The sequence below is a fragment of the Eucalyptus grandis genome, chromosome 8 (genome assembly GCF_016545825.1).
Source record: "Eucalyptus grandis isolate ANBG69807.140 chromosome 8, ASM1654582v1, whole genome shotgun sequence".
Lineage (NCBI taxonomy): Eukaryota > Viridiplantae > Streptophyta > Magnoliopsida > Myrtales > Myrtaceae > Eucalyptus > Eucalyptus grandis.
The window spans coordinates 40332708-40404796 of record NC_052619.1 but is presented as its reverse complement, the minus strand read 5'-3'; the positions used below and the strand labels follow the sequence as shown (position 1 = coordinate 40404796).

Sequence of the window (72089 nt, the reverse complement as noted above, 5' to 3'; positions counted from 1 at the left end):
AAGTGCTTCCTCAGCCTTTCCTTTGGGAGCAATTCCCAAATCTTCCATCCGTCGCAAAAAGGCATACTCATTTCCATAGCCTTTGTCTTTGAGGAAATCATAGGGTCTGCTTCCTCGATTATTTCTTCCTGTGGTAGATGATCCACCCTCGTGGGGTAGATAATGGAGATTGACGTGGCCGAGAGTGAATCGGGCTCTATTCTTTGTCTCGGTAACTCTTCTTCCTCGGTTAGATCGAAATGGGTAGGACCCTCCCTCATTCTCTGCGGTCCCCTGCTTGCTATTCTTGAAGACCTTCTAGAAGAAGACATCGTTTCTTGTCGTTGAAAGATTCCTTGACTCGCTTTCCCAAGAAAAGATGACAAATTTCTCGAAGATGAACATGAAATTGAGACAGGATTGGGAGGAGAATGCTTTTTAGGGTTTTGGAGTTAAGCGAAGAAGACAACTTACGTATATAACCCAGTAAAAAAAATCGTCACAAAGGAAGGTGAACAGTCGTTTCACTTTTAAAATGATAACTGCCTTTTTAAATAGAGGTTATCTTTTTTAAAAGACAAGATTCCGTTTTTCTAGGAAATTAAAGATAAATCAAATATAACTGAACGAATGATCGTACCTTTTTGAGATTGAATATTAAAACAACTTACAGTCTATGGTGGTGAATGATTGAGTCTGAGAGTCTGTGAGTCTCTAGACTTTGATTTCCTCAAGCTTCAAAATGTTGAGTCGGAACGGATGATATCGAATTGATTCTTCTCCAAAGGCTTTGTGAATATATCCGCTAGTTGGCTCTTTGACTCAACAAATTGAATCGAGATTTCTCCATTTTGAACACGATCTCTAATGAAGTGATAGCGAATCTCTATATGCTTTGCTCTTGAGTGAAGGATTGGATTTTTAGTAAGATTGATTGCGCTAGTGCTGTCACATCTAATCTCAGTGCATGAGTCTTCAATTCCAAAGTCTTGTAGCTGTTGTTTAATCCACAGAATTTGCGAACAACAACTTCCAAGAGCTACATACTCTGCTTCTGTTGTAGAGAGAGCCACAGTGTTTTGTTTCCTTGAAAACCAAGACGCTGTCCTATTCCCAAGCAATTGGCAAGTTCCCGAGGTGCTCTTTCTATCATTCCCGCAACCGGCTAGATCAAAGCATCGAATATCCAAGAAGATTAAAATCTCCCTTCTTAGGATACCAAAGACCGATGCTTGAAGATGAAGCAATGTATTTAATAATCCGTTTCGCAAAGACGAGATGAGATTCTCTTGGGTCCGATTGAAACCTAGCACAGATGCACACACTCAACAAAATGTTAGGTCTAGAGGCGTAAGATAAAGAAGTGAACCAATGATACTCTGTACAGCTTTTGATCAACTTTCTTCCCTTCTTCATTTTTGTCTATCTTCAAAGAACTTGACATTGGTATGTCGGTCTTTTTGCACATTTCAGTCAAACATTTTGACAAGATCATTAGCATATTTTTCTTGATAAATAAAAGTTTCTTCCTTCAATTGTTTTACTTGAAGTCCAAGAAAGAAGGTTAACTCTCCCATCATACTCATTTCAAACTTATCCTGCATAGACTTAGAGAATTTCTTACACAGACTTTCATTAGAGGATCCAAAAATAATATCATCCACATATATTTGAACAAGTAGAAAGCTTTTGTTTTCCTTTTTGATAAATAGAGTAGTATCTACTTTACCTTTGACAAAACCCTTATGTATTAAAAACTTACTTAGTACGTCGTACCAAGCTCGAGGTGCTTGCTTTAAACCATACAAGGCCAAGGAAGACGAGTCTGGTTTCTTTGGGTCTTCAAACCCCGGTGGTTGTTCCACATAAACTTCCTCATGGATAAATCCATTCGGGAAGGCACTTTTGACGTCCATTTGGAATAACCTGAAATTTTTATAACAAGCAAAAGCAAGCAATAATCGAATAGCTTCTAACCTTGCTCTTTTGGAGCGTAGGTCTCATCATAGTCTATCCCCTCTTCTTGTGTATATCCCTTGGCCACGAGTCTTGCTTTGTTTCTTACGACTTTTTCTTTCTCGTTCATCTTGTTCCCGAAAACCCATTTAGCTCCAATAATGATTTACCTTTTGGTTTAGGAGTCAATTTCCAGACATCATTGATATTGAATTGCCCGAGCTCTTCTTGCATAACTTCAATCCAGCTTTCATCGATAAAACTTCTTCTATGCTTTTGGGTTCTATTTCGAAACAAGTGCCACAAAAGACACTAGACTCTCCACGCCTTTTGGATCTCAGTGCGAATTCCTTCATTAATTTCGCCAATAATGAGATCTTTGGGATGACTGGACTTTTGCTTCTAGTTACTGGTTGATTTGTCTGATTGATGATCTCTTTCTTTACTTGAATCTTCATGAACAACTTGATGCTGGTCTTCCAGAGTCTGAGATGCTTCTTGAGATGTAAGCTTTGAAGAGTCCGGAGCAGGTTCCATTCTTCATGTTGAGTCTCATCTCGGATTCATTTTGCATTGAATCTTGAAATTTGACATTCATTGATTCCTCCACTGATTGACTCTTCTTGTTATAGACTCTGTAGGCTTTGCTTGATGTAGAATATCCAAGGAAGATGCCTTCATCTGATCTTTCTTCAAACTTACCAACTCGATCTTTTGCATTTTTTTAATATAAAGCATTTGCAACCGAATACATGAAAGTACGAAACAATAGGCTTCTTACCTTTGAATAACTCATAAGGAGTTTTCTCTAGAATAGGTCTTAAAAAGACTCTATTTATGATATAACACGCTATTTGTTGAAACAGCTTCAGCCCAAAATTGTGAAGAAATCTTACTTTCAATTAAAAGAGTTCTAGCCATTTCTTGAAGAGATCTATTCTTTCTTTCCACAACTCCATTTTGTTGAGGAGTGTATGGAGAGGAGAACACATGCTTGAAGCCAGATTCATCACAAAATTTTGTGAAATCTTGATTTTCAAATTCACCTCCATGGTCTGTTCTTATACTTGAAATAACATATCATTTTTCATTTTGAACCTTTTTAGCAAATTTTTCAAAATACGAGAAAGTTTTAGACTTACTTGCAAGGAAATATACCCAAGTAAATCGGGAGTAATCGTCCACGATTACTAGGCAATATTTCTTTCCTCCAATACTCTGAGTTCTGGTTGGTCCGAAGAGATCCATATGCAAGCAGGTAGCCGGGTACATGATTAGTAGAGACATGATTTACGGCTTAAATGAATTTCTTACTCGCTTTCCCATTATACATGGAGTGCATAGATTAGACTTTTGGTATGATAAATTGGGTAGACCACGAACAAGCTGCTTTGATGAGATTTTGGCTAATCGCTTCATATTGATGTGACCAAGCTTTCGTGCCACAAGCTTGCTTCGTCTTGAATTGAAATTAAGCATTGCGATTCATCCGGTTTCATATCCATAAGATAGATATTTCCATGCCTTCGACCCATAAAAGATTGAGTAGAGTCTTTACTGATTCCAGAACAGATTCCTTCTTGAAAGAAGATCTTAAAAACAAGTATCACATAGTTGGCTTATGCTAAGAAGATTATAATTGAGTCCTTCTACTAGGGAAACATTACTTATTGTGAGATTTCCAATTTTCACAGTTCCAAATCCCACAATTCTTCCTTTGTCGTTTCCTCCAAATGAGACTTTTCCCCATTTACTTGAACAAGCTTTATAAAGCAATTTGAGTCTCCGTCATATGTCTTGAGCATCCACCGTCCGGATACCACTTTACCTTTTCTTTGATGGAGACTCGCATTTAAGATAGAGTCTCAAGCTTTCTTTGGTACCCATATTTTCTTGGGTCCATTGGTGTTAGTAAGATAAACAGTATTAGCCCATGTTTTCTTAACAGGTTTCCAAACCATAGGACACTCTTTTTCAAAGTGATTCGGGCTATTGCACTTTGAACACCTGAGAGCATTTCGACCTACAGACTTTACAAAAACCTTCTTGAAATGATTTTTGTAGGCCTCTCTTGAGGGTCTTTGCTTAATTCTTTCTTTTACTTTAGGAAAATCAATTAAGGGAATAGTTTCCGCAGTCATACCTAAACCAGACTTATTGAAATAAGGTCTTTGAGCTGAAAGAATTTTTTCAAGTTTCTCGGACCCTATTGAAAATTTCTTTGAAATATTTGATGAGTCAATTTTCAAAAGAGCATTTTCTTTCAGAAGATTTTCTTCACTTTCTTTAAGAGTAAAAACATTCATGTCTAAACATTTAACTCTTTCTTTCAACACGTTTTCCTGTTGTTTTAGAACAGAGTTTTCCTTTTTAAGTTCGGAAATCCTTTTAAGAGAAGTCTTAAAACTAAAACACAGCTCATCAATATACTTAGAAACCTTGACAGGAATTTTAAAATTACTTACCTCAAATTCACTGTCTGAGTCTGATTCAAAGTTTGAGTCTGAGTCTAATTGCGCCATCAGACACAAATTGGCATATTCATCATCACTTTCTTCACACTCTGTATCACTCAAGGTTTCGGCTTTGAGAGCCTTTCGAGACTTTTCAGCTTTTCCTTTCTTCTTCTTTAGAAGAGGACAGTTGGGTCTGATATGTCCATTTTTCTTACATTCAAAGCAAACTATATATTTGTTTGATTCATCATCATCAACATACTTGGTGTTGTCTTTGAAAGCTTTGTTTCTTTGAGTTGAATCTTCTTCCTTTTCTATTCAGCTTTCTCAATCTTCTTATCATGAGAGCAAGCTCCTCATCGTCCATATCATCTTCGTAATCTGTAACATCGAATCATCATTTGATTTTAATGCAATGGATTTCTTACCTTTTGGATCTTCGTCTTCGTTAATTCGTTCCACTTCATAAGACCGAAGAGTTCCAACCAGCTCGTCGACGAGATAATGGCATGATTCTTTGCGTCTCTCTTATCGAAGTCTTTATATGATTCCAATCCTTGGAGAGTCCATGCAAAGAGCTTGTTTACCTTCATGGGATCGAAATTGGTTGTCCTTGATTTTCAAGACCATTTACAATTTCTGTAAAACGGCTAAACATGTCATTTATAGATTCTCCATGTCTCAATTTTGAAAGCTTCATATTGACCGAGAATGATGTTGATTCTGGTCTCTTTTACTCGATCAGTTCCTTCATAGGTGATATGTAACCTATCCCAGACTTCTTTTACTGTAACACAAGAAGATATTATGTTATATTCAGTAGGTGACAAGGCACAATATAAGGAATATATAGCTTTTACATCAAGAGTTTGTCTCTTGATTATCTCTTCCCGAGACATTCCATTGGTCTCAACGGTTTCTTTCCCTCTTTCGAGACGGATGCAACTTTAGGAGTGATTCATTTTTCTACAACGTCTCATTCCGTGAGGATCCTTTGATCGAATAAATGCTTTCATTTTGTTTTTCCAGATGTTGTAGTCATTTCCATCAAAGTAAGGAGGTCTCGGTATTGCTTTGACCTTCCACAGCACTCGGAGCTAGCATACTAGCCATGGATCTTTTACTCGAAGTAAAACACTTCAAATAAAGTGAGTACACGAGCTCGATACCAATTGATATAACTAGTATAAGTACCTAGAGGGGGGTGAATAGGTATAACGAGTAATTTTTCCTCGCGCAAACAAACAACGATCAAAGTAAGACCGAGAGTAGGGAAGAGAAAATTAAACACGAGGTTTATAGTGGTTCGGCTTATTTCAAGCCTACGTCAACTCTTCGCACCGATAGCCCCTGCGGGCTGGATGCGGTGTATGCATCCCACAGCGGGCGAACAACCCTGTTCAAGCCCTTAGGGACAGCCTTTTAGCAGGAAATCACTCAGCCCTTTAGTTCAGAGCCTAGAGACACTCATAGATGCCAGGATGGAAACGTTTCTATCCTACCCAAGCTGCCTTTCTTGAAGGATCCTACCAAGCTGGAGAAGAAGAGGGAGTTTAGAAAGCCATGGAGAGATTTTCACAAAGCACACACTTTACTTCAGAGGACTCTGCTCAAAACATTACACCCTCCTCGCCTTATATAGGCAATAAGAGGTCATAAAAACACACAGGGACCTAGCTCACGGGTCCGGGAACAACAGGGGCACCGAAAGGGAATTATTCGCACACTATGAACAGAAACTGTACTGTGAACAGTACATTTCCCTAGCCTAGTGCTACAGTAAAAGTGAACAGTGATTTGCTACAGTGAAATTGTACGGACTCAACGGTCTCGTCCATCACGAGCATTGTAGCTACATACTGAGTCATCCAAATTGTCTTCTAAGAGATGTGCCTCGTACTTCTGCTCAAGGGCTTCAAGGTCTTCTGGTGAGAGGATTTGGTTTAGTCTGAACGAGGATGCTTGTTCATGAGCCCAGTGTGATGCTTCTTCTTCAGCCCAGTTTGTATTTTCATCTTCTTGAAGGTCAGGAATTCTTGGCTGAGGCCAATTGGATGGTTCTGCATAGAAAGATGTGTCCATGCTTTGGAATTGTTCGTAGGGATCCTAGGACAGTGGTCCTCCAAAGCGTGCATAGGGGTCCTGGGTGGATTGGACGATGTCATCTTCGCTTGTCATTTCAGGCTCTTGGGACGATGAGGCTTGTCTGTATTGTCCGAGTGCTTCCTTAGCTTCTGGTACTAGGTCATAATGATCCCACGTAGTGGGTGCATTATTCCAAATATCTTCGGGAATGGTCTTGTTTTCCGACACAGATTCTTTGGAGTTCTCGATATTCGTTTTCACAGAGTCGAACAGATCTAGGATAAGATTTGTAAATCCTAGCTTCTCGATTGTTCAAGTTAGGTTTATAGGATGTGGTTCCTATTTCAAGTGGTGCATTGAGAATGCTTCCATTATTTCTGCAAAAATTCCAAGGACGTCGAAAAAACAGGATGGTATGGACCTCGGGGTTTGGCGTCATCGATCTCAGATTCTTTTTCTAAGTCTTGTTTCAAAGACGTAGGGGATAGAACCAATTTAGAAATTCTAAAAGATTTCTATCACATTCCTTTTCAATGTTTCTTCCGAGCAAGAATATCCTTGTGAGGTTAGCAATGAATCTTCTGGTTGGGATTTCAAAAGCTATTAGATACTTATTGGTTAAGTACCATAATAACGTTTTGAGCTGCTTAGGAAAATCATCTTCCTTCCAGATAAGAGGATGAATGAATGGATAATTCGTATTTAACCTGAAAGGATAGAGAATCGAACCTCCATCGAATCTGAATAGGTTTGTGTGGTTTTGCCACATGAGGTTCTCCGTGTTCTCCGCAAGGCCGTCGTTCGGGATTTGCCGAATAATCTCCCGGGGTATTTCCAGCCGTGAATCTTTGATGTTCTCGATTTTGTATTTTACTCCATGGTTGAGCATATGGAATGCAGGCCTTTTGATATACATGTTGATCTCAGCTGGTGCTTTTGGCCTTGATAAGAAGTCAGCAAGTACATTCTTCTTTCCAGGAATATGCTTTGTCTCAAAGGAGTATTTAGAAAACCATTCAGCCCATCGAAGCAGTTGTGAATTTGGAATCTGCTTTTGTTTAAACTTGGTCATCTGAGGGAAAGATGCCATGTCTAATTCTACCAGGAAATGGTGGCCAATGAGATGAAACTCAAACTTTTTGATTCCATTTTTGACTGCTAAGATTTCTTTGAAGGTGGAATGGTAATGCATTTCGGCTTGAGAAAACTTTCCACTTTTATGAGCACAAAGGAGTCTCTTACCGTCAATTTCTTCAAAAAGAACAACCGCCCAGTATTCATCACTGGCGTCAGTTTGGAGAATTCTTTTGCCTGTTGACGGTATTTGTAATGGTGGGAGATTCTCGCATAATCTCTTTGAGTTCAGAACCGCTTTGTCTCGAGCTTTTCCCCAAGGTGGGGAATTCTTCTTTAGCATGGATTGCAATGGAATTAGAAGCTTTGCAATATTTGGGACAAAAACCCTGAGATAGTTAATTATCCCAAGAAATTGCTGGACCTGCTTTGTTGTGAAGTTATCCTGAGGAAACTTCAATAATTCTTGAGCGATATGTGGCCCTGGGTAATATGTACCTTTGTTAAGGTGCATACCAAGAAATTCAATTTCTGTCTGGGCAATATTCATCTTCCTTTGCGAGAGCATAATACCATGCTTCTTTACGATTTCTGCAAACTGTTCAAAGAGTTGGCAATGTGACTGCTCATCAAGACTGTAGAGCAGGATATCGTCAATGTATACAGCTTCACTTGATAGAATTGGTTGGAAGATGCGACACATGGCCTTTTGGAAAAGAGATGGTGCTACCTTTAAGCCAAAAGGAAGAACTTTCCATTGGAAGTGTTGGTTTGGAATACAGAATCCTGTCTTGGATCTGTCTTCAGGATGGATGCCCAATTGCCAAAATCCGGCTTTGAGGTCGAATTTGGAATAGATGTGGGCCTTGGTTAGACCACTAAAGAGTGAGTCTCTAGATGGTAAAGGGAATTTATCGTCTTGGAGGAAAAGATTGAGGGGTTGATAGTTGATTACCAATCTCATTTTTCCTCCGTTTTGCTCGGCTCGCTATTGACATAAAAGGCTTCACAAGCCCATTGGAGTCGAGACTTCAATAAGGCCTTGTTGCAAAAGTTCTGAGCATTCCCTTTGGGCTAAAACCAAATGTTCTGGTTTCATTCCCATGTGGCTCGCCTTGGTTGGGTTTATGTCTTCATTTTTTTTGAAAGGAAGGCGAGCAAAGAACTCTGGGTTTTTCCATAAAGGATGAGAGCACTTTTGAGCAAATTCTGCATGGGATTCCGAACAAGATTCTAGCAATTTTTGCATAATTGGGTCTAGTAGACTCATTTCAATGGAAAACAGTCTTTGGATATTAACAAAATCGAGAATTGATCTTTATATCTAAGACCTTTTCCAGGATAATGCGAAGCTGAGAGATTTGAGTCATGATGTCCCACCCAATTTTCAGATCTTTATTGGGAAGGTTAGATCCAAAAATCTTTGCAGTTATGGAACACTGGGAAGAACCGGACAGTCACAGGAGTGGTTCTAACATTTGTGGAGAAAGTATCTCCCCGACGTTGCATTGAAGTATCGGATATAAGGGTCCAATTCTTCAGAAGAATTTTGGTGTCTAGGATAGAACAACTTGCTCCCGTGTCAATGAGAGCAATAACGGTGATAGGCTTAGCAAACTTTGATGTAAGGATTTTTACGGGGAAGTGTGGATAGTGAGTCTGGCTTGAAAATATGTCCGATTTGGTTCTCGGGGGACGATGGTGATATGTGGAAAATTTCTTCGACTCGAGTCCGACTCGCCACCGGAAGTTTGGTAAGAGGGAATGGCACAAAGAGTTTGGTCGATGGTTCTTCATCGCCAGAGAATAAGGATTCAATATCATCATTTTCGAGAGAAATACCTATTTCGTTCTCAATATGATGGATTAGATGATTCTGACATTTTCTTGCTTGAGGACAACTTTTGGCAAAGTGTCCTTTCGATTGCGTATGTAGCAACGATTTGATTTCTTGTGGCTTGTGCGATCCTTTCTTTTGCGTAGGTATCGCCATTTCTTCTTTTTCCGGAAATGCTTGGAGCCATGTTTGGATTTCTTTATCCAAAACTTCTTGTAATGTTTTTCTTCCGAGAATACTTGCCACATGTACCATCACAGTCTTTCTTGGAGCATTTGATTTTCAGCTCCCGATGGGAACAGCCGATTCAAGGCGCTTGTCATCTCGTGATGTATGTCCGCACCATCTTGCGTTTTTAAGCATAATTCTTCTAGGCATAGATGGATTTCTTGCTGTATTTCCCCTAAGGGAATATCTTGTACCCGTCTTTGCTTTCCAAAGAACGATCTTTCAACCATCTCGGGGACAGTTCTTTCGGGATGGAAGTGAGGAAGACATGCTTCAAATTTGGTCCGCTCCAACTTGATAAAAGGTTTGAAGCATTAATTTAAAATGCTTATCAAGATGTTTCTTCCGGAGGGAGCAGCATCTTCTTTCAAAAAACTCTCTTCTTTTATCTCTATGAGATCACCGGGTTTTCCCACGAAGACATGATATAAGAGAGTAAGGGCATGGCTGAAATTAGGTGACATCAGAAATGAATCGGGTCCCGCTTCAAAGTGATTGCCACCAACTTCAGGCTTCCGTAAATCTTGTAACAAAATTGTACAAGACATCATTCATGTCATGATTGGTGATAGATCGGGTCTTCAGCCATGTATGAAATTCTTCAAGACGGTGCGGCCATTTCTGGTAAGGAATGTCATCAATGGTGAAGAATTGCTTTGATGTAGTGGACACATGGGGAGTGGAGTTGCGAGTAGGATTACTTGTCTGGCCCATTTCCATATCAGAATAATCCGATTCCATGTCATCATCTGGTGGGTCGGCCATAAATATGGATGAAGTGACTGGTGCAAAGGGGAGGGTATCAGCTGCAGGAATTAAGAAGGATGAGGAGGAGGAAAAGGATATTGAAGACTCGTTTTACGTATCATCGAAGTTTGCTCTACTCGGGAGCAAAGTCTTGGGAGGATCAGGTTGTTCAGGCTGTTGGATAACAGAGTCAGGCTCCTGGGTGCCTAAATCCTTTAGAAAAGATCTACCACACTCTCTTAAGGTATCACTAAGTATAAACTCTCTTTGTGTGTACAGTTTCGCTCAATATGAATTGACTAATAATCAAGGAGCTTCAGACTTTGGAATTTTTCTATCGAGCACCCGCTTGAATAACTGGGAACGTCTTCTTTTTATACTCCTTTATGCCATCATACCCGTTGGCACTTACCAAAGGAATTCTTCCAATCTTCCCGTTGGACAGAATCAATTAAAAAGGTCATTCGAGCTATTAAAGGAACATGTCGATAGCCCATAATCCTGTTCGCCCATACAATCAGGATCTTGGTTTCCAAGAATAGAACCTCCCAAGAATATTTCGTCAATCATCGGATCTTCAAACGATCTTGATTTCGAATAATTAATCCGTTGTATCAAATCCAGCCAAGAGATCTTCTCCAGTCGATAAGACCAAATCCTTAACCAAACACTTTAGCTCTGGATCGTCTTTGTTGCTAGATTAGAAACTGTCAATGAAAATAGTTGAGTCTTGAGTCTTGTGTGCTGAGTCTGGTGATCTGAATGTCTTTAGACTCAAAGTACAAGGGTCTGCACAGCTTCCAAACTAGACTGATAGAAACGTTTTGTCAGCTTCAAAACACTCTAGAGAGATTTCTCCAACACCTATAAATAATTCCCACTCTATAGGTAACATCTATCAAACTGATAACAATGCTTTTGAAATAATTGGGATTTATCAATTCGTCGGTTCCTTCTTTCTTCAGCTCCAATGTCCGAATTGGACTAAGCAATTCCATTTTAAATCACTTCAAAATATCATTAGCATATTTTTGTTGTGAAATAAATATGCCATCATTTGCTTGCTTCACTTCAAGGCCAAGAAAATAGGACTTCAATCCCAAATCTATCTTCTTAAATTGGCTGGTCATAGCCTCCATGAACTCAGCAAACATATTTTCATACCTCCCTGTAAATATCAAGTCATCAACATAAAAGCACACAAACATTATGTCACCATTAATATTTGACTTGTTGTACAATGTATGCTCATACAGGCACTTTTGAAAACCATGCTCTAATGGGTGCCTCTCAATTCGCGTGTACCAAGGACAAGGTGCTTGTTTTATGTGACATCCTGAAATTCGACCCCATTTCGATAAAGTGAAATGGGCATGCCGTCGACGTGCCTATGGTCCTTTTCTCTCGAGCTGATCACTCACGAGTTAACTAACATTTTGGGTGAAGCCGTTAAGGGATGTATCTGCAGTAAAATCCAGAAAAGCTACTCAATTGGTTGGATTGGACTAAAATCACGTCTGATCGATTCTAACCATGAAATTTAATTTGGTCTCGGGAATAGAATATTCGAGCGTGTCACAATTCATTTTTAGGACCGTCTCATCGTCTATCAATTTATTGACAAGTCCAAAATTTCAAGAAAGAAATTATCGGAGGAAAAATCAAAGACCAAAAGAAAATAGAAAGGGAAAGAGAAAAGAAAAATAAGAAAAATATGATTATTTAATTTCTTTTTCTCTCTCTCCATTTTCTCTTTTTCTCTCTCTCTTCTCTCTCCTATCCCCTCCCCCTTCGTGTGGACACCCCCCACCGAACACTTGCCTTGCCAAATTCAAATTGGTCTCTCTCTCTCTCTCTCTCTCTCTCTCTCTCTCTCTTTGCCCGTGCAAACCAGCGAGCAAAACCAGAACCAAAAGCTGAAGAAGAGCAGACGGCAGTAGCTTGTCGAAGACCACCGCCCGCACCGCACACTCGCGCACGCCGCGCGTCCACCATTCGCCGCTCGTGCGCTGCCGCGCCCGTCCCTACCGTGCGACTCTAGCCCCAACCGCTCTCGCCGGCTTGTCCGCCCACCTCCGACCGCTGCCTAGCTCCGTCCGACCACCGTTCGGACCCGTCGGAGCTTCCTTTGCCCTCCCCCGGCCTTGCTTCGCCGCCCTAGCCACCAGACCAGCCTCGGCCAGCCCAAATTAGCAACCCAACGAGTGGGTTTCCAGCACGTTTGTAGGCCGTTTTGGGCCGTTTCCGAGCCCCAAACCCGAGATCCACTTTGAGGTTTATCGTTCCTCGCGTCGCCCCCATCGGATTGATCCAATTTGCGAGCGATTCCGGTGAGTAATCTCACTAATCCTTGCTTAGTGGACTAATTACACTTAAGGGTTGTTTAGTTTTAATTAATTAGGTTAGTTGGTTAGATTAGTATGGATTAGTGTTTATTAGTCAATTGTGATGCAAATTAGACAAATTGAGTATGCATTTAGCAAGTAGACATGGTCTACTATTTATTGAGGGTAGCTAGGGATTTTTCCCAACCCTAATCGGGCTTCAATTTGATAATTCGGGCCTAAGTGGAATTTTTGGCATTTAAATATTATTTTTCGGAATTAATTAATTAATTAATTATTTTCCGAAAATTCAACTAGGATGGCCAAAGTGACTGGAATATCATGTGGATGACCGTGGTGAAGTCTATTTATTTAATCGGGCTTTATTTTAAGCTAAATTGAATTTTTAATATTAATATTTAATTTTCAAAATTAATTAATTAATTATTTATTTTTTTGAAATTAAGGACATCACTGGCGAAAACGACGCCTTAAAGACCGCACACAATTGTCTATTGAACAAATCATTGTAGGCATATGTGGTTCGGTGATCTGGGATATCACTGGCGAAAATGGCGCCTTAAAGAATGCACGCAATTGTCTAGTGGATAACGTCACCTGGCGAACTTGACGCCCAAGAGCATTGATGTGGCTCTCGTGACCGAGTGCTCGATGGAAGGTTATATGGTGTGGAATCAATGACCTAGAATGGTCCGTCTAACATGTAATCGACTAGTTCGATTGATCAATTATTTGATCAGATTTTCGTGATTTGATTAATCGTTCGTTATGATTTGTGAAGCGTTCGTATATAACCTTGAATTGCAGGTTGAGACTGAGGCCAAGATAAGTCCTCTGACTCGTGCTGTGCTTAGGCAACCGAGTAGTGTATTGGTTCCCTTATTGAGTCTTAGTGGGGTAGAACTCGCTAAGACGTAGTCTCATCCCGGTTTGGGGAAAACATTTCAAGACCCCGATGAGGAGTTGAAAATGAGGAATCTGAGAAGGAGAACTCTGAAGTGAAACCTGAGGAGAAGGATTTTTGGAAGAAGAAGATAATACCGAGAGGAATCTTGAGTACGACTTGGATGGACTGAGATTCCATCTTCTTTATGAACTCCATTTTGATGTGAATAGAGTTAGAGTAAAAAAAAAAAAAAAAATTGTGAATAGTTGTGAAGTACTCTGGTTTGTGTTTTGTATAAAAGTTTGGTTATAAGTTTCAATATGAAAAATATGGCATTGCTTTTCTATCCCATCGATTTATTGTCTGTAAATTTATAACTGTTTCCGCATGTACTTAATAAATGAAAGGGTCGGTGATATATAGTCCTAAGATATCGCATTATAAAATCGACCAATTGAGAAGAATGTGTGCATGCCTGAGGATTGGGGCGTGACATTTAGCCCAATACAATACCTTCTTTAGCTTATAAACTTGATTTTCATACCCTTTCAACTTGTAACCCTATGATTGCTCCACATAGACTTCTTCTTCAAGGACACTATTAAGAAATGCTGATTTCACATCCATTTGATGAATCTTCTAGCGGTTTTGAGCTTCAAGTGCTAAGATCATTTACTGGTATTTGTTCGAGCCACAAGTGCAAATACCTCAAAATAATCAATATCTAGCTTTTGCTTGTAGCCCTTTACAACCAATCTTGCTTCGTAACAGTCCACCTAACCATCATATTTGTACTTTGTCATACCCACTTGACACTAATGGGCTTCTTATTGGGAGGTAAAGAAGTTAGCACCCATGTGTTATTCCCCTCAATGGAGATGATTTTTTCATCCTTTGCTTGGATCCATTTTTCATCCACAACCACTTCATCATAGGATACAGGGTCACATTTAGCAAATAGATAAAAATTTACCATAGCTTCATTAGTGATTCCATCAATATCACTATCATCGTCTCTTGTGACCACATAATCCCTGAATTTTGTTGGAGTCTCTCTTAATTGTTGTGAATGATAGAATGGTCATTCGAAGATGCACCATTAGTTGAAGATGATGGAGACTTTTCCGTCTCTCCCTCCAATGGTTCATCTTCAATGGTAATGCTTTTTTGGTCACCTTTTTTATTCCAGTCCCAGGCTTCATCTTTGAAAAAATGAACATCCTTATTGATGATTACCTTTTTAGTGACTAGGTTATACAACTTATAACCTTTAGTTGTGCCACTATAGTCAATGAAGATGCACTTCTCACTTTTGTCCTCCAACTTTTTTCTCCATTCATTTGGTATATGGGGATAAGCCATACACCCAAATACTCATGAGAGCGAAACATCTAGTTTGTTGCCACTCTAAGCCTCTTTTAGGATTCTTCCAAAAACACTCTTTGTTGGATATTTGTTAAGCACAAATACAGCACATGCAACCACTTTTGCCCAAAATTTATTGGGTAAATTTTTAGCTTTTAGCATACTTTTTGTCATTTCAAAAATTGTTCTATTTTTTCTTTATACTATACCATTTTGCTAAGGAATATAGCTAGCGATCAACTAGCGATTCACTCCATGAATTCTACAATATTTGTCAAATTCATTTGAGGTAAATTCTCCTCCTATGTCTAATTCAACATTTTAAATTAAAGCCACTATGTTTTTCAATATAGACTTTAATTTCTTTAAAACTTGTCAAAAGTTTTAGATTTTTCTCTTAAGAAATAAACATTTTTTGTTTGAATGATTCTACCTCAATAGGGTCACAAATGTCTGTATGTACCAACTCCAATGGTTGTTTTGCTCTTCTGGTTTTTTTTACTAGAAAAGAGTCTCAATGTTGTTTTCCAACAATACATCATTCACATGGACGATCTAGAAAGTCAATCAATGGCATGCCAATCACCATCTTTTTCTAGACTAGTAATTTTAGTCCACGAAAATTTAGAAGCTCGAATCGAAGATGCCACAACCAGTTGCTATCTTTCATCATCGCTTGAAAACTGAAGAGACTCATTGTTTGAAGAGTTAATGAAACATCTGGTTCTTCATCATCTGCAATGTCGTGCTCAACTTGTTATCGACACCTCTAATAGTGCAAACTCCAATTTCAATATGAACCTTGTGGCCTTTTTCAAAAAGTTGCCCAACACTTAGCAAATTCCAAAAAAGTCCTAGCACAAAATAAACTCTATGATAGTAACATTAATACCATCTTTTGATTTGATATTAATGTTACTTGCCTATCATGGGAATTTTTTATTTATTTTCGGAGTTGACTTCACCATGATTTGTTTCGTCCAATTGCAAGAATAACTCCTTTTGATTAGACATATGATTGCCGCAACCAGTATCTAGGTACATTGTGTCTACAGTGCTCGAGTCATCCTTCTCATATGCTAGTGTCACGGGTTGATCAATCTCACGTTCCCGAACTTGTGCGGCCTTAGGATTTCTCCTAAATCGCCTTACGCATATGGACACTTGACTCACACAAAGCGTATGGAGAGTGAAGCATGAATTGTATTAACTTATGAACAAGCTTGTACAAGTGAGGGGGAAGGGCATCTAGGTTTAATCTTAACCGTTGATCCCTTCATTGATCTAATGGTGGGATTTGAATTGTATAATCATTACACAATCCGTACACTAAGTCAAGGGCGCTTAGCCTTGGGGAAGCCCAAAAGTTGTGCGTAAGAAGAAACTGAAGGGTCGCCCGCCCATGTCTGGCATGGAAGCTCAAGAGTTGTGGGCTTGTTCCTACATTGATTATGGGTCTATTCTCGTATTGACCGTGGATAGATCATGGGCTTGCTCTTGTATGGATCATGGCCTATCGTTTGGGCATCTTGAATCATGCTTGTCTATCGGGCCGTGTTGATTTCCCCCACCTATTTAGGCAATGCCCTCATCACATCTTCGGCGTGAAATGCGTCAATGTGTTGTTCGAACTGCCAAAGAGTCCCAGATAGTTCCCAACTCACTTCACTCTCCAGAAAGCCTTTTCCACCGGACCGGGTACTCCCTCTTAGGTATGCAATACCTCTTCCATATGACTCGGTTTGCCATGATGCACTCGACATCCTAATCGTATGAAGGTTTTGCCCCAAGTGGCGCTTGGTGTGATTTACCTCAGTCCGGGTCTTCCTCGTTTGCATGGAAAGGTTTAAGCATATTCACATGGAAGATTGATTGTACCTTGAGTTTAGATGGCAAGTCCAGCTTGTATGTGACTTTTTTTACCCATAGCAACACTTGAAAGGGGCTCTCATAGCAACAGATTAGCCCATTATGCATGTCTCGATATCAAAGGATAAAGTGCAACTTCACCAGCACTAGGTCCTCTACTTGGAACTCCACATGCCATCGTTTTTTGTTGGTCCACTTTTTCATGCGCTTTGAGGCCTTGTATAAACACATCCATGCCAAGTTTGCTTGTTCTTGCCATTCCTTTGTAAGTTTGTATGCTGGTAGGCTACTTCCTCGGTAACCCAAGGCAACCATGCTCGGAGTGAGCAATTGTTGCCCAATCACGATCTGGAATAGGCTATGGTTCGTGGACTCGCTCCATTGCAAGTTGTATGAGAACTAAGCCATATCAATCAGCTTCACCTAGCTTACTTGCGTGATGCTCACATAATGTTGGAGGTATATTTTTATTAGTGCATTCACCCTCTCTGGCTGACCGTCAATTTGAGGATACAAACTCGTTGAGAAGTTGATGTCTAACCCCAGCAATTTGAAGAGGTTGGTCCAAAATCGTATGTTGATTGGAGGATCTCGATCACTCATGATCGTGCGCGGTACTCCCTAGTACTTGACGACGTGCTTGATAAATAACTCGGCCACCTCCTCTGTTGGACAATCTTTAGTTGTTGCACGAACATCTCATACTTGGAGAATTGATCCACAGGACCATGAAGGTCCGACATCTTTCGAACCTCGATAGGTTTACAATGAAGTCCATGGAGATACTCTCCTATGGACGTTCCAGGAAAGAAAGTGGCTCGAGAGGCCCCCACGACAAATGTTATAAGTTGTGGGATTTATTCAGGAAAATGGCTTATGGATATGGGGAAAAATCATTAGACTAGAGACTAGAGGATATGGGTCAAGATATAATTAAAAAATGATTCTGTGTTCCCATTATCATCAGAACCGTAGGCAGCCTTTTATACAAGAAAAAGAAAAATGAGCAGCAATATTTCAAAGAGCATGAACTTTCAAAATTAGCTAAAACTTTCAAAATTAGATAAGTTTGACAATATAAAGATTGATGTCCTCATGCTCAACTAAAATCATCTTCCATCGTGGTTAAAGCATTATTTTGCATATTGTGCATTATTTCTAAAAGATTTGTCTTTGATAAACAGATAATGATACATCTTTAAATGGCACAAGGCTTTATAGAATCACTAAACAAGAAAGAGGACCTAGAAGAGACTAGGGATAATTATGTCTCAAACCTACTATGTAGGTCATTCTTTCAAGTTGAAGAGGTTGATAATTACATAGGCAACATGCAAAAGCTCAATATGCACGATCCCATACACGATCTTGCCTCGAAAGTCGTAGGAGATGTGTGCTAGATGGTCAATCTCGATGAGGGCAGCATCATTGGAGGAATTCAACATGCATCAATTGCTTCACAATCATCCTCTCTACAAAAAGTGACTTCTTCACTTGAAGCGACCATCTACAAAATATTTCCCTCTTTCAAGGCCATAATATATGACCAAAACCGGTCCCCAAATGAATATCATCAGATTTTCTCAAGTTTAGGCATTGTTGAGCATTGGCTTTGGGCTATTTAGATTTTTGTGTCCCTTCTTTCTTGGGAGTCAATTGAAGCACTCAAGAATTTTTTGTCTTTGAAACTAATCCATCCAAAGATTGCTAAATTCAATCATGGATTAGGAGAACTTGCAAACCTTAAACTCTCTAAATGTTGGCAACTTACCACACTTCCAAGAGATTTGAGGAAAATGGTCAACTTTAAAAGACGTCTTGATTGATGAGTGTGCCTCAATGAACCACATGTCACGTGCGTTGAACCACTTGTCTTTGCTTCATATTTATCCCAAATCATCGTACTAAGAATGGACCATTAAGTACATGGTGGTATGGGGACAGTAGATGTACTGGGAGGACTAAATAAATGGACTGGGTCCATTACTCTTTGAAGTTGGACTTCCTACAACTAGCACCGAACAAAGGTCACTTGAAAGAGAAGCAATGTTTGCGTGCTTTGAGCCTAGAGTGGCCGAGGGAACAACAAGACAACAAAAGCAATAGCAATGAACTGATCATGTGGGAGAACCTTAGGCCACACCCAAATCTAGCCCACTTAGCCATATTCTTTTGTATGAGTAGGAGTCCGCCAATCTGGCTTTCCTCCATCGGGAATCTTGTTGAAGTCAAAATCAATGCATGCAGAAGATGGAAGTACTTGCCACCACTGAGTGAGCTCCCTTCCTTAAGGTGTTTGAATCTCTAGGATTTGGATGCAAGGGAGTTCGTTCAAGAGATAAGTGACCTAGAGCAATCTATTATTGCACCCCTTCTTCCCATCTCTATAGATGTTGTATCTCGATTGCAACCTAAAAGGATGGTAGGCAAGAAGGGAACTGGTGGGAGCAAATTGAGATCATCAATAATACGATTCACAATCATCATTCCCAAAACCTTCGACTGTCATTACTTGGTTATCTCAACTTGAATTCTATGACATTGCTCCCTTGGATAGAAGGCTTGACCTTATATAATGTTAGCAGGAAGTTTTTGGAACAATGAGTGCTGGCCGTTCCAAATTGTCCACGAAAAGATGCAATAGTATCCACATTAATCCCTCTCTCTAAATTAAAGTATCTAGATTTGTTTTATCTATTAGATCTAGAGCACTCGATACTTGATACTTTACTTCCATTCCTCCAAATCTTGAAAGCACGACCTTCCTACATTGCACACTGTGAGGTGTCTCTCGAGACATGCAGTACCAATTCTCGCTCCAATACCTTGGCATTTTTGCTTGTAAAGAACTTGACTTGTTGAGCTATGACGGCAAGCACGGCACCCAATGGCGATCCCTCGTAAATCTCTGCAAACTTGCCATAAAACTACCGAAACTGGTGGCGTTATCGGAGGGTATTCAATGTCACTACATTGCACGTTCTCGAGATTATATATTGTGAGAATCTTATGAGTTTGTCAGAATGGATTGACAAGCTCTCTTCACTCAAATATATTCTCATTATTGACTGTTTAGGTATGACCCATTTGCCTGATGGGATGCGTTGCCTCATTGTTGCAACCTACCCTTGAGCCGCCCTCAGAAAATGGGTTTAGAGGTATTGATTTATGAGACAATCCTAATGGTACATACATACAAGTCTAGGTCTTAGATGGATCCTCACTTGATAACACCGCAGACGGGCGATGTGGTCTCTTCTAAGATCATGCCCTGCATGACACATGATTTGCAATTTAAATTCAAATTGATCCTAAAAATTCTATGTCATAAGTCGTCACTAGCTTAATGAAGTCGGTTAGAAATATGAGAGAATACATCACTTTCTAAGCAACCATAAATATAGAGATTAGGTCTTAATTATACAGTCATCTAACAAGTACCTTTTTGATATTTAAACTTCACGATTTGCTAACCAAAGTGTCGGGGTAGTCTTTTACTAATTAAAGATCCTGAAATTCATCTTAACCATTAAAATCAATCTATTAAAAGAGCATAATCAAATAAAATCACAATGAAAGTGCACAAACAGTGATGTAGCATTGACTCGAAAAAGAAAGCATTAAAAATGCTATTGTAAAGCCATAAAGGCTTGTTCAATTTTGAATTCAATTTTTTTATTAAAAGATTTTCACATTTTTAATGCTAAACTAGTTCTAAACTATAGATAACTCTAAAATATAATAAAAATACTCAAAATATAATTTCTAAAATTTTTCATAATTTTTTAGGAATTTTTATTTTTATTTTTGTATTTTTAATATTTTTATTCAAGAAAAATGGATTCGGATCGGGTTAGGAATCTGGTCCCAGCCGCCTGTCTGACCCGAACAGTCCGAGTTGGGTTTGAAATTAGACTAGCCCTAAGGCCCAGTCCAATTTTGCAAAAAAAGCCCAGGTTGTTGAACCCACAACATTTCAACGGAACCCATTAAACTCTTTGACCTAGCCCGGCCTCGAACCAACAGCGTCCCTGTTCCAACCTCGGCCACCTGATCCGACCCACTAACCAAATCCGACCCGACTCGGATTTATTATATTCTTTTTATTTCTTTTTTTTTTTTTTTAATCAGTGCTTCTGTTTTTTATTTCTATTTTTATTTTTTCCTTTTCCCACCTATCGTCTTCTCCAGTTGACGTTTACCTGAGCTATCGACATCTTCCTCAGCTAATTGAAAGTTGAATCAACACGACTTCACTGAGGCAAGAGGAAAGAATTTTGCCATCAAAAAATAAGATAAGATCTACATAGAACGCCATAGGAAGTCGAGATACGAAATAACACCTTCAGTCCATATCCTCACCAGCCACCTGTTGGGATTTGGCCAAAAATATGGATAGGTAAAAATAAATCAACAATTTACAGCGGACCTAAAAACCAATATATGTATCTCCCGAGCTTGTTCGTAAAGTTTAATTAGAAATCCCTAAAAACAGAAGAATAAAATGAAAAGGAGGGCTAATCGTATTACCCTTGTTACATGCCCAAGTCATTTGGTCCAGATGCTCCTTGTAGCGTGCCTAAACCTTGACGTATACCCAAAGCAATTTTGTTCAAATGTACTTCAGTTCTAGCCCCATAAATGCAACATCCTAGTTCAAACATACCACCAATTACATGTCAAACAATAGGGGTGAGCATGGTCTCGGTGGGCAGTTCCCCACTTTGAAAGCGGGAACCACCTACTACAGATCGATTCCGAAAAATTAAAATCGAGAGCTGTCGGCTTTTAGTTTCGTGGATCCACCTAAAACCATACCACAAATTCAGTATGGTTCCAGGTGGGTCCATAGAATTGATCTCAAATCCCTATTAAGTTTGGGTTGAATTGCAAGTCATTAATTTTGATTAAGAATTGAAAATTATAAGGCAAAACAAATAAATAATACTCATAGCTAAAAATTTAATTTTTTCAAATGTCATGGTGTGATCTTTTAAGGTTTCTAGACATCGAAAATAAGTGGAGAATCGACTCCACATTAAAAGTTCTAACCTCCACATAAGTTAAAACATTAATTCTTGGTCAACCTAATTAAATCATGAGAATGGTTGAGGAGAGATCTAATTATACTCTTACAATGAGCCGTTGGCTCTTATGGATATCTACAATTGATTATGTCCTCTTTCTACGTTTATTTATTTATTTTTGGTTGAGAAAGAAAGTAAATGGATCATTAGAATGAAAAAAGAGAGAGTAGGGATTAATCCTATTACACACCCAAGAAACAAAATTAGTTAATAATGTCCAATAATTACAAATATGCATATATGTACATATATATTTGGTCAAAAAATTATAAAATAATTAAGTAATTGAGATGAAATCTCTTTTATATATATGATTGATTCGGCCCGAGTGAATGAGTGGGTGGGCGATTTCATGCCTAGAATCGGGAATCGGACTAGTACTCATCCATTGTACTAACTTGGAATCGAGAACTAGACAGCCCCATGGAAATTGTTGATTCAGATCGGTCCAATCGGTTCCGGCGGTTTTCGATTCTTTTGTATACCCTTATTGAACGGTACCGAGAGTTCAAAAGAGTTCACCGCTTCGATTATACTAGCAATTGTTATTGTGTGTGTAGACCATTTTTCAATCTAATCTCTGTCGCTTTCTATTTCTAATCATTGTCACTCCATCATACTCATTCTTGCTTCATATCAGACTTGACTCTAGTTTAAATCAATTTGGCCACTGATTCTAAAACAATTTCAAAAGATCAATTCGGTCATTGATTCTCTTGTTTCAAAATATTATTTTGGGTATTAGCTCCATAACCATTACAAAGCATTAAGTCGGCTTGTGCAAACAATAAAGTACACCAGACCTCTCTCTTCGAGAATTGCAAACAATTCATGACACATTACGATCAATTAAAGGTCCATATGTTTCGCAAAAAGTAAATCATGTGAACAACTTTTTTTTTATAAATGATTGATTATATTACTTTAAATAATGAACCAATAATAAATATTTCAGTATCAATATGCGTGATAAGGGGTATTTTTCGTTAATCCATTTTTGTAAGTGAGGTGTATTAAAACTCGTGTACAACCGGTTTACTCGATAATGGCTCGAATTAGAAAATCCACATCTCCCAATCTTTTCCACTCGTTTTGACTTTTTGACTCCTGACTCGTCTTTTATTTTTTTTCCACTCGAGTGAGTTTCCTCCGCCTTCTCCTCCTCCACCCGTGCGAAACGCCAGACGGCGATTCGAAGTTTGACCTCTGTTCGAGGCGCTATTGGTGGCGGTTCTTGGACTTCGTCGCCGCCGCCGCCGCCGCCGCCGCCGCAGCCACGGCGACCGCATTCCACGGCATCCCCGTCGCGGCGCCATTGATGGGTGATTGATTATTAAAAAGAGAGAGGTTGGGGGTTGGTGTGGATATGGAGACGCAGCAGTCGTGGAGGATGAGGTTCTCCTTCAGGAACGCCACCCTCTTCGTCTGCTTCCTCAACGTCGTCGCTGCTCTCTTCTTGCTCCAGGGCTTCTTCACCTCTTCTTCCGCTTCCTCGCGATCCGCTCGATCTAATTCTGGTCACTATACCCTTCTCTCTCTCTCTCTCTCTCTCTCTCTCTCTCTGCGCCTTCTGGGTTTGATGTTTTGCTTTGAATTGCCGTGACGAAGGGACTCGCTTTGATCTGTGTAAACTTGGGTCTTCGTTTGTTGTTTGAGAGGCGATTAAGGTTTATGTCTCTTCTTCAGTTACTGGTTGGGCCCTTTTGTACATGCCTCCGTATGGTCTGGATTGTGGGGGGCTCGGATTGGTTGGGTGCCTGGACTCAAGGCGTTGTTTTCATCACGATTTGTGTAATGATTGACAATCTGTACCTATTCGCTCTTGTAAAAGATATGGAATTGCATGTGGGTTTTGATTTATATGTTCGTTTTGCACTTGGTGGAGCTCGATGTCGACTGAAATTTTTCTTGGATCTTTGAAGCTCTTTCTTGCGCATGTCCTGGACAAAAGGCATGTTCGGCCTAATGCCCTATAGGGGTTTCTTACCTTATGTGAAAAAAAAGATGCAAAGGCCAAATTTTCCCATTGCTTCGCTCACAAATCCTGCGATTTTTACATGAGAGTTATCTGTAGATCCAAATACAAGAAAAGGTCTTTGTCTTGGATGCACAGCATGTTATTTCTCTTTGGCAATCAGAAGTTACATGTAGATTTCTTGTTCTTGAATATTGATACTTATTGGAAAAGGATCTTCTTTTCAATTTGAGGAAGATCTTTCGGTGTTTGCTGTCTCAAGACTTTTGTGTACAAATCTTTTGATCTCTTACATGGTGAAGTTCCTCTTTCCCTAAGCAGACTGCTCACTAGTGCTTTGATTCTTTTCAATTTTTTTTGTCTGATTTTCTAGGCAGCAAAGTGTAAACTTACCTTGAGAGTATGCTTTGCACAATCTGTGCAGCCATGGTCTATAATTTGATGTCGCTAGATTTTCTAGATGTTGCGATGGCAATTAGCAAATAATGCACAATCATTTGGTGGTTGTAAAATGGAATTGTAGTTGTGTAAATGGCACAAAATATTGCAAATTTCATAGCATGTATCTCTATTTTTCAGCACGACATTCAGCACCATGAACAACAGATTGTCAATAATTGTTGGTTTTGGCATTCATTTCTGTTTCTTTTCTCCTTTTGTGGACTACTCATCAGTTTGATGTGGCTTTTTTGCTGATTATTTCAATACTCTGATTTACAGCCATGCTCCGGTATATAAAGGAATGTGAAGAAATTCCGTCTTTCTATGCAGCCGTTGGAATTGATAAGAAGAGTAAGATTTTTCCCCTAACTGTACTCTTTTTCACGTGATGTTCATGGTTGAAATGCTAAGATCTGCTAGTCCCATCTGAAGGTTTATGCTTCATTCTATTCCGTAGAGCAATCAGATTAGAGATTATCTTTGAACATGTGCACTTTCGGTCAGTTGCCTCCGGAATTTTCTGTTTGTGCTATTTTATTAATCACAGTCAAGCATACATAATGTTATTCCAAGTCGACATTATGTATAAAAAGTAGTCGAAGGAATTCATCTTTCTATGCCGCCATTGGAATTGATAAAAAGAGTAAGATTTTTCGCCCTAAATGTACTCTTCTCCTACGTAATGTTCATGGTTGAAACGCTAGGATCTACCAGTCCCGCCCAAATGTTTATGCTTAATTCTATTCTGTAATGCAATCAGATTAGAGATCATCTTTGAACATGTGTGTTGACAATTAGTTGACTCCGGAATTTTCTGTTTGTGTTATTGTATTAATCATAGTCAAGCATCCATAATGTTATTCCAAGTCAACATTATGTATATAAAATAATTTGAAGAAATTCATCTTTCTATGCAGCCATTGGAATAGATAAAAGGAGTAAGATTTTCCTCCCTAACTGCACTCTTTTCCTATGTAATGTTTATGGTTGACATGCTAAGATCTACTAGTCCCAACTGAAGGTTTATGCTTCATTCTATTCTGTAGCGATCAGACTAGAGATTGTCTTTGAACATGTGCGTTGTCAGTCAGTTGACTCCGGAATTTTTGTTTGTGCTATTGAATTACTCATAGTCAAGCATACATAATGTTGACTCACACATAATGTTATCCCGAGTAGCCATTGGAATAGATAAAAAGAGTAAGATTTTTCTCCCTAACTGTACTCTTTAATGTTCATGGTTGAAATGCTTAGATCTACTAGTCCCATCCGAAGGTTTATGCTTCATTCTAATCTGTAGGGCAATCAGATTAGAGATCATCTTTGAACATGTGCGCTTTCAGTCAGTTGACTCCAGAATTTTCTGTTCGTGCTATTGAATTAATCATAGTCAAGCATACATAATGTTATTCCAAGTCAACATTATGTATATAAAGGAATGTGAAGATATGTTTGTGCTATTGAATTAATCATAGTCAAGCATACATAATGTTATTCCGAGTCAACATTATGTATATAAAGGAATGCAAAGAAATTTGTCTTTCTATGCAGCCGTGGGGATAGATAAAAGAGTTAAGATTTTTCCCTTTAACTGTACTTTTTTTCTGATGTAATATTCATGATTGAAATGCTAAGATGTACTAGTCCCAACTGAAGGTTTATGCTTCATTCTATTCCGTAGTGCGATCAGATAAGAGATCATCTTTGAACATGTGCGCTGTCAGTCAGTTGACTCCGGAATTTTCTGTTTGTGCTATTGAATCAATCATAGTCAAGCATACATAATGTTATTCGAGTTGACTGAAATGGTTGTTGTTTGAGAATCATCTGTTTCCATTTTCAGGTGAAAGAAATTCAGCAAGAAGCTTATACTGAACCTGAAATAGTTCAGCCAAAGCAGACTGCTGCTCTTGATCTTTCCAAGCGGTTAAATAATTTCCGTTCAGTTAATGATAATGCTGCCAACATGAAAGGTAGGTCAACCTCTCTCTCTCTCTCTCTCTCTCTCTCACACACACACACACACACACACACACACACACACACACACACACGTATATGCATGCGCCCAATATGTCGGAATTGGTGAGATAGTTTAAGTTTACCATTGTTCTTTTCTTGCTGGCCCTTACAATTTTTCAACGATATCGAATTTCTCTGTGCGTGCTGTTCTGATAGTGCTCTCTATCATGCAAACACGATTTGTTGCATTTGTCTCTTGTCTTCTAAAATATTTAATTTCAAACCGTGAGCTACTAATCTCTCCACATCATCCATTAACAAATGCAAATTAGCCGCCTATGTTGTGGTTTTGAGGGGGGCAAATTGTACAAGTACATGCATCTTATAATCAGTCACTTCTTGAGATCAAATGGAACGTAAGTGCATTTTGAGTCTCGTGGTTCATGTTGGTTACATGTGATTATGGTTGTTTATTCTTGCAATACCAAGTCAGGTGTGATTATATTTGCTTCAGTTTTCCTACTACATACTGCTGCCCCTGGTCAGTTCTAGTCATGCAGAATGCAGTCAAATTCTGTTTTGTTGAATGTGCATGTGCTTCAGGGAAAGTCCTACTAAATTGCTTTTATAATGCTCCACCTCCACCTCCACCTCGTGAGCATTGAAATCCTTAGAAGGCAACGCGAAGCTATCTTGTTAATTCCAGAAACCATTAGTTTCTTTTCCTGGTATAGAATAGCAGCATCTTTGAGGGTTTTTATCACGTTCTGTTATCCTGAATCGATGTCTCTGACTCGAACATGTTAATTCCAGAAACCATTAGTTTCTTTTCCTGGTATAGAATAGCAGCATCTTTGAGGGTTTTTATCATGTTCTGTTATCCTGAATCAATGTCTCTGACTCGAACATTTTGCCGATGTATGATGTCTATCTGATAGCTCTGGAGCAGTGGCGTAAGAGGAAGATGGAGAGAGCAAGACAGCGAGAATTGGGAAGGAATGGAACTGCTGCCTTCCAAGCTTGATGCAAAATTCCTGCCACTGTCAAATGTTTAGGGCGATACTTGTAAACCGCATGCAATCGCCTGTGTGGAAGTATTTGACATTATTGTATACGAGGACTGGTTTTACAATACATACTGTGTGTAAATGTACATAATGCAGAACAGTCCACTCGAAATTGAGCAATATATAGTGAAGACTTTCTGATTCAGGCATGATCTTTGTAAATTTTACTGGTCTGGTGTTTAGGTATACCAGTTGAAATTTTTGGCTGTAATTGGAATGAACAGACCTAAACTACTCATGAATGGATTAAGAACCCAGGAGACAACATTGTAATGAACATGACAAAATTTAAAAGCATTGATGATACATGCGTTGGACTGCTTCTCTAAGCATGTTCAGTATTACTTGTCTTGCTTCAAGCTGGGTAAATTGCCAACTTCAAGCTTTCATCCCAAGTTTCAGTTGTTATGCAGTTCAATGTGCAAATTATTATCAATTTTTATTTGAGTAACTTACCGGCTCTTATTAAAATGATCACTTTTTATTTTAGTAAATAATCAACTCCGATTGAAGTATTAACTCTTGTCGGAGCCACCCTTATTGGAGTAAGTTACCAATTCCTATTAATGTGCCACTATTATTGGCATAAGTTACTGACTCATATTAAATTATCGATTGCACTTATATTTGAATAAGTTACTAGCTCTTATTAAATGATGGTAATTTATTTTCAAACTCTACGAACTTATATGGGAGTAAATTACCAGCTCCTAAACACATCACTTGAGTAGGTTATCAATTCTTATTTTAAATCACCCATATCTATTTAAGTATATCCATCTATATTTGAGTGAGTTACCAACTCTAACCTGGATAAGTGATCGACATCCATAAGGGACAAAAGTACTTTAGTGTGAGTTCTCTTCCTTGTTGCGAGAGGTCGAGAGTTCAACGCTCTTGTTGCTAAATTGTCTGAAGTGGGGTCCTAGTGTTGGGGTCATAGGCTAGCCTCCCGAAATTTACGTCTAAATGGCAACTTGCGACAAGACTCGGCGGAGTCATGGGCCTTGGAGGGTTGTGTGATCTCAGAAGGGTGATCTCCGTGGTTCTCGGTTACAAAAAAAAAAAAACAACAACAACAACACCACCAAGAAGCATGTGGCCCTTTTGATAAAGAGATTTGGGGTGGGGTTGGGGAGTACTAGGTTCGAGGTTCGATTCCTGTGAGCATCACACACACGTATATATAAAAGAAGGGAGTGAGATCAAAAGAAAAAAAAGAAAAATCAGATTGGCGACACCTACCCAATCACAAAAGTAATGTTCTTTAAAATTAATAAATAAGATGAAATGTTACGGGAATAATTCAAATCTTTTGAATTTTGGGAAAAATTACAACTCTTGATTTAAACTTCAAAATCATAATAGAAGAAAGTTACGACAACGGAAGTTCTTTTTTTCTTTTTTCTTTTTTTAATGACTAGAATCCCAACCTTTTAACTAGTTTTCAGTCCTGTGATTTGCATCGAATACCTTTCAAAATTTTAAAAGGTTGATAAGAAAAGCACATTTAGTAATTCTAAAGTGAAACACGGTTGTTAATGTCTTTTCTCATCCTATGATGATTATGTATTTACTAATATATTCCTCGTCTACTTTACTTTTTCCATAGGCTTTTGCCTCCTTTGCAGCCAAAAAAAAAAAAAAAAAAATCCAAAGGCGTATGACTAATGAGAAGAGCGAAAATCCTAAAATAAATTTCAAAAAAAAAAATTAGAAGATGAGAAGTGATATTTCCTCGGCCCAAAAGTTTTCTTCCACAGCTTTTGGAATTGCATGTCTTGTTAGCGGGTCTAATTATGGTCCGATGAACTGAAGAAAGTTTATATATCTCGTTCAGCATGACAGGAACCATAGTTTATATACTCCTGTCTAGTTTAGGTAATCTAGGAACACCAAATTTCCATCCTCTTAGTAATACATCATCAGTTCGTCACGCCCTATATTCAAATTACAACAGCAAGCGCCGTGAGAAGGAGGAAGCTTAGACATGTTTAACAGCCATTCTATGCAAAAATGCTATTGCACAGACATCCACAACCCAAGTTTTCTTGACCAGAATATCACTGCGGAGTTTGGTCCATGGAGCATACCAACGTTACATGCTACAAAATGCAATACTCCCCGAGGGCATTGAGTGGCAACCGATCACGGTCGACAAGCAGAGCATTGCCATCCACTTTAACTAACAAAAATTAGTCCCGCTGTACATAAAAGGTTTGTCAAAATCTGGCTACAGAAGTGTCGTAGAAAGACAGAGACACTCTGCTGACTCCTGTACAGAAACACAAACATAAGCATCGCCGTGACAAAACAAGGAATTACATGCTGCAAAATGCGATAATCCCGAGGGCGCCAACCCATCACAGTGGATGAGCAGAGCATTGCTATCCACTTTAACTAGCAAAAGTTAATCCCACTGTACAAAAAGGTTTGTCAAAATCTGGCTACTTAAGTGCCTTAGAAGGATAGATGCATTCAGCCGACTCCTGTACAGAAACACAAACATTAGCATCGCCAGCCTCCAGGACAAAACAAGGAATTCTCCCTCACAATGCTTGTAAAAGGATATAGTGTGATTTGCACTGTTGCGATATATTTTTGCTAGGCAATTATTAGGGTCAAAGTCATAATAATGAGCTCTTACAAATAGTCCGTTTTTTTTTTTTTTTTTTTTTTTTTTTTTTTTTGCTAAGACAAGCAACAAGGTACTGGAATCTGGCATGCATTTGTGCAGTCTTACTGAAACAGATCGACCAAAGTCTCTCAGCCATTAATATATAAACTAGCAAGTTTTCCTTGACTTGGCCTAAATGACCTACCGATGCAGACCGTTTATACAGCTCTTTCAGGAGTTGAACACCTTGCTTTTTTGGGGAAGCTTGAACACGTTGCCCATTGGACTTCTAATATACCAATATGAATTTCAAAGTCACATGGAAGAAATTAACTAATTGAACACAGGTACCAGGAGATGCTCACCGCGTTTCTGGAATACATTTACCTGTGAACTATCAAAAGTCAGCTTCATCGAAGAGCTTCCTCCTGAATAGGATGCGCAACAGTAGGCCCCAACCCCAATCTCAGGAACCCGAAATATGGTAACTTTGAGCACAATGTCTTCTCTCCGAAGCAGTTCGAAGATGCAGACATCACCTATCTCCAGCTTATTGTCTGCCACAAACTCACGCCAACCTCTGCTTATCTTGCCTTTGCCATTGAAGAGAAGGCATCGCACGCGCCACTTCTTCCCATCAGAAACCTGAAGAGTGATGTCTCTGGAGTCCCCCTTTAGATGCATCCCAATGAAAGAGGCTGGCAGATTCTGTTCATGAGGGGAAAAGAGCTTTTCCTATGATCAGTATGTATTGCAGTGAATATGAACTGAAATTAATATGAAATTCTGTCTCTGGATATCATGGAGGATGTAGGCATAGTTGTTGTTGTCTCACTAATCTTTTCCTTTTTGTGAATGATTAAATTGAAAAGGAAAAATCAGAATAAACCATAGCGAAGAGGACTTACCACAAGAAATTTCTCTCTCACATAAGATGGGCGCATGATTACTTGGAAGAACGGATTATTGGGCTCATACATGTGAGCTGCACGGATAGCCATCCCTCTTGCCTCAATGATGGCAGCGTTACACTCCCTTGAAGATTTTCCATAGGATGCCTCGACAGTAGGCAGTTCACCTCCATCTTTCCTCATCACTGATGGCTCACTTTCATCTGCAACTTCATCATATGTGTAAAAAGAGAAAGTAAATAGGATAAAGCATTGACATAGTTATCGAGATTATGGTGCTTACTAGATTCATTTATTTGCTTTCTCCTTTTCCGGTATCGGTTTTTCTGAAACAACCGATCTATCCCGACTCCATCGAATGTACTTTGGAGCTCAACTTCGTCGACTTGTACCCCCTTATCCTGATGAAAGACCTCCCAATCAGCTACAGGCTCGGGCCTAATGATATTGACACCATCATGAATTCTGTTTGTCATTCGCCAACCCGACATTCTTGGAAACACTTGTCCTTTAAACAGCTACAAATTGGGCATGCACAGCAAAGGTCTCTAATTTCAACAACACTGTCAGTATCTTGATTTTTCTTCGTATGCATTGGAAATTGCCTGCTCGAAATAAATTCTTTGCTACCAAGAGGATTGTGAGAATTCCTCTCCCAGGAAGCAGTCAGATTATATACGTAAACATGAAATGTCGAGTCCCCTTCGTACTTGAAAATCAGAAAGTGACCGGAATGAATGGAATGATGTTCCAGGAATCTCTGCCAACCATCATGGAACCATAATCTGCTGCCATGTTTTCTTAACTCGACTAGCCAGATACTAGAATCAGAAGCGGAGAGCCTAACGACATCAGAAAGTTCATCCCCATATTTCCGAGCAAACTTTTTTGGAATCCCCTGCAGATTGAAAGAAATTTAATGGCATTCTTCCTCGAATTGACCATTACCAGAGGGCCAAAAAGCTGATGTTGAATCACCAGTGAAGTTCATGAACCCCATAAGTACGGAGAACGTGAGCAAGTATAAGGAACAAATTAAAACGGCTGCACACATACTACATAAGTACATAGGCCAAATTTCCTCTTGCAGACCCTTCTTCACTTTATGAATGAAAGAAAGAATCCACATTGAAAATGCTATTGATATCTTAAGAGAAATTGGGTCATCCTCTAACTCGGCTCCTACCGGGCCAAACTTTTGCGTCCCAACTAATTGGGTCAAAAGACCCAAGTTTTAGCCTTCCATTCTTAAGGCTCAAAGTTCAGTCTCCTCTCATGCGGCATTTCCCAACATTTTCAAACTCAGGAAACAGCTGCCTAACGATTCGACCCAGAAAAATTCAGTCTTTTAAGAAGGTGACCATTCACCAGCATGATCTTTTCTCCTGTGTTATTTCTTTTACTCAACATGCTTAAAGGAAAGGAAAAGAACAGAAAAATCAGCCATGCATGGATTTCTTTTCCTCGGCTCAAGAATTTGCGTGAGTTCATTTCTTGAGAAGAAGAAGACACAAACACAAGCATGGTGACTGGTGAGTGACAATGATGATCAGTTCAAAAATTACCAGCTGCTTCTCATGGATGAGGGAGTCCACCATCAACCTGTAAAAGATGCATGCCCTTCTTCCGTTTGCAGCCACCCTCTCCTCTTCCTGCGACATTGTTCTTGTGTTTATGTTTTTGTTTTTTCTTGTTTTTGGGTCTCTAATTGTACTCGCGATGCCAACTAATCGCTTCACCTGCGTGAATCTCCTTGAGAAATTTAAGATGAAACAATTCTCGGTGTCCATGTGTCGTCTCAGGGCTCAGTTGATGTTCACGTCACCACCTTTTCATGTATTTTTCTTTGGGGATTTTCCACCGTCCCTTTCTTTTTCTCACTGGATTCTGCTTTTTTTTTTTTTTTAAATTGGGAAAAGTGCCACTTTTACCTTCTAAGCCCATTTTCAAGAAAACAAATCCCTTTTGCCCGACTTTTCTTTTGGATGGGAAATGAGCTTGTATTCATTCGTATAGAAACCAAACCATAGTGACTAAATAAGTTCTCTTAGGGGTGCATGACAATCACCTATTTCTTTTTTTAAAATAATTTTCTATTGAGACTTGTTTTCGAAATAGAAATCATTTGATAAACCCATTCAATTTTTTTTCTATTTATGAAATAAATTCTTATTCAGAAATAGATTTGGAATAGAAATCAAAAGTAGAAATTTTCTACTTTTATATTTCTAGAACATAAATGAGAAATAAAAATTATTCTCATCGTTCGTCAACCGGTCTTTTATCCGTTGCCGTTGACCCCTTTGTTTGTCGGTTGCTCACCACCGCCGCCGTCCTTGCCGATCGCCGACCGCCGCCGCTGCCGGTTGTCGGCCGCCGCCACCGCCGCCGCGCCAATCCTGTCGCCGGCCACCAATCATCGATCGCCGTGCCGCCACCGCCACCGCCACCAATCGATCATCGAGTCCACCCGTCCAGTCCCTTTGGTCCACCGCTATCCAAAAGGAAAAAAAATTGTGTTGTTAATTTCTATTTTTAAAATAGAAATTTGTATCATTATCAAACGGTTATTTTTCTTAGAAACTCTTCTAGAAATAGAAATAAAAAAAAATCTATTTTTTTTCCAAAAATCAATTACGGCCAAAATGGTTGTCATTTACCCCCTTAGCAACGATAGACACGAGAAGAACAAGGAAGCGGATTGAGTCGAAAAATGGAAGGTAAACCAACAAAAGCATTTCTTCCAGCCCAGTTTGCATAAGGATTGAGCTAAATCTTCTGCATTAGGAGAAATTTTCAGAAGCAACTCTCCATTACCACATCATCTTCTGCTTTTCAGATAGAATTTCATAGACGATGAGGGGACTCTAAAACTAAATCCTCCCTCCAGCGCCTGATCAAGTAATTAGACCGACTTGACAAACTATTTGGAGAAGTGGCGCAATCATACAATACATTTTTTAAATTGGTTAGTGAGAATCCTTCTTGATTTGTTAAACTCGACTGTCTGACTCTTGTATTTCTAAGAATCATAATAATTAGTTAACCAAAGATCCCAAGAGTTAAGATTTATCGACATCAGATTAGACATACTCTATCTTTCAACTTCAGACAACAACTCACCAATACCAATCTGTAATCAATTTAGCAATGGCCGGTGTAGAACAACGAAATAAATTTCATTATATTTCCATGATGAGAGCTATCTATATTAAAAGATCATGCTCCGACAAAGAAATAATTTAATTATATTTCTGTGATGAGAACTAAGATCTCTCTTTCTCTCTCTGATCAAGACTTAAAAAAGAACTTACGGGTTTTCTAGGTTTGTAAGCTTATTCTGACGCACTCTTCTTGCCTTAACTTGAACAAATCTAGAGATTAGATCAAGGGAAAAAGAAAGAAAGCTTTTATTAAACTATAACATTCCTACCTTGACCCTCAATGAGTGTTGTGGTTCAACATTCTCTCATTTCTTTCAAATTCCTACTCTTTTCCTAGCTCACCATCAACCCTCGAACACCTGGAAAAATTTCAGACTTCTTCCCTCACCGTCCAAGAGGGTAATTTATGAGGGGATATAGGAGGCCTTTCCAGTCTCCACTGGGATGGACGACCTATGGTTGGAAAGATACATGAGCATAATTTTGCTCTCTAGTCGAGGTTTTGACTAGTTTTGGCTGCAAATTTGTAAAAATTGCATTTTCTCAATGGGCTGACTGGAATTTTTGGATTAAAGTTAGTTATTTGAGTTATTTTTTGGGTCATGAAGAAACTCTTTGGGGACTAATACTAGACTCTATTGGAAGCTTGATAGGTCCCCTTTGAAATCCAAGTAGTGGTGTGGTACGATTATTTCTGGTGTGCGAGATATGGCTCTTGAAAAACCCCCTCAAATGCTGCTACTTTTAGTTTTTGAGTTTGGAAGGTAACTGTTTGGATGTACTTTTGGAGGCCACCAAGAGCCCCCCTCGAGCTAGCTGCCTCTTATCTCCTACTTTTATGCCTCAGAGGGTGTGCTTCCGAGAGGTTATCCACTGAATTAATCCACCCTTTGGTTGCCAACTGAACTACTTCACTAACTCTTCAACTTCGTCAAATTTTCAAATTTGTACCGTCATTGACCTAGCTAATTTGGTCGAGATTTTCGCGCTCTTTCCTCAGCTTGTCCATGGCCATTTTTTTTCCATCTGCACATCTAATGGTCGTCTTCCACCTCAACTAGAGATCAGTCTAATTAGGTAGCTCAATAGGATATGGTGGGGCTACGAAATTGCTTACTTGGAAGTTTCATATTGTGCCCAAATTGTGGACTCGGCTTCGGCAGCTAGCTTAAGTGCTTTAATCAATCAATTTTTCTGGATTTTTTTTTATCAATTGGCAAGTTCATGTATAGTACTCTAAGCCGCTAGCTAGACTTTGCAAGTTTCTCCAACCGATTTTGCAAGAAAGTTCATCAAAATTGGCCAATTTCTTGCGCAAGATGAGGAGGCTTGGCTAAACATATTCAGATTCTCGGCCCCAACTTTTTTTTTTTATGGAAAGTAGATTTGAGAAAAATAATTCCATTTAAAACCTATAGTAAATGCCTCGGCAATCTAAATGCAACAAATTGATATGAAATATTTTTATGGAAGAACAGGTTCCAATTCTTTCAAAAATATTTAAACACAATCTTTGGACAAAAATTAAGTGTCAACAAGATCTAAAGGTTCTGAGTGAAAGGAATCTATATGGTTATGTGGCTAAAATAATTGATATATTGACTAGTACCATTTTGTTGTAGCTTTCAAATTACAAAACGTGTTACCAACTAACTATTGAAAATGACGTTTAAACTCATTTCTTTGTTGGTAACTCGCTATTACATTCTAGTTGACATTGCTGACATTGACAGAAAATGGCTTGAATTGCTACTAGGGCAAATGAATACACATTGCTAAATTCTGACGTAAGTTACCAATTTGACGGTAATATTTTGTTGTAGCTGGGTAAATTTTAACATTGATACTCATCATTTATGGGCAATTTACTAACAGTTTACGGTATAATTAATTTATCAGTCGCATACTTTTTATCAACATTATCTAAAACTTATTATCGTTTTCAGGAATCAACCCATCACATAATTTCGTTCTCTCTTATTTTCTTTTTGATTTTAACGGTACACTTGAATTTTCCTAAATGATACGACAAATGCACGAGATGACTGCTTTAGTAATTCCAGATTTTCTGACCTGCAAATTTCTATACTCTCGTCCAAACCCCGTAGTTTTCATTCAGTGCCTAAAAGAAAGCTTTCACCTCATGCAAAGTGGCTCTCCTTCCTACCCAACCCAAGACAAGAAGGGAAAGATTGGTACAGAAAGATCAAGAACTGGTTCTTGTGACAGCAATTCCACCTCTTTGATTTATCAATATCTTCAATGAGGCAGGAACACTGCCAATTCCTGTTTATCATTCTCTTCTCATCAGTTCCAATTGAACTTGGAGTCCTGATTCCTCCTTAGCGTGCTGCATATTGCTCCCACTGCCATTTTCTTCCGCAATGAATAAACTCAATACCCTCGCAAGCAACATCACGCACCCTTCATGACAAGCTTCTTCTGATTAACACGGCAACAAAGGGTATGACACATTTCCATCTCATTTCAAGCCTCTCAATCAGTTCAGAGATGCAGATGAATTCAATGTCATGCCCCTGTTATTCAATGCCACGTCATAGCATATTGATCAAGCATAAGTCCTCAAACGAAAGTTTCAGAATAGAAGAAGAATACAAGGAAGCCGAAGAAAGATTTAGCCACAGAGAGAGAGAGAGAGAGAGAGAGAGATGGGCTTCCTGCTATGCCTGCACTAACAGATATGTCAACTGTACAGCCGTGATGCGAACTTTATATACAAGTTAACCATACAATAGATTTTGACATTTATGGGTTTACAAGTACAACAGATGTTGATCATCCACAATTTCAACCAGTGCGTGGAGCGGCCTTATCCTACAAGTACAAAAAGGTGCACTGTCAGCAAAAGCAGCTATCAGTACTTCCGCCAGCAGCCGATCTGCATGAAGTTCAGTCCTCGACAAAAATTTCTCTTACAAGGTAATCACATCCAAAAATTTGATGGACCGCCAGTTTTGTTGTTCCTAATAAATTCACCGGCAGCATCAGCTCGCACACAAAAAATGGGGACAGAACTGGGAAGCAGCATCCGCAGACACATGCCCGCAAAAGATCCAACCAAAATCTGCGTGTAAGAAATTATGGAGGTGAGTGACATTGTCATCAGACGTGAGTGCTTTGATCTTATCCAAGAAACAAACCAAAACACTTTGTGCTACATGAAGAGGAGAAATCAAAATGAAAAGCAACTGTAGGAAATGACCAAGAAGATTGCTAGTAACTTTTATAGCCACATCCCACGCACAAGCAATACCACGTGTGGTGAATCAATCAAGTAATTTGCCCACCACAAAATAGACACATACCATCAACTTTCAAATATGTTTGTGTTTACCGAGTCAATATGGTATTGAGGTTTAAGTGGACAACATACAGACAGAGTGAATTACAAGCTGCTGAACTAAAGAGATACTCCGATTCAATTTGAAGAAAAACAAAATTGAAGAAACTTTACACTGCTCGTAGTCATAGGAAGCCTTCTACCAGAAACAAGAAGAATTAAGTGTTTCAATCTGATCCACAAAATAAAATCACGAGATTTGTCTCCTTTTTGCGGGTCAAGGCAAAATGGAGGTGAATCATATGTTCACAGGAGAAAGAGAAGCAGAGTATCTGCAGAAATGTTCAATACGTCAATGCATTTATCTCACAACACTTCAAAATATTTAGCAGAATGCCCATTTTATTCCAACATTCCCTTTGAACAACTTCATATCTTGGGCATCCTGGACAAACAGAATATTAAAGAAGCTTCCATAATTCCTCTTATTATCCTTCTGGTTATCTCATGAAACTTCACAAAGATCCATTTAAATGAGCTCAGTACCATACAGCCTACTAAAAGCATCCATACAAAGAAAAAGGTACCAAGGCGGCTAATAGCCCTATGTTGACACTGACATGAACAACATCTAAATTAGGATTTAGAGTGCAGTTAAAATGACGGAACAGTGAAAGATTAGATCCAAAACTGATGCCAACTGCATAAATGTAGAATGCCATTAATTATATTCCACATCCATTCCCTAAGCCATTTCCAGGCATGAGTAAGGTTACTAATCAAGGCAAAAAGGAAAACAATTGAATTTTCCTCTTAAGTTCAGTCGGCTTAAGCTAACTCCACCCCACGCTGAACCTCTCCCATATTTGACAAGTAATAAATATGAGGTAATTCTAATACATTTTCACTGCATTCTGATAGCCAAAACCAACAATACAAATTTCAGCTGGGACCAGATGAGACGAACCAGGATGTCTGGTGACAGCAAACCAAATTTTGCATTGACAAAGACTGAATTACCTCATCCATGACAGTCGTGATTTGATATAATAAAACTGGGAAGACTGCCTATACCTTATAAAAAATATCAGTAGATACCAACAAGAAAGCAAGAGGCAAAGCCTCAAAAGCACAAACTGCTACAAACGGTAGTTGTCTCTTCGCTAACATACAAAAAAACTTATAAGCTACTTTCAACATCCTCAACTAGAAGTACGTCAAGCAAAAACCAAAAAGTTGTAAATAACGGTTATTTCCCTTTGTTCAGCATGATATTAGTCATGTCATTAGTTAAGACCCACCATAAAGCATACGCTACGTGACAACTTATGTAATTAGGTTCATCTATAGAATAAGATCATGCATTAATTAAAAGGAATAGTGCAATTGGCCAAATAATCATCGCCTGCCCCACTCTCCTAGCTCCTTCACTAGCAGTATTTCATTTCACTCATTCTTGGCACCAAAAGATACAATTTCACTGAATCCTTGAATATTGGGCGTCCATCTTCTAAGAAAAAAATACAATGCATAAATCTTATATGGGAGGAAAATGAAAATTTGAGCACAATTTATGTAAGTTGTATGGATGTATACATCGTCACATGGTTTGACACCTCTAATTCATATAAATTAAGAAGCTACAGCTTTTCTACAGAAATCAATCCCACTGGGATTTTAAACTCTCAAACACCGGCTTATTTATTGAAAAGCACAACAAATGAAAATTGACTGCCAAAAGATATAATTCCATATTTGATAGACAGGAATCAGCATTCAATGAGGTTATTATTTAATGATCCTATCAAAGGTGGCCGGAACAATGTATAGTGAACATTAATAGCAACAGACAGGCAATTCCATGCTCTCACATGCTCATTTGACCACTTAAGCACTAGACTTGTTCGTATCGTGTTATGCCCTACAAAAGACAATAAAATATCACTCTATTATCCTGCTAAATTAAGTACTGTTTTCGTTCAATGCACTTGGAAAACAAAATCAGATACTGTTCTCCTGTTCTGCAGAAAAAAGATAAGTACTTCTATTTTAACCCTTTCCAAAAATTTTGTTATTTGAAAACCCAAATGCAGTGCCCTCATTTTTACAAAGATTTGCACAACATGAATGGAGAAGGTTTGACAATGAAAATGATGGCTTTGGGTGATCTGAAATGTCAATGCACGGAATGTACAGTTTTGACAGGATTTGGCTTCAGTAACTCCTGAATCAAGTAATGTGTGGACAATATCAGAGATGTATAAGAATTTGTATTATTACTTCTACGACCAACTAGTAGAAGGGGTAAAAACCAAAAATCTAGCGGTTTTAAACGTCGCACCCATAAACTGAAGGAATGATGCTTGTTCCACTATCATCTTACTTGAATTCATTACCAATCTTATTTCATTATGTCTCACTTCCATTCCTTACAACTAAAAGTGACCTCCAATTAAATTTGCCTGCCGTGGTGCTTTGGGTCTCTTCATTGCAAAATGCAAAATCAAAGAATGAATATCCTTAGTTTGGAGTGATTCTACCAATTCAATTTTAATAAAAGTTTCTACATTTTGAGATTTTCACGTAAGGGCAAAAGGACTTATCGTCATAATTTTAGAGATCATATAGGTCTTGGCAATACCAGTTCTTTGAAGTTATGGTCTGTTAAAAACATTTATTCATTTCTACACAAAAGTTTATATATATATAACATTGTGATCTTAGATCCGATCACAAGACCCAATCTTTCAAACAACAATATCAATTAGAAATAGATTCAGACTTTCACGACCTTGTTCGGGACTATCAAAAAAAAAAAAAAATGTCGTGGGGTCCTCGTTTTTCGTGAGATGAAACTTCTTCCATCGCAGGACCATTACATGAGACAAATTCACCAGATCAAGGAAGGACAGAGAGAAATGAGAATGAATCATTAAGAACTTCCTCAATGCAAAAGCAATAGTAGCTCCCCATCAAGGAACATGAAACTACGTACTTATGCAGCCACCATTTCTCAAATAGTAATAATTATAGTCATCACCATCGTCATAGATAATTTGACCACAGCCAAAAAATTCTAGTCATCAACAGTGTCCACGGCAGAGTTAATTTTCAGCAACTGATCTAAATGCAGAAAAGACAGAACAATTGACAAACAAGACAAGAAGTAAGAATCTCGAAGACAGCTACATTGTTAAAGCTAATATATGAAACACAAAGAATCCATCTCCAAAGATGAAAATAATTGTTCTACATAGTTCCATAGTTTTCAAAGCTTGCAGAACATAAAATTTAGTTTACCTCAGCCCTTGTAACGCTGCACTGCATCACTTTCGAAATGCATCACTTCTCAATTTAGATATAGGAAATGGGCACCATCCTCAATTCAGTCTGTCCAACTTCCCAAGACAGTTCAGTTACAGAGAAGAGGAGGCTTCCCAGTCCATTCATCCGCAGCACCATAGTCAAGGCTGAGCTCCCTCAGAGGAGGAATATTCTCCAATGCAAACAACATTACGTGAGGAAATGAAACATTATTGTGATCATACAATACATACTGCACCATTACATTAGGAGTTGAACTATGGCTAATATAACAAGCAACATTCCTCATTTTTGAGACATCCATAGCAAAATCCAAAGGAGGAATTGATGGATAAGCAGGGCATGCAAAATCCGGATACACTTTGGACAAATCTCCCCACTTGGTCCATTTAGCAGTAAACCTGCTCGGGTAGACCAATGGATCGCCACTCATGCTGAAAATCTGGGCTTGGTCTCTCGTGAGTACAACTCCTGCATATTCACAGATAAAAGCACCAGCTTGTATCAGCTCTAAGGTCCTAACACCCCAATTGGTCTCCTTCGATCTAAATATCTCCAACTTACTACTTAAACCTTTCTGCGTCACACGATTACGGCAGGTTGGAGGACACTTACAAAATGGCCCACATTCAAAAATAACTGGCTTTCCCCTCGTAAGTAACCCATTGTGATCATAGGCAAACTCACCCCCATTTCTCGAAGCACAAAAGCAATTACTTCCACAGCTCAGAACACATTCACACCCGCTGCCATTAGCATTTTGAAGCACCAAATACGGAGGAAATACAGTCCTGGCTAAGTACTCATAATTCAGGGGAGTGCTGTCAGAATCAATGTCATTATACAGAAAAACGGGCGCACATTCCTTCCTCGCTGAAATGTCAAGACTGAGATATCCCCTGGGCCTAACTGTTAAAGGCCTTGTCCTAAGGGTCTGAGCAAACCTCATGATAGCACTACCCATTTCTGGTTGCCCTTCAATTCTCATCAACTTATACTTGTATACCCCAAAACCAGACCTCCCGATATCAAACCAATGATCAAGAATCCTATACAACCCATCATACACATATATCTTGGGTGTCGCACCGCCCCGTATCTTATCCCCCTTATAACCCGAACTTCGATTCCATAGTGCATGCTCCTTTCCATAGCCAAATTACCACCTTCCAACTTCTGGTGGTTACACTGCCTATTTAGCTTATCCTGCCCTCCATGACCACTATATATAATCACATCCCCTGCATCCTCATCGTCTTCATACCCTCCAGACACAATAACACTGGTCGCAATCGGCTCGCCATTTGAGCTCTGGCTAGCAGTTAAATAATCAATGCCAGCTTGCGGTTGACCATGCAGACCAACAACACACAACTCCATCCTATAGAAGAAGACATCGCCTATCTCTACACCAGGTAAAGGTCCCACGATTCTCTTGTCGCGATTCACCCACAATCCCTTCCCTCTCATCATGGAAGCGGCCGCCAAATCACCCCTCCTCATCCTACCATCGACACCCTCCTCATGCGACATATAAAAAACACGCAGGCTATCGTAAATCAGGCGGGCCTGGCGCACCTCCTCGCGAAAGTACCTCTTGTCCTCGTCGCTGAGATCGGCGACCCTCACGAGCTCCGACGACCGCGGCTGCAGCTGCTGTCGCCGGCCGCCGCTGCTCGGCGAGGCCGCGAACGGAGAGACCTGCGCCTCCTCGCTCTTCACCGGGACAATGGCCCGCGTCTTGGGATCCAGCACGTCGACGTCGCCGCCCCCGCGGCCGTACCGCCTGGCGAACGCGCTGCGGAACAGCTCGGACACGCGGTGGAACTCGGAGAAGAGCTGGTCGCCGCCGCCGCCGCTGCTGTCCGGGAGGGGTCTGCGGGGCGTTCGGGGAGCTGAGGAAGAATTCAGGGGCGGGGGGTTGGGAAGCTCGTGGGTCTGCAGCGGGGGGCCGCTGCACGTGGGTCTGGGGCGGTTCGTCGAGGGTTCGAGCTTGGGCTCGATCTTGGGAGTGACGGTGGGGGTGGGCGGCGGCGGCGGCGGCGGCGGTGGCGGTGGGCGGGTCCGGCAGCAGGTTGAGGTCTTGGAACGGGACCAGAGAACCCATTTCGGAGAGAGAGGGAGTGAGGCGATTGCAGACACAATCTTAGGACGGAATTTCGATGCAGTCGGGAGTGGATTTCGCTTGTCCGTTACGGAAAGAGAGGGAGAAGTAAGGATTGGAGCTTAGATCAATGGCGGATTCCGAGGAGGGAGGGAGGGAGGGAGGGGGGGATGAATTTTTTGGACAGGTTTGCTGGCTCCGTTACTTTGAGGAAATGAGGATTAATGTTCATGCAATTTGACGGATTTGCCCCCTCCCCTATGGTTTCTTTTTTTATTTTTATTGTTTGTCAAATTTTTAAGGTTGGAGAGTTGCCTTTATTTTGAATTTGAATTTTGGTCGGACATGGTGCTTGCTGGATATGACGGCAATCTTAGTCATTATTAAATTATTTTCTATAGGAGTAGGTGGGCGCAGCTACGAATGCCTCTGGAAAATAAAATGGAATGAAATGGAATAGAATGGAATAAGATCATTATGCCGAATTATATAATTTAATTCGACAATGACATGTCGTTGCCAATGGGGAATAAAGTTACATTTTCCTGAGTGGAAAATGAAATATAATGGAATAACTATCTTTTTCCTTTTACATTATAAAAGAATTTCTACTAGTGACAAAGTCATAACTAAAACGATGGAATAACTTTCTTCGGGAAAATACCCAAAAACCCCTTGAAGAAGTTTGGTTCTCGCCATGCGCTCTTAAATTTGAGTTTGTCTCAAATGAACCCTAAATTTGTTTCATGCGTGTCAATCTATCCTCTTGATCCGTTAATGAAAAAAATGATCGGTCGGCACATACGTGTATCTCATGTGTTAATCTCAAGGGCATTTTTGTCAAGAAAATCATATGAAATAATTACATAAATGATCCATAAATTTTGACTAAATGTACAATGTCTTATTTGAACTTCTAATCCGTTCAATATGATCATTAAATTTTAGTCCAATGTGTAAAATGCAGTCATTGTTCAATTTAATTCATTGATTATATGAAACTATTGAATATCTGAATTTCATTAATTCAAATTTAGAGTTATGATTTAGAGATTAGATTGAACATGTATCAAAGTTTAAAGATTATATTAAATAATTCATATTTAAATGACAATATTACATGTTAGACCAAAATTCATGAACCGCATTAAATAAATTAAAAGTTCAAAAGAAGATATTATATATTGAGTCAAAATTTATAAATTATTTATATTATTTTTATAGATCATAAGAGAAAACTATAATTACAACTGAACTTGAGATCAAACAAGCAAAAAGTGATAGAGGTCAGACAACGACAGCAGCAATGATGCACGCCAAGGACCAGCGACGGCCCGACATCCCTCCAACGTTTTTCAGCCGCCAACCGCGGCGGGGCTCTCCGGAGTCATTAAAGCAAATCATTGAGTTGGCTTACGGTTGAAGTGGCGGCTTCATCGATACCGACGTTTCGTCGGACTTCCATTTCTCCCTATTTTCCTGGGGGCAGTTCAGTTGCTTTAAACTGCCGAACTTTCCCCTCTTGGCAAAATCCACGGGGAGAGAGAGAGAGAGATCCCGACGTTCAGACGGTTGCTCATCGTCCATCAAATCAAAATCTCACAGTACAAGTTCGAACCCAGAAAAAGCAACTTGGAAACTTTCCAAAACTAATCCATAATTGTCAGCACTTAAAGCGGGAAGTTACCCAAAAAGATATATAGATTTATTATATTTGTTATTTCCTAATTTTAAATCTTTCATTTTAGTTAATTTAGTCATATCCTCTTAATAATTTATCAATTTAGTTTTTCATGTCAATTTTAATTGAGAATTATTGATATAGACGTTGGCCATTATACGTAACATGGGTGGCACTTACATAGATAATTTATTAAAAAATTTAATTTTTTTTTTCTTATATTGCTTCCTTTTTTTAAAAAAAAAAATCTTCTCTTTAAACCTATGAGAGTTGCTGCCCTCGCTTGTGGCCTCACTTTTATGCTTTTTGAGCTTATTGGAACCTGAAGCCACTTTTCCTATCTTCCATACCTAGGGAAATGGGTAGGCAGTAGAGCGATTTCTCAACAACAAGCAAAAAAAAAGTAGGGTAGAACTAGGCAGAAAACAGAAATAAAAAGAAAAAAAAAATAGAATTGAATAAAAAAGTTACGAAAAATTGTCCAAATCAATATTGTCCATTTTACGTAGCACTGTCAAGATACTTATGTTAGTGATTTTCGGTCACAATTGGATGAAGGAATTAAATTAGTAAATCATTAAAAAATTTAGAATTAAATTGACTAAATTAAAATATTTAGAATTGAATTAGCATAAATATGATAAACTTCCCTAGTCGCCATCAGTTCGTTCGCTGTAGAGGAGAGATGAGAGAGAACAGAGCGAGATAGCGAGGCCAGCGAAGGTTGAGGAGGTGGGAGAGGAATTGGCCTTGTGAATATTTTGCTTTTGGTCTAATTTTTGACAGCGACACGTGATTGATGAGTAATGAAATCATTACTATGGACAAAAGATGAGTCATTAGGAAAACATTTTCCATCTTTTGATGCCCAATTTCAATGGCGACTCGACAATCGTGATGATGAATGAAATAATTTTATATGAGACAAAAAAATGACATTGATTTAAATGAGAATTTTCGTTATAGAAAAGCACTTTGACCATGAATATCATTGGTGAGGATCTGAATAATTTTGACAATAAAAGATGACGATTTTGCTATTTTGTAATGCTCGTGACATTGACGTAACACGTCATTGATGCTCATTAGAATAACTTTATTTGGAAAAGGGTGACATTAGAAAATGAAATTGAATAAAAGAGGAAATTACCCTAAAAAATCCTAAATATATTATACTCATACCGATTCAATCTAAACTTTTTAATTGTATCAATTTAGTTATAAATATTTTCATATTTTATCAATTAAGTCAATTCAACCAATTTTGTCTAAAAGTTGGAACCCTAACATGAACATTTTTAATAATATTTTGATTTTTTTATAATCTTTCTTTCTTTTTTGTTCTTTTTACATTTTTTTGGGGTGGGTGGGTGGGGGGTGGAGGGGGAGGGGGTTTTAAGAGCCAGCAAAGGTCGCTGGCCATAAGCAAAAGCATCATTGGGGCCAATAAGGGCCATAGCACCTAGCCTAGGACAGATCTAGACATGGGGCCATGTGCCTCACTTTGGCCGACAAGGGCTTCATCAGCCGTGGTAAGGGCATCGTGGCCCTCACCAAATTTGGATGAGGGCCTAGGTGAGGGTCATGATGCCCTCACCAGCCACAGTGAGGACTTGCGACCACTCACCTAGTGGCTAGTGAAGGCGTTGTAGTCCTTGCCTAGAGCCACTAAGTGCTGCAACACCCCCACCCAATAGTGGTGAGTTAGTGACCCTCGACACCATTAGCCCTAAAAGGAAAAAAAAAAAAAAAAGTACAAAGAAGAAAATAAAAAAATTAAAAGTTTATTACAAAAATATTCACGTGAGTCTCGATGGGGGAGGGGGTTTTAAGAGCCAGCAAAGGTTGCTAGCCATAAGCAAAAGCATCATTGGGGCCAATAAGGGCCATAGCACCTAGCCTAAGCCAGATCTAGACATGGGGCCATGTGCCTCACTTTGGCCGACAAGGGCTTCATCAGCCGTGGTAAGGGCATCGTGGCCCTCACCAAATTTGGATGAGGGCCTAGGTGAGGGTCATGATGCCCTCACCAGCCACAGTGAGGACTTGCGACCACTCACCCAAAGGTGGCTAGTGAAGGCGTGTAGCCCTTGCCTAGAGCCGCTAAGTGCTGCAACACCCCACCCAATAGTGGTGAGTTAGTGACCCTCGACAGCCATTAGCCCTAAAAGGAAAAAAAAAAAAAAAGTACAGAGAAGAAAATAAAAAATTAAAAGTTTATTACAAAAATATTCACGTGAGTCTCGATTATATCACATGAAACGGTTGACGTTCACGTACCAATTTTCAGCTAAAATTAGCTAGATAAATTCAGTTGACAAAATCTTTACAAAAAAAAAAAAAAAAAATCAGTTGACAAAATATGAAAAAAATTAAAATTAGATTTGCAGTAACTCAATAGATTTCCCGAATAGAATAAATATCTTCCTATAAAAAAATATATTGACTATCGGAGTCATTGATGAGGATGAAAACCTTTTTCTTAGTTCTCAATGTCATTAATGAGGAACGCGATGACTTTGTCCATTAAAATTATTGTATTTTTCGTAAATTGTTATTAAAATTTTAGCTTATTTTATCTCCTGATCAAGAAATATATTGTTATGATATTATAGATGGTTACACTTATCCGATTTATTTTTAAATTTCTAAGGGAAATTTTTGAAAAGTTACCTTCTTTTTAATCTAATAACTGATAACGACCTTTTAACCTATTATTTATCATAGCAAAAGAAAAGAATTTGCGGTCTTGTCAATTTATAAGGTGATAACGACCTTTTATCTTATTATTCATCATTACATCATTAAATATATATATGGATGTCAAATATGAACAACCAACTTAGAGGTTGTTTGATAGCTACTGTTTTTCTATGTTCAACCAACTTAGAGGTTGTTTGGTAATTACGGTTTTTCTATTTTTTTATTCTTTTGTTTTTCGGAACAGAAAAAAAAACATGAATCCATTTGGTAAAGTCAACTATTTTTTCTACTCCTCGTGATAAAAAACAATGACCATAAAATAGATCTAAAAAAAAAAAAAAAAAGAAAAAAAAAAAATTACCTTGTTGTTCCTGAAATAGAAATTGAAAATACTATATCTAGACAAAAATTATTTTCGGGACAAAAATCTTACTAAAAACATTGTTAATATTTTTTCCGATAAAGTCAACTAAGTTGACCCACACATAAAATGAGTAGTCACCATGATTACACTTGTACATATGATAAATCGACAACAAAATTATACAATTACGAGCATCAACATGCAAACAGCATAACAGAAAAAGAAATGAAAAGGCTATAGTAGAAAAGTAAAAAGAAAAACTGGGTGAAATATGCTTAAAAGTGTAGTCTTTCATATTCTAATGTCTTAAACAACTTTCACTTTTTTAACTTTTAAATTTTTTTCAAGTATCAATACTTTGAATTTTTCTAACCTAAAATGTCTAAATATTTACATGATATATAATGTTGATATGTAAATTCCCGTTAAAATTTCCATGATTTTTTGAATTTTTACATAATATTATGAATTTGACCGGAAAGCAAAAAAAATATTTTCTTTTAAAATCTCCAAACAAACATGCAAATGCATTCCTAGCGTTGGGCACCAAAAGATGTGTTTAGGGGAGCGCGTAAATCACGAGAAGCATTTTTTAGGATCTCAATTCTTTAAAGTTTAACTAGTCATAAGATGAGGGAGATGTAAATAGGAATGTACGATTCAATTATAGGAATACACTCTAATTATCTTGGCTACTTTTATTATTGTGATTTTTAAGATATAGTTGATTATAAATTATGAGTATACTTTTCGGTAGATGTCAAAACTACAATGTATATGAATCATAAAACAAAATTTCTATTATATGAATTGGGAAGAAAAAAATTGAATCAAAATCATAAGATTCTAATAAAATACATGAAATTAGTTGTTTCTCAACATAGAAAAACGCAAGTAAAGTAAGATATATTAAAAAAAAAAATAGAAACTTGAGTTAAAGTCATTCATTCATGATCAAAAGTAAAGGTATCTTAATTTTAAGTACTATCGTTGTTTAAGTATATCTTAAGTGTTAGATGCGGAAAAACGTCTTCTTATGATCTTCACAGTTAGAACAAGAACACATATAATCGAGTAGAAAGATTAACGCACTTATTTTAGGATCTATCGATCTTGATACGGAAGCGAAAAAATGATGATCGCGCGCAAGTCCTTATCTTTTATTACTCGTATCACCGAATCAATGAGACGGCCTCCTCACTCTTTAGCACTAGGTAAACATCTATTTGTGAGGATAATTGTGAGAATGGGGGTTAGAGGAAAAATTTAAGCAATATTTATAGATTTTCCAACCAGATCATCTCATTACGGGTCAAGCTCAACTCGACGCACATTAACTAACCCCATATTAGACTAATTAAGAAGCATTTTATCTCATCTTAGAAAAACTTTGTAAAACAATATATTACAATATCAATTAATGTATCACGCATTAGGAAAACTCTTACATTCTCCCATTTGAGCTAATATTAATTGAAATTATACCGTATGTATGTATATTGGTCTAGAGATAATTCTTAATAGTTAATCTTATCCCATAAAGTCTTAAACACTGAATTATGACAGTAACTGCATGTATCCACACAGAACCTTCCATGGTCATGAGTATTCTTAACTTTATTTATATAGATTTAATATGGTAGTATGGCTAATGAATACCACCTCTCATAGAGAAATCTCATTTGTTAGTTACCATTCTCTTATCTTAAGTATCACAAAAACCTGTGTCACTAGAGAATGTTTTTATAATTCCAATGAATCCAAATATGCATTATCTTTATAGTTAACATTTTTTTTATGTGTAACAATATATATACTCAAAGCTAATAACCGAATGGTCCTAACATTCATTCAAGATTTATATAATACCTTGGGACTTTTATCAATATGTATTAAGATAATAACAATATATCCATAAATATTTTATTGAACACAAAAGTTGATACATATTAAAATGTGACTAAATGTAACAAACACATATGTAAACTTTATTAGAAAAAAAATAAAAACAGCTCTTACTAAATAACAGTATCCCAAGATGCTCTGAAGCTCATGCTAATGACATGTCACTCAAACACACAAGAGTGTAGGCCATTAGTTAGTATATCAACAACTATATTATCTGTAAGAATATGATCTACTGCAATATCACCATTCTATACCGACTCATTTATGGTAAAAAACTTGATTGTTGTGTACTTAGATCCCCTGAGACCTACGCTGCAAAGTTATTGTCACAATATAACTATATGGGTCTTTTCACAAAAATAAAAATAGTTAACTCCATAATGAGATTTTGGCACCAAATAACTTGAGTGATAGCTAAAAACTCTACTTGCATGGTAGAAGATGGTATAGATTTCTATTTCTTGCTCTTCCACGATACTGCACCTCTTGGCAACATAAATATGTATCATATTGTCGACTTTGTATCATCTTGACAAGCAGCAAAGTCGGCATTTGAATACCTTACTAGCTATAAGTCTGGAACATGTCTATAAATCAGCATATAGTTTCTTGTCCTCTTTAAGTACCTTAAATCTTCTTGTTAGTAACCTAGTGATTGTGTCTTGGATTTGACTAATATCTACCTAAAAGTCATGTCGCAAAAGCGATATCTGGTCTAGTATAAACTTAAGCATATATGATATCTCTAAGTACACTAGTATAAGGTACATCCTTTACTTGGGCTTTCTCAAAATCTAAACTAGGGGATTGTGAGAAACTCAATTTATCACCCTTAATAAACGGGGAACAATTCCTGACTTATAATGATCCATATTGAAAATTTCTAAAATACAATTAATATATGTCTTCTGAAACAAATCCAATAAATGAGAGAGTAATCCCTATGGACCTTAATGCCAAGAACTAAAGATGCTTCAAATAGGTATTTCATGTCAAAAATTTTCGATAACATCCACTTTATCTCATACAGTAATCTAATGTCGCTACTTGCAAGTAAGATATCATCTATATAAAGTATGAGAAAATTTTAATTTCTCTCACTAACCTTGTGGTATATATATTGATTTACTTTATTTTTAATAAATATGAATGAAATGATAATACTATTAAACTTTAGATGCCATTATCTAGAAGCTTGCTTAAGGTCATAAATAGACTTTTTCAATTTACATATAAGCTTACCTGAATCATCTGCTGCAAAATCTTCAGGTTGTACCATATAGACCTTCTCATTAAGATCTCCATTTAGAAAAGCAGTTTTAACATCTATCTGGTATAACTCCATATGAAAATGAGCTATCAATGTCAAAATCAGTTTAAAAGGATTTTAGAAGAGACTGGAGAAAATGTTGTTTCATAATCTATTCATTTTCTTTGAATGAAACCCTTAGCTACCAGTCTACCTTTAAACTTCTTAATCTTTCCTTTGGAATCCCTTTTAGTCTTGTATACTCATTTGCAGCCGATGGACCTATAACCTTCAAGCAATTCAATTAGCTCTCAAACACCATTGTGTTTCATGGATTGCATCTTGTCTCTTATTGCATTTAGCCTTAAATCTAATTGAGGACAAGAAACATCATCTGTATAAGTCACTGGATCAACAACGCAGCTGATATGATAATCATACTCTCCTAGGTAGACTATGTAATTTGGTGGTAATGTCTTTCCCTAGTCGATCTCCTAAGTGGAGCTATTGCAACCTCATTCTGAACTTGAGGGGCTTGAAGAACTTCATCAAGAACTGCCTCAATCACAAGATCTTAGGCCACATAATAGGCTCAATTTGTGGTTAGGAGGCTCCATAATTGTCTGCACAGGAAGAGATAAGGATCTAGTAATCCCCACTATATTGTCATCTTCAATAATTTGTGAAGAGTTACCCTTTTTGAGTACATCAAATTCGAGAAATTTTGTTGTCTGCGATTCCACAATTCTTGTACTTCCATTGAAGTTATAAAATCTATACCTCTTTGAATGATCTTGGTAAGATATGAAGTAATACCGAGTAGTTTTAGAATCTAACTTACTAAATGTTGGATTATATAACTTCACTTTTGCAAGACACTCACAAACTTTAAGATGATTCAAGCTGGGTTTATGTCTAATCCACAATTTAAAAGGAGTCAATGGAACCATTATGGTAAGAACACGATTTAGAATGTAAAGTGTTATTTTCAAAGCTTCACCCTACAAAAATCTAGGTAAATTTGTTCTACTAATCATACTCCTCATCATATCCAAAAGAGTGCGATTATGCCTTTCGGCCACACCATTTTGTTCAGGACTCCCAAGCATAATAAATTGAGTTACTATCCCAGAATCCTCTAAATATTTGGCAAACGGCCCTTTAAGTTATCCAGCATCACCATGCCTCCCAAAAGACTCACTGCCACAGTCAAATATGTGACTTTTCCCAATTGTTTCTCTACTTCAACACGAAAAATCTTGAATTTGTCAAGAGACTCAAACTTTTCTTTAATCAAGTATAGGTATCTATGTCAGGAATAGTCGTCAATAAATATAATGAAATAATAATTTTTACACAAAGTTAATGTGTATGCTCCACTAATATCAGTGTGGATGACTTCTAACATATTAGAACTTTGAACTGCGGTTTTCTTCTTTATCTTAGTCATCTTACCTCTACAACAGCCTATACAAGTCTCTAGATCACTTTTAAAAGTAAACAGGATGTCAGCCTTTATCAGCCTTCTACTCTTTGTTTAGAGATTTGACCTAGGTGTTTCTGCCACAATGCATAAGACCGTTCCTTAAGTAGAGGTCTTTTGGAAATAGCATTTATAGCTAAATAAGCGACGTACATATCATTGGGAGATGAACATAATCGATACAATCCATTGGACAAATTGTAGCACCCAACCTTATTTGAATTAAAAAACATAGAAATACTATTGCTCTTTATTTTAAAAGAGTATCCTCACATGTCCAAATAAGACACAGAAACTAAGGTCCCTCTAAAGGAAGGTACATAAAAATTGTTTTTTAACATCATCCTAAAACCATAATCTAGAATCAAAATAATATCTCTCACGAATTCAACATCAACTTTAATATTGTTTCCCATAGTGAGCTTTGATTCATTGTGATTTGGTGTCCATTGGTTTATGAACCACTATATGGTAAACAAATGCCAAAGAATCATTACCTTTAGATTTACTCTTGGTTTTTTTGGATAACCAAGCTTTATATTTATTGCAGTGTTTCTTTATGTGTCTCTTTCCCTACAAAAGTAACAAAGAACACCATCCTTCTTGAAGGGTTCTTTCTTAGGACCCAAATTGTTAGAAGAACCAACGGCTTTGGAATTTCCTTTATGATTGGAAGGACTAGCAACTTTAGAATTTTCCTTATGAGTATAATTTTTTTAACTTCTTACCCTTATCACTATCGAAACTAGAAGCATAAAGGGCGATATGCCCTTTATCTTTATTCAATTTTTCTTCTCTGCCACCACCCTTGTAATCAAGTCATTAATTGATCATGTCTTATTTTGAGAACTATAATTAGTCTTGATAATCCCAAAGTTAATAGGAAGAGAATTTAAAGTTTGATGCATAATGCAAGCAGTAAGAATACCAATATTGAGAGCCTGAAGTTTTATATGCAAATCTACCATTCTCAAAATATAATCCCTAGTCATACTTAATATTATAGAGTGTTTGCAAGTGGGTCTTTATCTTAGTATTAAACAAAACATGATTTTTAGCCATCAAAGCTTCCATCATCTATTTAGCAATGTAGTTTGCAAGCAAACCACTTTTCCGGTGTTCCTGAATGGAACACTTCATGGACAGTAATTGAATTCGATTGCTTTTTTTCCCAAGCAACAATTTGTGCTTTTTGAGCTTCCATACTTTCGACAGTAAGATCTGTTGATTGATCACTAGTAAGAGCTATATGAAAATCTGCCGTCTCCATACTAAACAAAAAATCTTCTATCCATCTCTTAAAATTTGAACTAGCAAGAACTTTAATAATAATAGAGTTACCGTTTACAGAAAATGTAACTGGAAAAAAACACAAGCATTGCATATAATTAGTATCATGTGAATACTGTGTAACTTGAAGACGCACAAGTACACATCCAAAGAGTTATATGTATTATCACATAAACACCTTTAGGTAGAATAAATGACATGGAATTGTATTCTCCTGACATGACAGTAGCCATGAGAATATATTCCAATCTTCGTGAATTTATCGCCTTTGGGTGTATGAACCACTATGATCAGTCACTCATCCATCATACTGTCATGTATCCCTGTTATGAACTGATACAATCACCTCTTTCGAGAGTATAACCAAGCATTAGAACATGAGATATTCCATCATTATATGAGATCGATATTTGTCAAACCCAATCATGTGTGCTACTTTGGCTGTCGCAACTCAATTGAATCCTTAAAATTCTCTCATACCGAGAATATAAGCTTTACTACTCACATACACCATATTCATACGATTTTAACTTTAGTAAAATGAGCAATTTATCACTAAAATCACATATCATGCTAATTATATTACTTTATTTATTAATACAAGTTGAACTTTATATATATTATCAATAAATCAAACTTTACACAATATGTATGTAATGACATACCTGTAAACCAGCACCTATATTTCCAAAATCATAAAAAAAATACAAGACAATACACAAAAATACACTGAAAATATACGTATTTAGGATTATGTATATATTTTCACTTCCATAAAATCATCAAACATGTAAAATAAATATACCACAAGGTAGAGCATCACCGTGTGAGCACGTAGCCATCAACCACACACCGATCAAATGCTCCATGTGCCCGCATGCGCCATCGAAGTGCGCAGTGCGTGGAGCACATGCACGGGTGAGATTAAAGCCTTGTGATCTGATCTGACCAGTTCTTGGTTCGACCGTATGGTCCCACCGATTGAGGGTCTAGTCAATGGTAACCCTGTTCGAGCGAGTCAACAGGTTGGATCTCGGGTTGGGTTGCCAGGTTACTGGGTTGGGTCACTGGATCGAGTTGGGTCTTGTGGGTTGCTAGGCTACTTACGTCACGGTGATGTCAACCCTAGCTCGTGCAGTGCACGCGCAAGTCGCGCCCCTGCGTGAGCACGTGTGAAGGAGCGTGAAAGCCCGTGGGGTGCATGCTCGATGTGCTTGCCGCATGTGGCCTCCTTCGGTGGCGTGTGGTTTTGCTTGTCTCGACAAGATCTTTCTGTTTATGTAATAAAAATCGATTTTTGCAGAACAAAAAATCACGAAAGAGGGCAAAAACTATACGTCTGTGTTCTAATCTACAGAGGCTCTGATACCACATGTTAGACGTAGAAAAATGCAATCCCATTATCTCTATAACTAGAACAAGAACACATATAAATCGAGTAGAAATATTAATGCACTTGTTTTGGGATCGATCGATCTTGATGAGGAAGTGGAAAAGTGATGATCCACATGTAAGTCATTCTCCTCCATTGTCCTCTATATCACTGGTTCAATAAGATAGCTCTCCACCATTTGGTACTACGTAAACGCCCATTTATGAGGATAATTGTGAGAATTATGGTTAGAAGAGAGACTTGAGTACTATTTATAGAGTTTCTAACTGTACCCTCTCATTATGGGCTAAGCTCAACTCAATCCACACCAGCTAATCCCATATTAAATTAATTAAGAAACTTTCTACCTCATCTTAAACAAATTTCATAAAATGGTAAATTATAATATTAATTAATGTAGCTCATATTAGAAAAACACTTATAGTAAGTTCATAAGATATAGGAAGACATTGCTTTTCTTAACAAATATATCACATTTAAACATAAATAAACAAAAATTAATGTGCCCATTTTATCCACATTTCCATTATAAATTACAGAGTTTGGTCTTTTGGGTCATAAAATGCAGAGTCTAGTTGACTTAAGCGTTAAGACTACAAAAAGGTCCCATCTTTGTCCTGAATACATCAAATTTATATTAAAATATAGGTTGTTATGGGAATCGATAGAATTGAAAATTCATATTAAATTAGAAAATTTAGAAAATAATAAATGAATTTGCTTGTCATTTAATGTTTTATAGATTCACTTAGCAGATATAGATTGTTAAGATGTTGAACTTAATTGAACCGTCATGAATCAAATTCATTCGATACCGAATATTTTGTCAGTCAAGTGAGATGATTTGCATTAGATATAGTATTGTTGATGCGCACGTGCCATGTGTGCAATAACTCGCCATAGTGAATATAAAAAAATAATATTTTTTTCTTAAAAACATTAAGAGTTTGATGAAATTCAGGAATGGAATATAACGAAGAGATTTTGATAACACGATAAGAAGAATTAATGTACAAAAAGAGAGAGGGGGTTAGAAGGAGATGATGTGTAACTGGTTGAAGCTAGTAAATAGCGAAGGAAAAGAGTCCATAAAACCACCTGCCTTAGTCAACAGCAACTTGTCCTTATGATTGTAGCACAACTACATTTTACTTGAGTGTTACCTGGCGAAATTTTATGTGTATATTTCAGCAATAATAATCCTCGTTTAATATGTTAGTCATTATAAGAATTGGCAAGGACAAAAAGGAGTCAAGGCATTTTTTTTAGGATAATGACACAAACAATTCATAGGGTTTGGCCCACATTCATAAATTTTTAATTTATTCAATGTGATCCATGAACTTTAGTCTATTGTATAATGTGGTCCATGATTTAATTTATTCAATGGGGTACATGTTCAATTTCGTTTTTGAACAATATGAAAATGTTAAAAAATATATATCAAAAGTGCAAGAATTACATTGAATGAATTATAAGTTCTGAGACACATTGCAAATTATATCAAAGTTCATGGAATATATTATATATTGGGTTAAAATTCATGGAACACATCGAACAAATTAAAAGTTCAATAGCCATATTGCATATTTGGTCAAAATTCGGATACTATTTATGCTATTTTTTTTTTTTATAGAGCTTTAGCATATCAGGTTTGCCCTTACATATGGTGTTGAGGTGAGGGCATGTCGGATTTTATAAGGCCATCCACTTAAGGTCACGTGAGGGGGAAGCAACTTAAGACGCCCAATGTTTTGTTGCTTTAAACTGCAGAACTTTTCCCTCTTGGAAAAATCAAGAAAGAGAGATATCTCGTTCCACGTTCAGATGGTTGCTCTCATCCGTCAAATCAAAATCTCACAATCCAAGCTTGAACCCAGAAAAAGCAATTTGGAAATTTCCAATAACCAATAGATATTTGATGCCGTAAAAAAGCAGGAAAATTACCCAAAAAAAGTCCTAAATTTATAATATTTGTGCAAATTCCATCTTCAACTTTTTAAATTTAGTCAATTTAATCATAAATATTTTAACAATTTGCCAATTCAACCAACTTTAATCAAAAATCGATGACACAAATTCTAGACATCTTACGTGACAAAGACGGTGCTAATGTGATTTTTAAAATTTATTTTAAAACTTCTGAATTTTTGCTTTTGGTAAATCGTCAAAAATTAGATATTAAATTGTCCAAATTAAAAATTTCAGAAGTTAATTAGTATAAATGTAATAAATTTAAGATTATTTTGATAAATTTTCTAAAAGAAAGATCACAACCTGCAGATTCCACTCAACTCATTTTCCAGCATTTCCGGTGAAGTTTGACACGTGATTAATGACTAATAAAATCATTACGCTTGACGAAAGATGAGTCATTAGGAAAACATTTTCCATCTTATAATATCCAATTTCAATAATGATCCAACAAACGTAATGATGAATAGAATAACTTTACACGAGACAAAAAAAAAAAAAATGAAATAGATTTGAAGGAGTATTTTTTATTTTATTTTATAGAAAAGCACTTTGACCATGACATATCACTGATGAGGATCTGAATAATTTTGACAATAAAAAGACAACGCTTTCGCTATTTTATAACACTCAAGACTTCAATGGTGACATGTCAATGATGTGCACTAGAATAACTTTATTTGAAAAGGATGACTTTAGAAAATGAAATTGAATACAGTGGCAGAAATTATCAAAAAAATTCTAAATATATTGTATTTGTGCTAATTCAATCATGAACTTTTTAATTGCGATAATTCAGCTATAAATCTTTTCATGTTTTGCCAATTAAGCATATCCAACCAATTTTATCCATAAATCGCTATATATAGTGTCAACGACCACAACATGAATATTTTTTTAAGTAATATTTTGATATATTTTGAATTTTTTAATAAATTTTTGTTCTTTTTTTTTTCTTTTCTTTACTTTTTTTTTTTTAGGTAAGAGTCGGCAAAGATCACTGGCCACAGGTGAGGAAATGCGGAGGAATCTGGACGTAAAACGAGGAAAAAGCGGCTACGAGGAGGCGAGCTCGAAGGAGGCGGCGGGCTATCTGCCTGAGTGGTGTTGTTGTTGCCGCTGCTGAGTTTCATCCCTTCCCCGCTGCCTCAGCCGGCCAATTTTTTCCACCGGCAATTAGAATCGGGGGCACAACGATACACATTTGTCAAATTTAGGGTTCTTTAGATATTAAGTCAAATTCATGGGGTCCTTTATAAGAACAAGCCCACTTCGGGAGGATAATTGAAAATATTTTCCATTAAATGAATATTTCACTTTTCCTCTAATTTTCGATAGTGACGTAATTGATGAGTAATAAAATCATTACACTTGACAAATGATGAGTCATTGGAAAACATTTTCTATTTTAGAATACCCCAATTTCAATAGTAACTTGATAATGTGATGATAGATGGAATAACTTTATGCGAGACAAAAAAATGAAATGGATTTGAATGAGTATTTTCTTTCTAGAAAAGCAGTTTGACCATGAAAAATCATTGACGGAGATCTGAATAATTTTCATAATAAAAAGATGTCGCTTTTGCTTTTCACAAACCTTGACTTCGACGGTGACACGTCATTGATGTGCAATAGGATAACCTTATTTGGAAAAGGATGACATTAGAAAATAAAATTAAAAAAAAGGAGAAATTATTAAAAAAAAATCTTAAACTTATTATATTTTTATTAATTAAATCATAAATTTTTTATTCGTGCCACCAACTCTTTTAATGTTTTGTCAATTAAGTTTATTTAGTCAATTTTGATCATAAATCACTAGACGTAAATGACAGGCATCCTATAGAGTTGGCAGCCCTAAATGAAACTTTTTTTAATAATATTTTAATATATTCTTTATTTTTTAAATATTTTTTTTCTTTTTTTTTTTTTCTGTACTTTTTTTCCAATCTAAGAGTTGACATAATCACTAGCCATATGTGAGGGCATTGTTGGGGCCGGCAAAGGTTACAGTGCCTTGCCCCGGCCCAAATCTAGGCGAGGGCCGCAACCCCCTTGGTCAACGAGGGTGTCACAACCTTCGCCCTGGTCCTCATTGGCCACAGTGAGGACATGGAGACCCTCACCAAATATACATAAGAGCCTAGGTGAGGGTTGTGACACCCTCATCGGCCACATTGAGGGCTTGTGGCCCTAGCCCAATAAGCGGTAAGAGTGTTGCAGCCCTTGCCCAAAGTTGCCAATCGCCACAACGTCCTCGCCCAGTGGGAGGGAGTTCGCGACCCTTGTCGGCTCTATGCTCTAAAAAAAAAAAAAAAGTAAATAAAGAGAAGAAAATAAAAAAATCCAAAATATTATTAAAAAATATTCACGTTAACGATGTTTATACTACGTAAAATGGTCAATGTTCATATTCCAAAATTGGCTAAATGAATTCAATTAATAAAATGTGAAAAATTTATCACTAAATTGATATAAATATAATAAATTTTAAAAAAATTTGGTAAAAGTATATAGATTATCAACGTCATTGATGTGGATCAAAGCCTATTTCATTTCTTAGTACTCGATGTAATAGTGACAGGTCATTGATGAGGAACGGGATAACTTTATTCGTTTAAATATTAGTATTTTTCGTAAATTGATATAAATATTTTTAGCTTATCTCACTTCCTCAGCAAGAAAATTATTGTTACTATGTTATAGATGGTTATATTTACCCGATTTATTTATAAATTTCTAAGGCAAAATTTTGAAAATTTACCGTCTTTTCAATTTAAGTCTGCAAGTGAGTGTAGAGTAGGAATAGAGAGATTGACCAAAAAAAAAAAAAAAAAATTTATGAAGCAATAACGACGTCTTGTCCTATCATTCATCATGACACCATAAAAAACTTATCGTCTTTTCAATTTATAAGGTGATAACGACTTTTTATCCTATTATTCATCATTATATATAAAAAAAATACGGATGTCAAATATGAACTATCAACTTGATATATTTTTTTTCTGGTAAAGTCAACCAAGTTGACCCACACATAAAATGAGTGGCCTTCATAATTGATAAATTGACAACTCCGAATTCATGCAGTAAAATACCATGCAATAATCAAAACAGGTTGTTGCTGCATTCATCCATTGATCAAAATAACATGTCCTAGCATTCGCATATCATCCACATGTCCACATCATAGCCCTCACATGATGCGATTCTAACACTACGTTTGTTTCATGAAAAATGAATGATTTGAAAAAAAATTATCTTAGAAAATTACATGCATAACTTACAAAAATTAATGCACGAAAAATATTTTCATCACTCACAAAAATGTTTAGACATAATTGTCGTCAATAATAAAAATATTTTTATTGATTAATTATTTCAAACGATATATGCAATTATTTTTTGTAAAATATACTTAAAATCATCCATTTTTCAAGATATAACCGAGCCAAGATTTTGGAATATGTTAATGGTCATTCAAACCATTTGTTACTTTTGAGAAATCTCTTTTCAGATATACTTATTTAAAAGCAGAAATCATTTGGTATGTTTAAAGCAGATTAATTTATTTCCATATTCAAGTCCAACAATTAGTTTTAACTGGTTAGTTTCTGTCTCCAAAACGGTTTTTCTTCACGCTTATGTCCGGATTGACTTTTACTTTTTGTTTCTTTACTTAATCTAGATTTTATGTCTTATGCAGTTTAACTTTTTCTTAAATTCGAAACTCCTGAAATTTCACGATACTTAGACATTAGCACGGAGATTTACATATAGTTCTATTTTTTTCATAATTGGAGAAAAGCTTTAGTAAACTGAAAATGATTAATTATCAGCCGTTCGGTTGATCTCAATTGCCATTCAAAGTGGAGTGAAATTAGCTGAAAATGAAATCTTAGGCAAACAAATTCCGCGGGCTGGGCATCATGTTGCTCTCTTTTGGGCTGGGGCAGCCCGGTTCGTAGCCCGCCAAGCCCACACACTAAGTAGGGCTTCATCAATGTTCTTCAAAATGTGAGATTGTTGAATTTGTTAGGAATTTGTCTTTTTAACACTGCTATGTAGCGATAGGAGGTAGGGGGACCTCTAATGGATGTATTCTAGTCTCTTTATTGTACTTGATGTAACGAAAAAAAAATATTAATTATTGCACTTTGTAAGTACAGTGAACGGGCGGTTTATCGCTGGTTTTTGCAAAAACAGTGCGTGCATCTTCTGCGAGCCAAATCGAAGCCACAGCAGTCGAAGAAGGACTGTTGTACTTGAAGGACGGAACTGATTTGTGGAATCTTCGAGACAAGGGCATGGAGATGGAATGTGATAGGTAATCCATTGTGCACTTCAGTTGAGGAGAAAGCCGAAGCCCATGGGCCCTGCAAAATGTGATTGAATAATACTGTTGGATGTACTTAGCCCAAACGAAAGAAGTGAAAGTAAATTATTGCCCACACGAGGCCAACCTGCTTGCTATTGTGTTGCCAAAGCCCATCGTAGGAACTCCCTCCCTCCTAATTGGTTGTGTTATCCTCCTTGCCTCTTTGGAATATGTTGTGTTCTAAGACTCATCTATCATATTTCGATGCATTGCGACAATGAATGAAATAGACTTTTTGACCAAGAAAACAAAAGTACAGTGAACCTTTGATAATATCATGAGAAAGGATCCGACAAGTTTTATTTATGTAGACAATGTGAAAAACTAATCAATTTCCGATCGCATGGAAGGACGCCTTTGGCATCCAGGGGTTGCGGATTGACCATAGAATCCTGTTCAATAAGTGGAATGCATTTGAGACAAATGGATGCATTTCAATTAGGGTCGTATTCTATGCTTACGGTTCTACCATATATGTCTTTTTCATTCCGTTACTCTTCAGTTTTCTGTTAAGGTCTATTCTATTGATTTTAAGGATTAGTTCTTGTTTCTTTTGTTAGTTTTCACGTAAGATGGCATTAGATTATGAAGGTATTGCCCACGTGAAAGAATGTTGGATTTGCTATAGTGAAGTTAGTTGGGAAAATTAGCAAAAAAGTCATGAGTTTATTTTATTTATATCAATTTAGTCTTAAAACTTTCACGATTTCCAATGTCCTTTTGGCCAATTTTGATCCAAAAATACTGACATGGTGATCGTTCTATGTGGCATGACCGACGCTGACATTAATATATATTTTTTTAAATTATGAATTTTTAGTTCTTTTTCATTGATGATTGGTCTTGGGCATGGCTGAAGACCAGCCATAAGAGATGACTGGTGAGGGCTTGGTGAGGGTTGCCTTTGCTGGCCGTAGGCAAGGTCATCCCCTGCCAAATTTGGGCGAGGGTAGCCTCTCCCATGGCCAACGAGGGCTTTTAGTCCTACACCTAGTGGTTGGCAAGAGTCATTGGGCCCTCACTAATTGCAATAAAGAAAAAAAAAAAAAGATAAGATAAAAATAAATTAAAATTAAAATTTTCAAAAATTGTTTATGTCAATACCGATAGTGTCACATAGGACGACTAGTGTCCATGTCGGCAATTTTAACCAAAATTATCTTGATAGAATACATTGGTAAATTTTCAAACAAAGTGTATGATTTAGTTGGCCGAATTAAAAAAAAAATTGGATTGAATTGGCACAAATTCAATATGTTTGGGATTTTTTTTTTTTTTTGTAATTTTCCCAAGTTAGTATGTATTGAAAGAATATGGATCGCTAGTCTTTTCTTTATATATATCAATATGATCTCACAAGCATCGGATGTCAAGAAATGAATATATTAGGCCTAATTCTCTATTAAAAAAAATCTCCAAATTTAGGTTCACTTCTAATTCTATCCCGAACTTTTTGTCTAAAAAGTAATCCCAAACTTTAGCTTTAATATCAATTAGCCCGAACTTTTTTTTTTTGTCTAAAATAAACTCCAAATGAATAAGTCTAGTCTTAAATTTGTCTCAAAATGTTTTTGTCCAAAAAAATTACTAACTTTAACTCTAATCTCAAATTTGCCCCAAACTTTCTTTTTTGTCTTAAAAAAATTATAAACTTTTAATCCAGTTTCAAATCTACTGTGTTAACACCCAATCCAAAAATTGCCATTAGTTGTTTGACATGGCATTTTCACATCGGTAACAAATCCACATTAGCAAGTTGACATAGAAAATTATTTTCAAAATGAATTGTTTAATGATATGAACATTAGGGAAATTAAAGACAACTAGCAGCGATTTTTAGATAGTGTTCTCACAAGAGCAGATTTAGGATTAGAGTTAAATTTAGTAATTCTTTTTTAGATAAAAGAAGTTCGGATTAGATTTGGGACTGAATTTAAAGTAGTGGTTTTTTTTTTTTAAGACAAAAAAGTTTAGAGCAGACTTGGGACTAAATCTAAAGTTGTTGTTTTTTAAGTGATTATGTCGAATCTTTTAGCATGTGCTTGTCCAAACATAATTAAAGTCTTATAGTCGTGGCCAACTCTCTGTCGCTCGCACGCATTGTCACGGCTCCAACCACTATTGTGGATGGTATCACAACATGAGACATTTGATATCCATCCCTCCTCCAAGGAATTTATTCTTTATTTTCTTATGGTTGTTAAGTATAAACTCCTAATTTTTTTTTATTCAGACCGAGAGTTTCATATGTCTAAAAAAGTAGGTTTCAAGTTTGATTAGTGAATTTATGTTCCTCTTTCCCATCAGCGAGTAAATTATCAACAGAAATTACAATATCGTCCTCTTAAGCACTATTTCATTATTGCTTTGCTGAATCACACCCGATATTGTGTGTTTTACATAGACCTATAAAAAATGGGTCATAAATTCATTTCTTAAGCCCCATTTCATTTCCGCTTTGCTCAATCACGCCCGATATATTATGTGTTTGACCTGTTAAAATTGATCATAAATTCATTTCTTAACCCAGTTTTGATAGACTGGGTTGTTATAGGGTTAATTATATTCGGTAAATAGATCATAATGGGTTTACAATGGTAAAGTCTAAATAAGAGTGTTACAAGGGTTTACAACTTATTTAGACCCAACCCATGACTCTCTCTCTCACCTTCACTTGGTCTTGCGCTTGCTCATTGTTCTCACCTTAGTTTGGACATGAGTTTTAGATTGAGTTTAATATGAAAGTGTTTTAATAATATGGGTTGTGTTATAAGTTATTAGATTTGTATTACATGAAAATGGGTAAGACCAAGTTAAATGGGTCAATTTATATTATAGCATTTTCGACTTCACCCATCCATTTGATGGGTCTGGTTTTACGTGACCACGACTTGTCATCCCAATGAATGACACAATTGATAAGCATTGTTAGTCCTTTTTGCCTAGTGCTTGAGATCGAATTATGGTACTTGTATATCACTCTTGGGAGCACAAAACCATGCCCAATAATCATACAATATACAAGGACAAGAAGACCGCCATGCTTAATGAAAATCATTGGATTGCTCAAGGGGGATACACCCTATGGACAAAAAAAGACGATTTAAAAGTACAATCCATGATCCTTAGTCTTATAGTGTATTTAGTACCCACTTTGGAAAATCTTTAGATAATCTTTCACTAGATACTTATAATACCTTTTAAGCCAGAGATTCTCAAGTGGGTCTCCCCTGTGAAAGGGCAAATTTGCCTTATTATAACACAAAACCTACTATTTGCGTGAATTGTTTATTAATAATCTCAATCTCAAACTTCACTCAACAACAAATCACCTCCCATTATTTGTAGTTTTCAATGAATCATCTACATTCATTTTTGCAAACTCTACATCTTGCAAACCCCATCACTTGCCATCATCATTTCCATTGCCCTTGCAATCATATTTATAGTGTGGGTCTTTAAGAGAATGTGTTGCTCTACGTGTTATGGATCTCATCATACGTACGGTTGTACATGTATAAATATACTTTTGATTGGTCGCTTATTTGACGCGTCACTGTCACATAACATATTTGTCACAAAAAGTACCTCCTCATCTATTGAGTAATGATTATTTTCTCTTTCTTTTACTAATCAGTAAATTACACCTGCCAAAATGTTATTACTTATTCTCCCATTTAGGGAGCTCTCTCTACTGGTTGGATAGCTTTGCTCTAAATTCCCATCTCACACGAAGCCCTAACTCTTTATATGAGCTGCTTTGATCCTTATCCCTCTCATATGATTCTCGCTGGACAATCACAGTTTCCTATTAGTTTGCCCCTAAATATTACAAACCCTAGGTCTCTTATCCACAATATGACATCAGAAAGCTGTGCTGCAAGCTTCAACATTGCAAATGTATCTATAAGATTTCTTTGGGTTGGTGATGAAAGGAGGCCCACTTCTACCGTTTCTTCCCGGTAACTCATAGACAATCTAGATATTCTTCTTTGGGTATGGGTATTTTTCTTATTTTCGGAATTTCATTCCCTTTCTTAAACTAGCGATGGACAGGTTCCCCTAGTTCGACGGCGCTCTTCTCGTGGAAAAATTGCAAGAATGTGAATGTATTGTTTTGGAAAAACTTCAAGTAGCCCTTCAGTTAATTTCCAAGCTTTTCAGTCTACCATGAAGAAAGCATGGAAAGTAGAAAGAGTCATCTACAAGCATTTAGAACCTGGATTGTTTTCCTTTATCTTCAAATGTTTAGAGAAAAGAAACAAAATTTTAAACTTAGGGCCATGATCATTCTCCAGTCACCTACTGGTCGTTTAACCATGAGAACCAAGCACCCCTCCACTTAGCATAGCACTTGACTCTTGTTCCCTTGGATGCAAGTTCATAGACTACCTATCGAAGGGAGAATGGAAGAAGACATTAAAAAGATTGCGGAAAATGTAGAGGAAGTTTCAAAAGTAAGAATTGAAAGAAAGGGGTCTACTTCCATTGTTGTAAGCAAAGCCAAAGTAATGTTAAAGTTATCCCCTTTACCATCCAGCATGATTTCGAGTTTTCAGGGCAAGGAATACTGGATGGACTTTTGATAGGAAAGACTTCCTCACTTTTGTTACTCGTGTGGTAGAATAGGGATTGTGTTAAGAGCAGTGAGTTCATGCCTTATAACAACAAAATTTTTCCATGTTTAAAATAGTGCTCTATGGATCATGGCTGAAGGTTGAGGCCAATAATAGTAGCCCTTTTTGGAAGGCTTTTTGTGAAGATTATGTAAACAGGGAGGTAGAGGAGGATATAATCCCCAAAAACCTCAGTGAATGAGGGGTAAATTACTATGATCCAAAGAGAATCCAACAAGCCTCATAAAGGTTTGGGTATTTTGCAAGAGGATAGAGGAAAGAGAAAGTTGTCCGACAAAGAAGACTTGGTTGATTCTAACCCCTAGGATTGGAGGAGGAAACTAACTCAGATTTTGAGTATCCCCTAATGATAGAACTCCATCATAGAATGCTAGGTTGTTTATGCATGAAAAGCAAAGAAGGTTGTAAGGTAGGGACGATATAAATGGTAGAAGATACAACCCTTATGATCATCAGTTGTGAGGCTATCATAAATTAGATAAGACCTAACTATTAGAGACTCCAGTTCATATTGGTGAATACGTGGAAGATGAGCTTTGATAGATAGCTTGAATAAGCTACTGGGTTACAAATGAAGCTTGAATGTTGGAACTGTCAAGGGTTGTACACACCTTTGATAGTCCAAGCTTTAAGAGTCATGGTGGCTCAAGGTAGGCCCGATGTGATGTTCTTAATGGAAATTAAAAACTAGGAGTTAGTGGTTCATAGAACAAGCAAAAGCATAAACTTTCAAAATTACTTCGTAATAAATCCAATAAGGAGTAGTGGGGGTTTGGCTATGTTGTGGAAGGATGGGAATTCTATATCTTTGAATTTAGTGACTGATGAATTCATTGATGTGATACTAAAGGATACCAAAATGAAGAGACCTGGTAGAGCTACCTTCTCATTTTTTTTTACGCACCAACCATATTCCTGAAAAGATTGAGGTTATGAGAAAAGAATTCAGCAGCAGAATGACATAAATTCCCTACCTTGGATGTGTGTTGGTGACTTTAATAAAATGTTGTATCATTGGGAAAAAGAGGGGAAAACAAAGGCTAAGCAGTATCGTGTGAATGCATTTAGATATTTCCACAATGCTTGTGGTTTGATGGTTTTAGAAAGTAAAGGCTATGCATTTACATGGGCAAATAACCAAGAAGGATAAGAATATGTGAGAAAAGAGGCTTGGTGGAGTAGTTTACAGCATTGAATGGAAAATGTTATTTCTAGAAGTGGGGGTCTTCGCATTACTAGCTATAGGGTTAGACTATAGTCCCCTCTTACTGTTATTATTAGTTGACAAGGTGAGAAGCAAGAAGGCTTTTAAATTGGAAACCTTTTGGTTGGAACATGAAGAGTGTGGAAATATTATTAGATGATCATGGAATCTATCAAGTTTAAAAGAGACTAATCTTGTATAGAAAATCAAAAAGGTCTCTTAAGATTTGTCCAAGTAGAGTTACAATACATTTCAGAATGGTGAGAAGGAGATTAAGATGCTAAAAGACGAACTTTAGAAGGTTATTAATAATTAGGCACGACAAATTGAAAACTTGTGGTGTCAAGAGGAAATGTTTTAGGGACTAAGGTTAAGAATTAGTTGGCTAAAGTTGGGAGGGGAGGGGGGGATAAAAGCACGGAATTTTTTCATGCTACAACCATTCAAATGAGACAGGGGAACAGAATTTCCATGCTCAAGAACACTAAGGACTTATGGGTATGGGATACAAGGGTTTTGAAAGATATGATTGAAGACTTCTTCAAAGAATAAGGAATTTTGACCCTGTTTTGAAGTAATGCCCAACCATTGTAAGTAGTGAATCAACAACTATCAGTAAATATCACAATGGAAGAATTACAAAATGTTGTTTTCCAAATGGGATCTATGGAGGCGGCAAGGCCCCGATGGTTTATGGACAGTTTTACCAATTTCATCGGGAGGATATCAAATAGAGTGTCTTTGAAGAAGTGTAGTCTTTTTTCAAGTCTGGACATCTAAACCCAAAACTGAATAAAAATCACATCACGTTGATTCCTAAAGTTCAAAATCCAAAAGGATTGGATCAATTTAGACCAATCAGTCTTTGTAATTTTCCTACAAGATCATAGCTAAAGTGTTGGCAAAAAGATTGAAACCGTGGATTTCAAGACTTAGAGCAGGTGAGCAAAGTGCCTTTGTAGGGGGCAGCAAATTCAAGATAATGTTTTGATTGTGTAGGAGGTGTTGCATCGGTTGAGAGTGAGAAAAAGGGAGAAAAAATGGTAGGCTATACTAAATTGGATATGAAAAAGGCATAAATAGAGTGGAATGGACTATTTAGAGACATGTCTATTGAAAATGGGTTTTAGCAATTTGTGGGTTAAGAGGATTATAAAATGCATTACCCTAGTCTCCTTTAATGTGAAGTTTGATGGAGAGTCATTAGAATCTTTCCAACCAATGAGGGCATTCGATAGGGAGACCCCATGCCTCATTATCTTTTTACACTGATGGTCAACACAATCTCAGCCTTAATGATAAATGCTATTTAGGAAGGAACAATAGTGGACATAAAGCTAAATAGGTTATGTACAGTCCTTTCCTATCTTTTTTTTTTTTTTTGGCTGATGACTCAATTTCTTTCTCGGATGAAAAAGTGAAGGAATGCTAGAATTTAGCCTTACTGTTGAATCAATTTGCTATGCATCTGAACAAGCTATAAATCTAAGAAAGTTTAGTATCTCATTTGATTTAAATTGCTCATGGTCTCTAAGAAATGAATATGGCATCAAAATTGTGAGTTTTGGAAATTAATAAAACAAAGAAATATTAAGGTATTCCTTTGGATTGGGTAGCCTCTAAAAAACAAATGTTTGCATGAATTTTAGCAAGAGTGTGTTGAAATAAAATAAAATTGAATATTGGACAACGGTTACTGGATGAGAAAACTACAAGCATTGAAGAAGAGCCATAAAGATTTTACGATAGCTGTGTTTTTCTTCAACAATAGGTTTTTTCGTTTTGTTTCTTAATGATGTGTGGGTTGTTATATTTTTTCTTTATTAAATGTAAAGATCGGCATTTATGAGATTCGGTTCCTATATAAAGGAATGAAATCATGAGTTGTAAATCAAGCCATAATCCATGAAGACACAAAGAAGAGAAAGCATTCTCAATAAAAAGTCGTGCCTCCAATTTCTAATGTTCCTATTCCAAGTTTCCAAAGTTTACTATCGGGAAAAGAACAACCCAAATGCCAAAATTTGTCTCGAGGGACACTTATGTACCAAAAATTATAAAAGTAATACATAAGTGTCATTTTTTTTTCTTAAATGAGACACTTAAGGGTTAAGTCTGGCAAATCTCGCTGAAAATTCTACATGGTAATTTTTATTAATATTTTTCACCTACGTGGCTCGCTGGAGAGTTGACTCAGTAAAAAAAAAAAGCCAAAACGACGTTGTTTTGACACTGATTTGAATTTTAATATTAAATTTAATTTAATTAAATTTAAAACCAAATTTAAATTATAATAAAAAAGACAATTGTAGAACAATTGGGGCTGAGCTCTCACCATTGCCTCCTCACCGTTGCTAGGAAGGGCCGGTGACGATGGGGGAAGAGAGCCTAGTGACCCCGGTCGAGCTTTTTCCCTCGCTGCCTGCAATCTCCATCTTTTTTTTTTTTTTTTTTTTTTTTTTAATTTAAACTTAGTTTTAAAATTAATTTAATTAACATATATTAATTATTTACCCATGTCAGCAGTAAAACGACACTATTTTTGCACTTGTCTAGCTACGTCAAAGTGCAAAACAATCATTTTGCACTTGCCTCATCGGAAAATCATCACATCAATATTTTTGCCGAATTTTCTCGCTGCCGGCACTTAACTGATCAATTTTGTCCCGATTTTGACATATAAATGTCACTTTCCTAAATTTTTGCAGTTAAGTGTTTTCTGTACTCAAGTTTTGTTACTCTAGAAATTGGGGTCGCATTTATTATCATTCTTTTAGTTCCAACATTTGGTATCAGAGTTAGAAATGACATTCACCAGTTTTGTTCGATTGCAACTTCCAAAGTTGAACGGTAGAATTTCAATAACTTGTCTGTCTAGATGAAGGTTCTTTCCAAATCGCAAGATTTGTGAAAGCTGGTGGAGAATGGCTACACCGAAGTGGCTGATGCTAAAGCATTCAATGTTTTAAGAAAGGAGGAGAAAGATTCTTTGCCAGAATCCTAGAAGAAAGATCAAAATTCATTGTTTGAGATCTTTCAAACCCTGGAGGAAATGATATTTGAAAAAATATCAAGCGTTGAGACTGTGAAAGTAGCGTGGGATATTTTTCAACAATCCTACAAAGGCAATGATCATGTCAAACAGATGCGGCTTCAAACACTTCGAGGTGATTTTGAGTCTTTACGCATGAATGACTCTGAACCAATCTTGGTGTACTTGGATCACGTGCAAACCATTGTTAACCAATTGAGGTTTAATGGTGAAGAACTCCAAGATGTGAAAATCTTAGAAAAGATCTTGAGGTCTTTGATTGAAAGATTTGACTACATAGTCATGATAATCAAAGAAGCGCAAGATGTGTAAACCATGACGTTGAAGTAGTTGATAGGTTCATTATGTTTGCATGAGCAAATAATGAATCAAAAGTCCGTCAACTTGAATCTCGAGCAAGAATTGCGAAGTCAGGTCACTTAATCAAGCCGAGGAGGCTATCATGCTGGCCGAGGTCGTGGAGGTGGTTGAGGATGCAGATGTGGAAATTTCAACTCCACTAGAAAATATAATCCATGGGACAAATCAAAGGTCAAGTGTTTTAGGTGTGACAAATTCAGACATTCCAAATCCGAATGTCAAGCAAAGGTGTCATATGAGTAGGTAGAATAGGCGCATACCATTGACAATGAGGAAAATGTGGTGCTAGCATGCAAGAAGGATGACTCAAGTATTGTGGACAGTACCTTGATATTGGGTGCAATAATCATATGCTAGGCCAAAAAGAGTTATTCTCACACTTGAATGAGATGGTTCACGGTGAAGTTAATTTTGGGAATAAATTTAAAGTTCTTGTAATGGACAAAGGTGACATTAATATCAACTCAAAAGATGGTACTAATGTTACCATCATAGATGTTTATTCTAAGCCAATAATTTTTTTAAAACTTGTTAAGTGTTGGGCAACTTTCCAAAAGAGGCCACAAAGTCCACATTGAAAATGGAATTTGCACCATCATGAGTGTAAACAATAAGTTGATCACCACGGTGCAGATGACAAAGAATTGGATGTTCTTCCTTACTATTCAAATGAGGAATCTATTGAACTTTCAAGCGATGAAAGACAATAACTAGTCATGGTTTTTTTTATTCGGTCATCTAAATTTTCGTGGACTATAATTACTAGTCCAGAAAAAGATGGTGACCAGCATGCCTTTGATTTACATTCAAATTGCTTATGCAAATGATGTCTTGTCTGAAAACAACATTGACAATCATTTCTAGTTGGGAAAGATAGAAAAGTAAAACAACCTTTGGAGTTGGTGCATAGATATATGTGGCCCTGTTGAGGTGGAATCATTCAAACAAAAAAGGTACATGTGAATTTTTGTGGATGATTTTTCCAGAAAGGCATAAGTATATTTTTTGAGAGAAAAATCTGGAGCTTTTGTCAAGTTTAAAGAATTTAAAGTCTATGTTGAAAGCATGGTGGCTTTATTCTAAAGACGTTGAGATCATATAAAGAGGAGAATTCACTTTGAATGAATTTGATAAATACAGTAAAATTCATGGAGTGAAACATCAATTGAATGCCAACTATACTCCTCAACAAAATAGTATAGCAGAAAGAAATAACATGACAATTTTTGAAATGGCAAGAAGTATGCTAAAGGCTAAAATTTGCCCAAGAAGTTTTGGGCAGAAGCCATTGCACATGTTGTATATGTGCTATACAGGTGTCCAGCAAGGAGTGTCCTTGGAAGAACCCAAAAGAGGCTTGAAGTGGCAACAAGCCAGATCTTTTGTTCCTACAAGTGACATAACTAAGGGTTATAAGCTGTATAATCCAATCACTGAGAAAGTAATCATCAGTAAGAATGTCCAATTTCTTGAAGATGAAGCCTGGGACTAGAATCAGAAAATTGACTAGAATAGCATCACCATTGAAGATGAACAATTAGCGGGAGAGACAAAAAAATCTTCAATTGAAAAAAATACATCATCTTTGCCTAGTAGTTTAATTTCTTCACCAAGAGTAGTTTCAGAATTG

General features: G+C 37.2%; 3 protein-coding genes and 1 long non-coding RNA gene across 4 annotated transcripts; 1 reads left to right on the top strand and 3 right to left on the bottom strand.

Annotated features, from left to right (window-relative positions):
• The first annotated feature begins 23039 nt into the window (after nt 1-23039).
• LOC104414411 lies at nt 23040-27508 on the top strand. Its single transcript, XM_010025510.3, is given in 5 exon segments — nt 23040-23431; nt 24610-24644; nt 24646-24681; nt 26174-26303; nt 27231-27508. Coding segments are annotated over 5 exon segments (438 nt in total). The 5' UTR covers nt 23040-23280; the 3' UTR covers nt 27317-27508.
• Nucleotides 27509-29806: 2298 nt separating this feature from the next.
• LOC120287220 (B3 domain-containing transcription factor VRN1-like) lies at nt 29807-32548 on the bottom strand. The gene is made up of 7 exons (XM_039299948.1): nt 32453-32548; nt 31493-31785; nt 31252-31325; nt 30885-31096; nt 30364-30684; nt 30182-30265; nt 29807-29848 (listed from the first exon to the last, which is right to left on the bottom strand). The coding sequence occupies exons 1-7, from the start codon at nt 32546-32548 to the stop codon at nt 29807-29809; spliced, it is 1122 nt and encodes a 373-aa protein (XP_039155882.1).
• Nucleotides 32549-36721: 4173 nt separating this feature from the next.
• On the bottom strand, nt 36722-40703 carry LOC120287705. Its single transcript, XR_005545950.1, has 2 exons — nt 40653-40703; nt 36722-37136 (listed from the first exon to the last, which is right to left on the bottom strand). It is a non-coding gene; the product is annotated as an uncharacterized LOC120287705 (long non-coding RNA).
• Nucleotides 40704-40708: 5 nt separating this feature from the next.
• On the bottom strand, nt 40709-50741 carry LOC120287219 (histone-lysine N-methyltransferase family member SUVH9-like). The gene is given in 3 exon segments (XM_039299947.1): nt 40709-41762; nt 41765-42860; nt 50679-50741. Coding segments are annotated over 3 exon segments (2157 nt in total). The 3' UTR covers nt 40709-40764.
• Nucleotides 50742-72089: the final 21348 nt, after the last annotated feature.

Coding starts and splice junctions, on each gene's coding strand:
- LOC120287220 (XM_039299948.1), bottom strand. CDS start 32,548: ATGTCGCAGGAAGAGGAGAGGGTGGCTGCAAACGGAAGAAGGGCATGC. Junction 31,786..32,452: donor TCATCCATGAGAAGCAGCTG/GTAATTTTTGAA, acceptor TTCAATCTGCAG/GGGATTCCAAAAAAGTTTGC. Junction 29,849..30,181: donor TGTATAAACGGTCTGCATCG/GTAGGTCATTTA, acceptor GTTTCTGTACAG/GAGTCGGCTGAATGCATCTA.